Consider the following 60948-nt stretch of genomic DNA (forward strand, 5'->3'; position numbering starts at 1 on the left):
CTGTCTGTAATAGATTTGTGATTAGTTCATTCAAAGTCATCATTTAGGATTTTCCTTGTTGATGTTAATAAATTGTCAACTTTCTTTATGGATCATTAGGTCACTTGTGTGTTTATATGATCGGAAATCACGAAACCATCGAAGTAGAAATCCCCCAAGGCTGTAATTGATATCTGTTTTGCTGATACAGGTTAGATGGGAATGGAATTCTTTGTAACACATATGGAGATGTGTGATGTGACCGAATGTAAATACAAAGACTCTTTGTTTTTGTCAAGATTCTTTCTGCTGATGTTTTACATTAGAGGTCAAAGGTCATACATTAGTGGACTCTTCCGGTTCCTTGCAAGTGTCTGAACAACCCCCTAAAAAGACTGTCTGTGGGAGAACACTTCCCATGATGAGCAGTGATGAGAAAACCATATGATTTGGAAACGACGACTCACTACAATTGTTGCTCTTCTGCAGGCTCATAAAAACAAAATCAACAAACATCTGCTTTAAAAGGGAAATCTGCAGAAATACTCTTTGGTTGAGGCCGAAGTTACCTGTCATTTTATGGATAGTTTATTTAGCATATTTCCTGTCATTTGTTACCGACCAAAAGTTTTTTTCCTTTGTTAGAGCCGTTTTTTCTTTAGATAGGTTTATATAGCAACTTTTGCTGTAGTCCGATTATGAGCAATAGGTTGTTTGCAATCGCATGGTTTTGATGACGCGCTTTGTGTCCATGGACGGCACCAAGTGATTTCACCGTAGGAATTCACTATCACAAACTCAAAAGACCTATGTTTAACGCCCTAAACAGCGACCAGGGATGCCCACATTTCTGTTTACCTTTACTTGTAACAAACACTAGCTTCTGTTAAAAGAACGAGTCCTTTTTAAAGGGATAAAATGAAAAATCACGTTGAGCATTTCTTTCCAATAGATGTCCATTAAAAGGAAACGGTACCGAAACGACAAGTTAAATACATTGTTTATCACTGATATCAAACTTAAAATGATAATTTTAACTTATAAAAGTATTATGTTCTCAGTTTCCCGTTGCATTTACTGAGAAACAGTTTGTGGTTTCTTTATAATGAACTTCTATGAAGAATATTCTGATCCCTGGAATAAGTGCTTGTTCTTTTACCAAGAGCCTGTGTTTATTACAACTAATATTTAATAGAAATTATGTTTTATGTGGTCGTTGTTTCGGAATGTTTAGCTGTTTCCTTATAATGGATTTCTAAGAGGGAAAAACGTGACTTAAGTTTAATAAAGACAGCAGCTAGTGTTTATTACAAGGTTTTACAGAGATTTGAGCTCACCTTGTTGATGTTTAGGTATGTTAAACCTTGTTAAGCATTTTAAAAAAATGGAGCCCTGGCTTGGTTTCTTCCGACTGCAGATTTGGGTTTACAATCACTTTTAACTCTGTTTCTCGGTCATTACTCACATGTTTCCCCTTCATGAACATCAAACTTTGCTACACAATAAAAACACCTTATGGTTTCATGGTTTGATCGATTTGAACATCAACGCAAAACAGTAATTTTGAGTTTGTGATAGTAAATTCCTATCGTGCAGTGCCGTGATGTCATGCACAAATAACCTATATGTGTGAAGTAAGGTGTGTGTTTAGAGGGGATATATAGTTTGTAAAGGGCTGTTAATACTTTAGGGGATGTTACCACTGACCACCAGATCAGTCAACGGCAATATGATTTTCGGATCTGATATTGAACATACACTTGCAGTGCATTCAATCTAAAAAAGTTTTGGGGAGGGGAAAAAAACATTTTTTTCTGGTTGCATGTATTTTGTTTTTAAAGACTTTTATTAAATAATAAGCCTACGAGGGGGCAAACCAAATATAACATAAGACATGCCTCAAGGGGCAAAACAAAGTCCAAGATTAAACACAGAGCACAATCCAAACAAGACAAGGCAGGAGCAGTGTAAGGACTTACTAGACAATAGTACAATAACACAACGCAGAGAACACAAGGGCCTTAAATGGGGAAACTAATGAGGGTGAAATAACATTGGGCAGGTGAGGGGAACAAAACGATAACGGGAAACTAACAGGGAGATTACACGGAGCAGGTGACGGGAATCAAACACTGAGGGCAAGCTAAACGAGGGGGCGGGGTCAAGACAAGACCAGAGAGAGCACATGGCACGCCAAAACAAACAATGCCATATCTCTCTCCACAATAAACATGTCTGTCATGATCCAGCCACAAGACTGATAAAGATATGCCCAAAAGAGGCAGCATCATCACAAGAAGAAAACAGAACATCAATTGCAAACATAAAGCACATGTAACCTTGAAAGTCCTTGAATAGGATTTTTTTCATGACATTGTTTAGAAGACAGTCCTCTTTGAAGTAGTTCTGATTCGAATTAGTGATCTGCTCAATCAGAAGAGTGTAACCTCTCTGTTTAAGCTTTTCTCAGTGTGTCTCCATGAAGTGATTCATCGCTTTCACAATAGACATGTTTTTTCTTAAGTGTTTGTCCTGTTATAATGCATTTGTACTTTTTCTCAAATTGTGTCACTGTACACAAAAACTGGAGGTTGGTTCTGCTTGTGTGGCATGTGGTGGACTTCTGAATCAAAGAATCACAACTGAATCATAAGAATCTGTATCAGTCATGACCATGCTAACATTAGACGCAGCCACCCAATAAATCCTGACCCAGCTTTTTAGGACCTCACTCGGTGATGGTTCCTAAAACAACAAAACATAGCAATTATATAAAAAGTGAAAGCAGATGTCCATTAGCTCGAGGGGCATCATGCACAGATTTTATTTAAGGGGGCACAGTGTACACAACACACATGGCCTGTACATGCAAATACATACATTTAAAGCAATATTATAGAGAATATCTCCTAAGCGTATTCAAAACATCACAAATCATTGCGAGAATTAAATTACAACACCATCTTATTGATGTATGAATCTTCTTCCCAGTTAAAAAAAGAATGTAGGCTACATTTTTTAAGGTAAAAGCATCAGTCTGGTGTAATTTGACAACAAATATATTTAATAAAATGTTTTGCTAAAGTTGTAAGAGTCATTGTTTGCATACAAATGAACAGAGCACAAAAGTAAAAGCAGATCAAAATGAAGCAAAATGGTTACCCTTTGTCAAACTGCCTTTAATAGAGATTTAATATCCGTTACAAAATTCCTTCCATTATGAAACAAAAACATATAATACAAAATATAATCATTTAAGTGCATCTGTTTCTTAATATATGAAAAGTGCCAATTCTTTATGTATTATTTAATATACAGTATTGTATATATTATTTTAACTAATATACCACTATGTATTTCCAAATCTATATTAAATAATTGAATATATTATTGATAGTTATTTAGAGAAAAATATATTTTCTTTAAAGCGGACCTAACTCAGACAGTTTCTGTAAATCTCATGTTAATCTTGAATATTTACAGAATAGTATCGCACCCTTCAAATATCCGCAGAGTCTTTAGTTTGATCACATTTGTAAAATACAGATACAGCTGTAAGATTATTTCCAAAAACATGCAACACGTGTGGTTGGAAGGGGGCGGAACAAAACTATGTGCGCACACATTGCCAAGAAAATACAGACTTCAGTTTCACTTACCTCGTGCAGTTAATGTCCAGATTATATATTTTCAAACGATCTCCAAATCCAGCGTGAATTCCACCGTTTATATAACATTCATCACCCTAATGATGTGAACAAACAACACAGCTGAACTTCGCGAACATAGTTCTCGCTCTCTCGCTCTCTCGCTCTCTCGCTCTCTCGCTCTCTCGCTCTCTCGCTCTCTCGCTCTCTCGCTCTCTCGCTCTCTCGCTCTCTCGCTCTCTCGCTCTCTCGCTCTCTCGCTCTCTCGCTCTCTCTCTGAAAAAAACTTTCCAAAACCTGGACGAACACTGGGGGAGTCTATCGAGCACAGAAATACTACGTAATACGTTCAACTAGTTTTTGACAAGTTGACCATGTTAAGCATGAGAAGACTGCAAAGTCAGAATGCATGACACACCATTGCACCACCCCTTTAAGTGTTTTGTCCATCTTTGCACCCTGAAATTGAACTGTGATATAAAAGTTTGCAACTGATTAATAGATACCCAACTCATTATTTGGAGGTTGCATGCAAAACTGACTATTCAAAGATCTGAGGGGGCACGTGCCTCTGTTTGAATGGGCATGACGTCTCTAATTAGCTCTACCGCACTTGGCAGGTGGTCACAGGGTTAGACTTATAAAATAACAGTCCTGGGTGGAGACTCTTAAACCACAATGTCACCAGTGTGATGGCCTTGGGGTGGGCTTAATGTGGGACCACTCCTACATACTAAATCAAAGGGTTCAGTAAAGTCTGACCGCACGGTGCAAGAAGCGTTCATGTCACCACATACAGTACAGTAGAATCAGAACATGTTATATAGAGAAACACAAACACACACTGTGGTGGTTGAGAATAAATTAAATGGTGTCAGAAAAGCATCTGATGTTACATAACCGGGTGTGTTTAAGCACTCTGGAATGGCAGACTGATGTCATTACTGTACTTAAGGACCCACAGCCATACATTCTTGTCTTGTAGGCGCATTAAATGCTGCGTGCACACCAGCAGGAGTGTGAAAGCGCATAAATTTGCTGTCATATGCTCACCAATCAACTTATTTTCATTGCAGTTGCAGATTAAGAACAGTTGAGTTTTCATGTTGTAGATCGAGCAAGTTCTGACAGTTACCTGACTCATATTGACCTGAAGCTAAATTGGGTTAGAAACTCAAGTTTTGTTTTGTGAGTGAGTAGGCTGCCAAAACATTGCTGAAAACTAAATGTCAAGTTTGTTCTTAAAGGATAGTTCTCCCAAAAATAAGAAGTCTGTCATCATTTATTCACCCTTTATGACTTGTCATATTTTGAGAAGTGTATGAAGTGTCTCAGTGGTAAGAGCATGGCGTTAACAATGCCAAGATTGTGGGTTCGATCCCAGGGGATTGCACATACTTAGAAACAAATGTATAGGATAATGCAATGTAAGTCGCTTTGGATAAAAGCATCTGCCAAATGCGTAATTGTATAGGATGAAGGTGAGTTGGGATCAATGTTGTTTGGTTAACAACATTCTTCAAAATATCTAATTTTGTGTTCTGCAGAAGGAGGTCCTTCGAGTAATGACATTAGGGTAAGTATAAGTAAATGATAATAGAATATTGATTCATTTTTGAGTGATCTATCTAATAATTTTCCCCATCATGATTGGTTGCTTGTCTCCTATAATCAGATCAAATCACTATTAGCTCATTGTTCACAAGAATGTTGACTTTGATCCAGATGTTTTTTGCTTTAGTTTTTAGCATGTTGAGATGTCCTCCATTGCACTCAAGTTTAAAAAACGTTCTGCCAGCGGTCAGTGTTTTGTGGGGTTTGATATTATCTGAGACTGGTTATAAATAGCTGGCGGCTTTTGGATTTTACACTTCCTCACGACAAAATCGGCAATCCTGTGTGGTTTCCCGCTGCACCTCTGAAGTATTTCTGGCTCTTCTCATCTCTGAACCAAATGTTTTCAAAGTCACCAATTTCATAACTTTAATTAAACATTACATGTCGAAAGCATACGTTTATGGAGTTCTGACACAAACAACAACATTCCTAAGCCAAGCCAGCCGCTTAGAGAAAATGGAGTTCAATAAAGGTTTACTTTGAAAAGCCAAGAAAGGCTACTTTTATGTAGCTTTATTTAGAAATGTTAGTGTTTGCAAATGTAAGCGCTTGATTATGCCAGTCTAGAGGCTGTTGAATGTTATTGTGATGCTTTGTTTTTTTATTTGGTTCATTAATAATTCTCTCATAAAGAAAACAAGCTGCCGTTGACACAATCCCATAATCAAAGGTGACAGAATAGCAAGGCTGAATATTTTTTCACAGTTATCGCCTGTGACCGTTTACTGACGTTTTTCCATAATCGGCCCACGCTAATAAGTCCTTTGTTTATGTTTTGCATTTCTGCGCCTGCTTCGGTCTCCAATTATATCAAAGCTCAATGACCTGAATGACTCGTCTGGAGTCTGGGAATCTGACCTTCAGAAGACACCAGTTGCGACGGGTAGTTAGCGGAGGTGCTAATTGGCCTTAAGGGGATACGGAGCACAATATCAAATGAAGCGAGATGCCGACCAAAGCCAGGACGGATTGTGCCGTTGTTGGGTGTGGGTCAGCAAGGCACTGGGACATTCGGTAGATAAATAAGCATGATCCCAGCTGGGTGATTCTGATAGCAGTGAGTTCATTTTAGGACAAGCTCAAAATTGGCACTGGAATTTATTTAATTTAAAAGTGTAAATGTAAGAGAACTGTGTTAGCACCACAAGATCTTTCAGTAAAGCTAGAGAGAAAAATACAAGATTTGTTTACGATTTCAATTTTAAAACTTTGATTTGTCACTTTTCTACCTGGAATAAGAACACATATAACATTTCTTATTAAAACTCATATCTAATGTAATAGTTCAAATATACAGAAAATTGTGAGGGATTTAAGGAACGCTTGTCTGTGCTTCAGTGTAGCTGCAGTATTTAAAAAGTATTTCATCTGTATTTCCATCAGTCTTTTCCAGCTAAAAGCTACTAACAAAAATATTCCAGAAAAAAGTACTTTTTTGTTCAGAAAATTTGTAATTGTAATTTTGTAGTGTTTTTGACATTTTTACCACAAATTAAGTCCTGATGGATGACAGAGAATCTAAGATATGGGATAGGAGCACTCTCACATCCCTTACCTGAACAGGAAGGAGAAGTCTGTTCTAGAGGACCATTTGATGGTTTTGTAACAGGGTGTCATGATTCTGCCTTATCTTGTCTTGTCTTGATTTTCTGGTCTAGGGGCAGAATCATGACAGACCCACGTGTTTTATGTGGAGAGAAACCTATTATAGTCAATCAGGACATAATATGCGTTCTCTCCAGTCTCGTCATTTGGCCCCGCCCCTCTCGTTCCTAGTATAGCTTTCCTCCTGTGTCTCATTACCCACACCTGCCCATCGTTATCTCCTTTGTTAGTCTCCCTATTTAATGCCCTCTTGTCTATTGTCTTGTGCTCGTTTGTTGTACATGTTTCCTGCCCTGGACGTAAGGGTTCCGTTGGTCATATGCTGGGCCGCTGTATGTTTATGTTAAGTTACCTAGTGAGTTTTGTGTTTGGTTATTTTTGCCCCCCTTGTGGGAAGTGATTGCTTTCTGTTTTGGTATCTTGTTTAGTTAGTGTTTTCCCCATCGTGGGTGTTTATGTTCTTGTTTATTAAAGTCTGTTTGTTAACCCCTTCATCCCCGCTGCCTTGCACTTGGGTTCTTCCACTACGTTCACCCTGTTTCATGACACAGAGAGAAACACCAGGGGAATTTTTGTATTGTATTAAAACAAAATATCTTTACAGAACTGACTTACATGGCTCTCTTGGGTACTTAATTCTGGTTGGTCGTTACAATTGATATATTTTTGACATGCGATAAATGGGATGATGTACAGTCAACTGGACAATATCACTAAAAATCGAAATTATCCTTTATTATGTTATTAAGAGAATGATCTGCCTCCGTTCAAACCTTTAAAAAATGGTTGCTTTTGGATGTATTCAGGAATAATTGTAAAGTCCTCAGGATAAGCATGTGTTGTTTATGACTGTTTGCATATTGATGAGTCTTTCCCACACACACCTGAGGCTTTTCATGCAAGCTTCTTGTTGTGCAAGATTTATGAAGCCCTGATGGATGATGAATTCAGTGTGCAGGTGATCATACAACATGATATATTATGGATATATCTATGGATGTCACGGTGTGTGGACAGAACCCAAACGCAGGCAGCAGAGTTAAATAACAAAAACTTTATTTAAACAAAAGACCCTCGATGGGGAGAACATGATCTAAAACAAGACAAAAATGTAAACTAAAACTTTCCACAAGGGGAACAAAACAAACAAAGTCCTTTGAATAATAAATCAACAAAATCCACAAACTTAGAACAGGAACAAACACGATCATCCATAGACAGGAATAATCCACCAAGGTGACGTGAGGAGGCACGATAATGACGAAATGACAGTGAACCGACAAGGGACAGAGGGAAAACTGGGGCTTGATAAAGGGAAAACACTAACAAGGACTGATGACACAGGGAGAGTGGCCACAGGTGACAAGGATGAAACACTAAGGGAAAGCTAACAGGAGGATTGCACGAGGCAGGTGAGGGGACTGAAACACTAAGGGAAGGATGGATCAGGGCTGGAGACAAGACTAACACTAATGGACCGCTAACCGGGGAAACAAGGGGGCGGGACTAAAGGACGCGACACTGGAGAGAGAGCATGGCTTCTTAAACCAAAACAATGCTCTTTCTCCACACAAAACACATGGGACTGACATGATCCTGCCACAAGACTCGAAAACCACGACAAGGAGAGGCAGGATCATGACAATGGATGTACTGTATATGTCATTGGCTGACCTAACATTTTTTCATGTACACTCGTGGCATACTTTAAACAGCCCACATATAGATGGACATTTCCTTGTGTTGTGGCAATTTATTAAACAGAACACAATTATATATTATGTATTGGGTCATTGTGTATACTGCCCTGTGCAATGTAATTTATCTGCTCCAAATTTGCGAAAGTATCTCTTTCTTTGAATATGTCATACTCCTACTCTTCCTCATACTGAGAAAGTTGAAGATATGGTGGGAAGTATAGCAGGTTTGTGTTGCTGGATGAGTTTTTATTCAGGAGAGTGCAATGATTTTGAGATAGTATTATCTGTTTCCAATAACTTCAGTGTGTGAGACACTTGTTTGGGATGAAAGGTTTTTTTTCAGCTACTGACTTCCTTAAACTTCCTTAAACATGACCAGTCTTCCTTAGACTTTCTTTAAGGTCCTCATAGAGAGGGTGTTCAGCCTCTTATGCACAGTTTCAGTGTTGATTCCCAGGCTGATTCCCATCAGATGTTGAATCTGTTTTATTTCAAAACACAGTTTTTGTGTTTTTACGCCTCTGAAAATATTAGTTTTCAGTGTTATATAATGCATTTGTGTCTGTAAGTCCTTCTTTTTTTTATTAAATAGCAGATGGATGCAGCTCATTCTGGCTTGTTTCTTTACAGGAGAATCCACTTTTGTTGATGACCACGGACCCCCTGCAGTGAGGGTAAGTGTTTTGACCTGTCAGACTCTTAATTCTCCCTTGTTGTCCTCCGGTTTACAGTGTACTCGACAGAATGTCCCTGTCTGCAATTTTCCTGTTATTTTAACCTTTTCATACAGTACAGAAAAGTATTACAAGACAAGAAGCGTTTGGTATTAACTAATTTCCTCAGATTTGACAGTGACTGGAAGGCAAAAAAGTCAACCACGCAGAAACATGCACACACATCCATAAACATTTACATTTAAAGAGCTCATGAAGTGGTTTGACGAATATCATTGTGTTTCCTGTGTTCATGTATTTCCTGTTTAAACAGGAAACTGGCAATGGACATGTCAAAGAACTTTTCCTTTCATGCAAATAGTCAATAGCCTTTAGTTTACATAGTTTCATGAGAAAATCGATGTTTTTCTGGCCTGTCTTGCAAGTTCTAGAAACAATAATTTCTTTCTGAGGGAAAGTTATTTAGAAGTATACTATTATATACTTTGATAGCATCAATTCTACCAGACATAAAACATCTTTTTAGGGAAGATTAGCAGAAATCATATCCAGAGTGATGATCCAGAATTTTTGTTTTCAATGTTTGGAATGCCGTGGTCGTCAGACAGTGAGCCAACAATTGTGAAAGTCGTCTGCTGGGACACAACACACACATGGGTACTTGGCTTATCAGCACTTCCTACAAAGAGAGGACGTCACAGGCAGAAAGATATAAAGAGAATAAATGGAAAGAACAAGCTTGATTTAAGAGGCAAACAAAAAGTGTCGTGACACACAGTCTGCAGATTATGTTAAACCCAGTGAATGATTCGGCTGCATTTGCTTAGAAACAAATGATAGCTTTAGTTCATAATAGTAGGATTGAGGCCCTCACTGTGGTCTGTCAATTCAGAGACTTGTTGAAAAATTTGTCATCATTATATACCCATTCAATATGTTATGGAACAGATTATGCCTAAAATGGAAGACCCAAAGATGCACTCGTTGCTACATAGAGTATATGTGAGACGGAATGTACTTGGTTTGAATTCCCTGCAGATTTCTTTACTGTTTCAAATAAATTTTAACAGTACCACTGTTATATTCTGTTCAATGATTTAAAAATAACTAGCAGATGATTGTTGACATCACATTTTTAACCTGCATTGGCTTATTTAGTGCTCTTTAGTTTGTGTATCTCAGGTATGAACACAGAATGATTCAAAGACTTTGGCATGCTGGAATGATGCATTGGTTGCATTTGGAACTGTAGTTAGGAATTCTGGTCCTCGTGACTGTATATTAGTCCAGGAACCTTGGCGATGTCCAGTGGACCAGAAGGGTTGGTTTTAAATGATCTCCATCATTCAATGTCTGATGACCGTTCTTCCTTATTGCGATTTGGAGCCATCTTGCTACTCTTTTCTGCAGTATTGAAATTAGCCCTGTAAAACTGTGTTAGTTAGTTTTCATACATTTACATTACATTTATTTGGCAGACACTTTTATCTAAAGCAACTTACAAGTAGGATAGCATATAAACATTTTGTGAACATGCTAAACAGTACAGTGAGTTAACAAGGCCATGCTAAGACGATTTATGACAAAAAATATGGAGTTACGAGGTTTCAGTAGGACAGCAGCGATATCGTGAACATAAAACACAAGCTTCTAATTAACAAGCTTCTAACACAAGCATTATCAATTATGAAAAAGAGGAGATGATAGGGGTGTTCTTCAATGATCTATGTAAGACTGAAGCTCTTTGACCCTGAGCCACAAATACAGACAAAGATGACATTGTGTGAGCAGCTGTCCAAGACACAAGAAGACATGAAGAAGAAGAAGGATATTCAAAAGACCCAAACAGATCAGGGTTGGATTTCAGTGTTTTAAGGTTAATTCGATCTGATGAAAGACAAAGCGTGTTTTATTGTGCCTGGTTCAATTGAGAAGCTTCATGTACCTCTTGATATAAAATCTTACATCACACTTTGCCAAGATTGCCTAAATACTTAAGTAGTTTTGTACATATGAGTTGACTAAAGCAATGTTTATTCAAACCTTTATACATGTACAGTTTAACGTAGTCATCCAGACGGTTTTAAACAAAGCGATATCACACATTTTTTTAAGATGTTTGGGCGTAGACATTTACATAACACACATACGTACACTTAACAGACATACAGTAACATCCTGTAACAGTCTACATATACATTAGAATGTGGGTACAAATACTATAACACAAAAATAAAACCATGTACATTAATACACCCAGCACTTGGATCTTATAGAATATACAGTAGATCTGAGTTTTACTGCACAAAGTAAAAATTTGGAAAATATGACTTCCTGAATGCGAAAGTAACATAATGAAGTCCAGTTTAACGTGTCCATATATATAAATCTAACATTATCCGGCAGGACCTCCCTAGACAACTTTCCTAGGTAATATTTAGTGTAGATCTGTACTGTTTGGAAGTCTCAGTCTTTAGTAGCTATAGGACTATCTTCTGATAGTTATAAGGAGACCCCAAGACCGCAATGATAACAAGCAGTTTAAACATCGGCCAGCTGTGAAAAAACAAGCTTGGACTCCATAAACACACAAACTCTGGACAGAAGTTCACAGATTGGACAAAAATGCACTTCACGCAGGCTTGGATAACAACTACATGCACATGTATACACACAAACTTCAAAATACTGTACCATTACGTCAGAACTCTGATAGTTTTGCCACATGTCCTGTACTCAAAGCTACTCTAAGAATTAGAGGATATATAACAGCATATTACATAATAGAAAAATGAAACACATAAAGACAGCCATTTCCTCATGGTGTAGTGATGAGGTGTCAGATGTTTGAGGGAAACTGTTGAAATATAGAAGTGTGATTATTTTCATCTTACTCAATCGGAAGATGAGCATGAGACGGGACGTGATGAATGGAGACAGAGAGAAATTAAGTGTGATCATGGAAGAAACATTGAGGAAGAATTAGGAAGGCAGCTGGGCTAAGACAAGGCCTCTTATGTGTATGTGTGTGTGTGTGGGGGGGGGATCTGGGGTGAGAGGGCGGTGAAAAGAGGGCATTCTCTGTAAACCTGAACAGTATTTGTTATTTTAAGAGAGAGCACAGTGCTACATTATGAACATCAGACAGTGAGATAGAGATAGAGTAATGAAAAGCATTGGGAGGACATGATAGGGGCCTTGTTTAGGTAATACCAAGGGAGGATATTTACATTCTCAATAAATGTGATATAGTGAGTGTTGGCAGAAGCCCTATAATGCTAAATCTGTCTTCAGTGATCTCACAAATCATATTGTCAATTTACACATTGACACATAGAGTACAATGCCAATAACATGTATGGATGCCTCCTCATTCATCATTACAAACTTTCCATATATTCCATATATATGTTTATAATATTATAATAAGTCATCAAAATGACATAAATGGAAATTTGGTATTATGCAGTGACCAAAAAGTAAATAAATACCTGCAAAAGTGACCATCTGACAGCTCGCTAAAAGTTTTTAACCATTCTGTCCAGATTATGTGGAATATGTAAAACATTTTTATTTTATTTAAAGAAAATTAAAACATTAAAACATTTCATTAATTCAGCATGTCTGTTGAATTAAAAAAGATGTTATCCTGTTTTTTCCAGTTTTCGTTTTCTGCAAATAAACTATTTTTATTTGAATTTTGTTATAAATATTGTTATAATTTTACCTAAAGACATACCATGGTAAATTTAGAAAAACTGAAAATAAATTTGAAATGGTCTCTTAATGCTTTTGCGTGCAGATTTTTGTCTTGTAGAATGCTTAAACACAAAAACACTTTCCATACAGCTTTGGCACTTACGTTCTCTGGAGAGCATTTCTTCAAATACATACAAGAGGCAGGGCAGCACTCCAAACTTCAGCTTCATCCTGCAGGGTGTTCCATTCCTCCTTCCACACTGAATATTCATCCAGGAATTTGCTAATTTCCTTTTAAGTCATTCCTAAAGTGTTGTGGCTGCAAACAAAGAGCGGGGCTTGAAAATAGACATTTGTAGATTTTAGCTTCTTTCATGAACTGTCACAATTGTGTTCTCGAGAGAGACATCAAACACCCAATTTATCACATATGGATTGTACCTTTAGTTTTGACATAGAATATAATGTTACTTTAATTCTGTCTTTCCTTCATTTATTCCTTCCTTAAATAAATATATTTCTCTGTGTGTCTAGGTGCTGCCATTTCCAAGTCAGGTGATCTATAATAGGGTGGGCAAGTGTGGAAGTCGGACCGTTGTTCTACTGCTGAGGATTCTAGCAGAAAAGCACCAGTTTAACCTTGTCTCTTCTGACATTCATAACAAAACCAGACTCACAAAGCATGAGCAGGTCAGTGGATGGGTGAGTGTGTGTCTGAGTAAACTAATGGCCTTGCAAAAAAGTTGTGTAGCACGCTTAGATGAAAAGCATACAAAGATGTAAACTTGTTGATGTGATTAGGTGACGCTGTTTGCCAAGGGAAATGCTTGCTGGATGCCAACGGCAATGAAACACATCCGAATAGTATTAATTGTGGAGAAAACTGCACACTTTCTTCCTTTACGGAACGGAAAAGAAAACATTCTATCATTCCTCTTGGCTGGAGACAAGCTGCCACACCTCCACACAGCTCGAGTCAACCTATGGACACTCAAATAAATGTTTGATAAAATAACACTTGTGTACCTTTATTGAATATAATATTTACATTTACATTTAGTCATTTAGCAGACGCTTTTATCCAAAGCGACTTACAGATGAGGAAACATTGGAAGCAATTATAACAACATAGGCAACGAAAATACATAAGTGCATCAAACTAGTCCATTAAAGCCTAGCACAGTGTAAAAGCTAAGAATAGTGAGGTTAGTAATTTTTTTTTTTTTTTTTTTTTTTTTTTAAAAGGAAAGGGAAGAGAATTAGGAAAAACTCAATCAGCAACGTGTTGACGGAAGAGATGCGTTTTTAGGTGTTTTTTAAAGATGGCAACCGAGTCTGCTGATCTTGTAGCAGCTGGTAGATCATTCCACCAATGTGGAACAGATCCAGTGAAGGTACGGGAGAGTGACTTTTTTCCTTTTTGGGATGGTACCACTAGTCGTTGTTCCTTTGCAGACCGCAGTGATCTGGCAGGAACATAGATCTGCATTAGCGAGTGGAGATACGATGGTGCAGATCCGGTGTTGGTCTTGTAGGCCAGGAGCAAAGCCTTGAACTTTATGCGGGCGGCAACAGGGAGCCAGTGTAACCTGATGAAGAGCGGAGTTACATGAGCTCTCTTCGGTTCATTGAAGACCACTCTTGCCGCCGCATTCTGGATCATCTGGAGAGGTTTGATTGTGCAAGCAGGAAGTCCAGCCAGAAGCGCATTGCAATAATCCAGTTTGGACAGGACAAGAGCCTGGACTAGGACTTGCGTAGAGTGCTCCGATAGGAATGGTCTAATTTTCCTAATGTTGTAGAGGATGAATCTACAGGACCGGGTGGTGCTGCCAACATGACTTGTGAGGTTAAGCCGATCATCGATTACCACTCCCAGGTTTCTGGCTGTGCTGGACGGTGTAATCGTTGATGAGCCTAGTTGAATGGCAAGGTTGTGGTGAATCTTTGGGTTGCCCGGGATCACAAGCAGTTCCGTTTTTGCAAGGTTTAGCTGCAGGTGATGATCCTTCATCCAAAGCGAGATGTCACTAAGGCATGCCGCGATGCGAGCAGCGACCGTCGGATCGTCCGGTTGAAATGACAAGTAGAGTTGTGTGTCGTCCGCATAGCAGTGATAGGAGAAGCCATGCTTCTGAATGACCGAGCCGAGGGATGTCATGTAAATGGAGAAGAGTAGCGGTCCAAGCACTGAGCCCTGTGGCACCCCCGTGTTGAGCTGTTGGGACGCGGAGACCTCATCTCTCCAGGATACTCTGAATGACCTACCCGAGAGGTAGGACTCAAACCATTGCAACGCCATTCCAGAGACACCCATAGCACTGAGAGAAGCCAGGAGGATGTGATGATTGACAGTGTCAAAGGCAACAGACAGATCCAGTAGGATGAGCACAGATGACATGGATGATGCTTTTGCCAGTCTCAGGGCTTCGATGACTGAGAGCAGTGCAGTCTCTGTGGAATGACCGGTCTTGAACCCAGACTGATTGCTGTCCAGGAGGTTGTTTTGCATGAGAAAGGAGGAGAGCTGATTGAACACAACTCGCTCCAGGGCTTTGGCGATGAAGGGAAGAAGGGAGACAGGCCTGTAGTTTTCTAGCAGTGTAGGGTCCAGGGTGGGTTTCTTTAGAAGCGGTGTGATGCGGGCCTCTTTGAAAGCTGTGGGAAATGTCCCAGTGGTGAGCGAAGAGTTGATGATGTGGGTCAGAGCAGGCACAACCGTTGGAGAGATGGCCTGGAGGAGATGGGTGGGGATGGGATCCAGTGGGCAGGTGGTAGGGTGGTTGGAGCCAATGATCTTTGAGACATCAGCTTCAGACAGAGGAGAAAAGGCAGGGAGCACACACGTGTCAGGGATGTGGGCGGGTTCGACAGATGGTGGCGTAGAGAACTGGCTGCTGATGGCAGTAGTTTTCTTTACGAAGAACGATGCAAAATCAGCAGCTGTTAACTCCGATGAAGGTGCGGGAGCAGGCGGACAGAGGAGAGCAGAGAAGGTTTTGAAGAGCGTTCGAGAGTCCGGAGAGTTGCAGATCCTAGAGTGGTAGTAATCTGTTTTTGCAGAGGTGACATCTACAGAGAAAGAAGAGAGAATAGATTGGTAGAGAGAGAGGTCTGCAGGGTCTTTTGACTTGCGCCATTTTCTCTCAGCTGACCGGAGGCTGGCGCGATGCTCACGCAGTACATCCGATAACCAGGGAGCCGACGGGGATGGACGGGCTGGTCCAGATGCAAGAGGGCATAGGTTGTCCAAGCAGGATGAAAGCGTGGAACACAGAGTGGCTGTGGCATTGTCTGTATTCAAAAGAGAGAGCTCATCAGAGGGGGGGAGTGCAGAGAGGACAGCAGAGGAAAAACAAGAGGGAGGGAGAGACCGCAGGTTGCGCCGGAAGGTGACCATCGGTGAGACATCTGCGATATCCGGAGCAGTGAGGTCGAGGTCAAGGGTGACGAAGAAGTGATCAGACGTGTGCAGCGGGGTGACCTGAGGGTGATGAGTGGAGCAGTACCTTGTGAAGATCAAATCTAGATGGTTTCCAGACTTGTGGGTTGCTGATGTGGAAACCTGCTCGAGGAGAAATGATGCGGTCAGGTTGACGAAGTCAGCAGCCTGTGGCTTTCCAATGTGGATGTTGAAGTCGCCTAGTACCACCAGGGGAGTACCATCCTCAGGGAAGGATGAAAGAAGCACATCCAGCTCCTCCAAGAAATGTCCAAGCTGACCTGGGGGACGATATATAACTACAAAATGACTTTTAACAGGGTGGGTGATAGTAACAGCATGAAACTCGAAGGAGCTGTTGTCACACAAGGGTGTTAGCTGATTGAATTTCCAGTCTTTGGGGATGAGTAGACCGGTGCCTCCACCCCTTCCTGTGATGCGAGGGCTGTGGGAGAAAGTGTGGTTATGGGAGAGGGCAGCTTTATAATATAATATAAAGAGGAGACATGGGAGGAATTAAGTGTCGAGAAAGTGAGTGTTCAAAATGTGAGTTCACTTGCAGTTCTGTCTCGACAATCTAACTTTCATAACCCGACAAGAAACAGTTATATATTCGAGTTATACATATGCATAACATATGGTGAGTAGGTCGGTTTGGTGCAAATACTTGAATATTAAATGTGTGTTTATAGGGATTGGAAACTCAAAACACATAAGGGTTTCATTGCCCTTACTTAAGCAAAAAAGACTAACTGTTCAATGTGTGTGTCAAAGAAAGTTGAGGGTGGAAAACAGATGATGAAAGAAAGGCCAAAGTGAGTGTGTTTTCAGAAATAATTAAAGGGACAGTTCACCCAAAAATAAAAATTGTCACTTAGCCTCAGCTTGTTCCAAATCAGAATAAATGTCTTGGTTCTGTTGAACACAAAGGAAGATATTTGGAAGAATTTAAGTCATTTTCAGTTCTGGGACATCATGCACTACCATAGTAGAAAACAATATTGTACATTTATTTTGTTCTGTTAAACACTACATTTGATATTTGGAAGAATTTAGGAACGCAAACCATTTTTATTGTTCCTAAGGTGGTCAATGGTGTCCCAGAACTGAAAATTGCTAATCTTCTTCAAAATATCTTCCTTTTCGTTCAGCAGAGTAATTTATACAGGTTTGGAACAATTTGAGCGTGAGTAAATTATGACAGAATTGATTTTATTTGACTATCCGTTTAATATGTGTAAGTAAACATACATTGTACCATTAATATATGATGTATCTGCAATATCTGATGTTAACCAAATGACTATCTGCTGTAAATATGGATGTTTATAATACATTTAAGCATTAAGCATTATAAAGTGTGCAAAATTTAGAGGTCGACACATCACGTGGGATGTAATGGCAGATTCAGTGGACTGCTGTTTGTGTCGCTAGGATGGCTAGTTCAAAGAACCTAAAACGTGGATGTTTATCATTTGGATGATAGAAAAAAAGTAATAAAGAATTGGTAGATGTGTCCAACCGTTTTACTTGTTGCACGCATACTTTAATATTAATGCTTTGGCTCTGTAAACTCTTTGTACCGCGAGTAAAACTTGTTAAACTTAAAATGACCCAATAAACAAGAGCTTAACATTTTGTTTACATGGGATTATTGACACACAGGCAAAGCTAAATCATTTAATAAGCCAGTTAATTGTTTATTCTCGCCTTGTTTGGGTAATTGCTCATAATCCTGTTGGCTTGGTATATTATTAGTTAACATAACTTTATCTTTGTGTGTGAAACGTGCCTGCAGTCTTTGTTTTCTCTGGCTGACAGCAGTGATTATAAATGATTACCGAAATGTATTCGTTGATGGTTGAAGCGTCTGCTGACTCTATTAAATGCAAATTTCTCTACAAGATAAGATCATAAACCTCTCATAGAGTGTGTTTTAAAGAGCCCTTTGAAAGAGACAAGTACATATTAATCGTCTTTCCATTCAATTATCATAATGTTCACATCATGATGTGATGGTTCAGAACAAGTCTTGGAAGGTTTTCTCAGTGGGTTAGAGTGGTTAAGGCAGACTTTTCTTACTAGGTTGCTTTACTAGAAATCTCTACGTCTCATGTCACAGGGTTTGCAAGCTCTCATCAGAAATGAACATTAAACCTTTCAGACGGTAGTGTAGTGTATTTGGGGTACATAACTCAGACCTACAATGTGCTCAGTTATATCAATGATGCATTGACCAAAGTTGGTGGTTTGGTCCACTGAAGCCAATAAAAAATATATACAGGTCCTAACAGAAGAAATTAAGGAAAACATGAGAATGTTGAGAACCTGTATATTTTTTAATTGGCTTCAGTGCACCAAACCACCAACTTCTCACCCACATAAGCACACAACCTGAAGTGTTACTTGTGATGTGGTCCCACCAACACTTCTTATATCATTACTTTAATGGTACAGTGCAGGCCATCTGTGCCCATAACACACTGTACAGTACAGGAAATGATCTCATTAAGGTGATGTCATTACCACAGACCTTATGGGCACTTAGCTTGTGTATTTTGGCTCTGATTTCGTATTTGATAAAAGATGTGTAACAAGAGCTTTTGGAGCCAACTTGAAGTCCAGATGATTAGGATGAAATGATGTTGAATGCAGTTATGATTTGGTATAAAATCATAGTTTAAAAAGTGGCCTATTTGTAATTGAAACATCTGGAACCTATAGACATATAGGCGTATATTTAATTGAATTTAAGGCTAATAGAAACGACATAAGGAACCTGTTGTTCAGTGGGTTATAACAATTGTAACCCTGTAACTCAATTCCCTGGGTGCGATTGCCCGGGAACACACATACGGATAAAAAATGGAAAACGTAAATGCACTGTATTTTTTTAAGAAAAAAAGCTAATGAAAAATTCAATTTAGTGTTTATTTGGAGTTTTTTTTAAGGTTGGGTCAAAAATCACCACTAGGCCGTCATCACCATCCACCCATATGGTGGTCTGTCATGAGTAGAGTTATAAACCTGCTTATGCGAGGGGAATGTGTATGGAGCTGCAGCATACATGTACTTTTTGTTTGGGGCCACATGTGCTCTATCAAAGCTTACTGTGGTCCCAGCTGTCCCTCATTAAGAGACATTACGGTAATGAGAAGTCGACCTCATCAGTTGAAATCAAGTCATGACATAACTTTCCACTGTACCAACAACTCCCATGTAAGGAATGGTGGACTGCCAAAGAAGTGCAGTACACTTGATCTGATTGCTTTAATGCTGGTTTGATTCTCTCTAATGTGTGTTTTGATCTCTGTTTGTTTGTGTATTGATTTTTTGCCAGGTGGATCTTATGAGGAACATTAGCACCATTCCTCAGCCTTTTCTGTACACGAGACACGTTCACTTTCTCAATTTCACAAGGTAAGCAAATCAGGAATTATTTATCTGAATTTATTTAATCAGGTCCAAGCTTAAACCCAGCCATTCTTTGTTTGGGATTAAATGAATGACAGTAGTGCTCACTCTTTTTTCTCTTGTTTTTTCAGGTTCAGGATAGATCAGCCTGTATATATAAACATCATAAGGGATCCGATTAACCGTTTCCTTTCCAATTACTTTTTCCGACGTTTTGGGGACTGGAGAGGAGAGCAGAATCATTTGGTCCGTACGCCCCAGATGAAAGATGATGAGCGATATTTGGTCAGTGGTTCTATTTTTATCTCTTTGTTTGCTACTCTCAAATGCCGTCACATTTATATCAAGGGCTTGGTTTTTATTTATTTATTATTTACATATTCCTTCTCATTTTGTTATAGAAAAGATCAATTAAACCTGGCTATGAAACTTTGTATAATGCCTTCATCATTTATTTTTGCTCGAATTCAAATATAATCTAATATATTAACTTAGACATTCCATCTTAAAATATATATCATAATAAGAATAGTTACAAAACTATGACAATCTAAGCAAGGAGGAAAATAATCAAAACCATTTCAGCATTTACTATGTAAAAACACCAATACTATTGACACAAATTATGACTTTTGCTCCACAAATGTGGCCTTATTTTCAGAGCATTCTGGGATATTCGAGTCAGTCATCAGTGATGTGAGCTCTCAGTCTTTACAGGTCCTTACGTAAAGATCTGTTTGCTAATGTTAACAGTGTTGTGGAGGTGTGACTGTAGGGCTTAGGAGTTATGTAAGACAAGTAAAATTCACATGAGGTTCGCATATTTTCCTTTGTGTAGTTCCAGTAGTTCACTGTTAGTAATAAAGTTGTTGCTCTCTGAGGTAAGATGTCATAGGCCACAGCAATCCCACACTACAGTCCGAGCAGAATGTTCAGGAATTGATTAGCCATTCTTGTGTTTTGCAATGTCGCTCTACCATCTAATGTTTAATCAATCTTAAATTCAGCACGCATGAAAACTCGGCACGTCTTGAAAATTACACCAGTTCAGTAAGGATTGTGACAGAATTATGGCACATATCTGTTATTCGTAAAACATAAATGGCCAGTTTCCCAGACATATTTTAAACCTGAACATTAGTGGGACTTTTTTTTGTTACTGGTTAATTGAGTCCAGGCCATGTTTTTAGTTACTCATCCTGTCCTGCTGTAAGATTGAAAGGAGTCTGTGTTTTGAACAACTTCATTGAACTTACATTTATTGAAGTAAATAACTTTACACTTGAACACAAATCATCAGCTCATGTTACTATAGTTGGTTTTAGTGGCGACACCATAAACAAACGTTATGTGGCCCAAACCTCAGGTAGACCACCACAAAGAATCAATAATTGAGTAGTTTTAATTTCATGGGTTTGATTCCCAGGGAACACAGATGCCCATAAAATGTACTGTATAAATGCATACAAATAAAAAGATTAAATTGCGATTTTTAATCCTAATTTGTAACTTTGACACATGATCCCACGATCTGATAAAAGTATATCATATACCAAAATATCATAGCTACAGTTCCCAGACATGTTCTGATGGGAACAGCCCTTCTCTTGGCTTAATGAGAGACTTCAGTAAATATAATCGGATTAGACCTTCACCATAAAAACACAACCTCCTTTTAACATCCTCTGCTCCTGGAGAAATGGGTAACCACGTCTCTGTTTTCTGTAGTTAAGGAATACCTTGATTTGTTATCTCATACCAAACATACCTGTCAGCTTGATTTCCGTGTCTGTAATTGCAGGGCCCTTTTTTATAAGTGAACTTTTTATGATGTGGTGTTATAATTACATTTTTTATTAGGGTGATGAATGTGATTATTTTAATACTTATCATGTCCCGTCATATCCTTTTGGCATGGATTTGCACTCACAAAACTCTTAGTGTATTACAATAAGGTATCGCTAAGTTTTGTTCTGTTGAGGTAGAGGAATAGTTCATCATTTGAGGGCGAGCAAATGAAGACAGAATTTTCATTTTTGGGTTTTCTTTAATAATGTGTGCAAAAGAGTGACATAGTCGTGGAGCGAGGATGGAAAATGTTAAATTAGTGATGTTCACACATTGACATAAAGTTTACAAGCTTATGTTTGTGTGTTTTGCCTGGCTCAGTCTTGTGTCGGTGTGACAAACACAGAGTGAAAAATAAATAAAGTCAAATGTTTGGACATGACTGAATGTTCCTCATAATCTGTTGGTCTAAAGACGGTTGTGTTTGTAGACAAATTTAAGTGTCTACATATGATTTGTTTTTTTACGAACAAAAAGGTTAATTCGATTTTTTTAATGGAGGTTTTGGACCAGATAGTACAGGAAAGGTGGTCACTAACCACAAAGCATACTTGGGACCTCACTCAGTACTGTTTATACTGTAAAGCATCCCAGGTGGATACATCATGAATATATACGCACAGTACGGACAAACAGCAGCGATCTTAGCTATTCTATTATGTCATCACCCATAAAACCACAATGTTTTTTATTTGAAGTGTACTGGCAGGCCTTCAAAGTTGCAAGATCAGTGTACTCTCCATGTTTACTAATGACTGAAATCATTCAAAGGTTTACTGTGAGTGTGTAGGCAGGAAATTGCCTCTGTTAGTGGAACCCATCCAGATTCAGTCTTCTCTGTTTTTGCTCCTCTTCTCTTCTCTTCTCTTCTCTTCTCTTCTCTTCTCTTCTCTTCTCTTCTCTTCTCTTCTCTTCTCTTCTCTTCTCTTCTCTTCTCTTCTCTTCTCTTCTCTTCTCTTCTCTTCTCTTCTCTTCTCTTCTCTTCTCTTCTCTTCTCTTCTCTTCTCTTCTCTTCTCTTCTCTTCGCTTCGCTTCGCTTCTCTTCTCTTCTCTCTCTTCTCTTCTCTTCTCTTCTCTTCTCTTCTCTTCTCTTCTCTTCTCTCTTTTTATCTCGCCTTATCACCTCCCCTCTCTTATCTTCTCGTCTTTTGCTATCTTTCCTCTTGTCTCATCTCTTCACTTTTCCTTTCTGGGCATGATGCTCATCTGGATATAGTTTAAGTGTAAATTGTGATGGCTGTGTTCCTGGTTGCTTTGTGAAATTGCCATCTTGGGACTGAACCAAGAGCACAAGGCCAAATACTTGTGTCACCTGAGCGTGGCTTGGAGAAAGAGACGTTGTGTAAAGAGTGCCCAGTTTAACTGCTCTGGACGCTTGCCATAACCACTTAAGTTATTTCCTGTAACTTTAGATGTAATTCCTTATTTATAACTTTATTCCCTTCTTTCTTCTCAAACCATCTTCAGCATCTTCGTATAAATCTGTTTTTAATTGTGAAGTTTAAAGTTATTGCATAGAGTTGAGAGATCATTATGGCCCAATAGATAGTTTTTTCCTCAAGGTTACTGAATAATTGTTGGACTGTTATATTTTAGTTTCTTTGTACTTTATTGAAGACATTTGCACTTTTGGCCATCTGACTTTCCCCTTTAACACTCTAAAAACTTAACGGAAGCCCAACAGGAGTCTGTGTATTGAAAGTTCATGTCTTTTAGCGTTGTGTGTGTCTCTGTTTTGGCGGGTGAATTAGAGATGCAGTTCAAAGAACATTGATGCGATCTTGGCTTTTACACTCTATTCAGATTCACACAAAGTAAGTATTGTTAAACGGAGTGACCCTCCTGGAGTTTCACTTCTTTGAAGACATTTCCAGTAATTCAGCTTGATATTGTCAACAAATGAACACATTTGTATGAGGGAATGGATCTGACTGTGTTGCAGAACTTAGGTCTAATTCATTCAGAAATTTGAATTAACTTGGAATATTGAATTATCTAAGTGATTTTGGGATAAAAAGAGGGAGAACACACTTCATTTGGAGTAGGAAAGTACAGAATTTGGAAAGAGGGCTATACAAATGTCCTGGTAAATATATGCTGCTCGTATAGTCAAGAAAACCGAGCGAAGCAAAATACCAGTAAATAAATCTAAACTAGTTGAACAAATAATCAAAACAGAAGAAAAAACAGACTAATACAAAAACATTCCTGCTTTTAATGTCCTGGATACAGAGGTAATACAAGCAGATTTCTGAAATCTTCTAGACTGAAATGAAATGTATTGCATAACAACTTGCATATGCGTCAACTTTTAGAGACTTTTTCATTACCTGAATTAGGGCTTAATGAAAGGCAGAAGTTTTATTTATCTGTTGGTTTGTAGGGCATAACAATTTTTAGTGTCACAGTGTTTGGTATGTTTTATTTTAATGACAGCTTTCATTGAGTTGGCATACACCCTTACATCCATTCTTTTTTTTGTTAGCTTGATTTAAGAATGTTCTCATTGTGATTCAATGGAAGAAAACTGATCTTTAAAATATGAGTTAGAGGGATATTTCATCCAATAATAAAAGGTGTCATGTCATGTCGTTCAACACTTGTGGATTGCTCAATATTTCCACAATCTATTGTTCTGCTTTGTAATTAATTACAGCTATTGGGTCAGATACAGGGACAAAACCTTTGTTATTGTTAATGCATTGGGTCCAGATTAGTGACTGCTTTTGTTAGGAAGTCCTTATTAAAGATAACCATCAGTTGCTGCCACATTATGACTTCCTAAAGGAAAGCAAAGATGTCTAATACATTGTGTAAGCGGTGCCCCCTAGTGTTTATTAGGATTTATTACTAGATTTTAATACCAGTACATAGGTGTATGTTGTTTCCTCATTCATTTTATAATGTAGTCATTTTCTTTGTCTTATTTCTCTATTTTTGCAGGATATTAATGTTTGCATTATGGAGAACTACCCAGAATGCTCTAATCCACGACTGTTCTACATTGTGCCATACTTTTGTGGACAGCATCCTCAGTGCAGGTAAATATAAATTTTTCCTTTAAAGTTTCAGACATCAGAGAAATGAGAAAATAAAGTATAGGTTGTTTTGTGTTAATTAATCTATACCACTTTTTTTGTGCTCATTATATAGAATATAAATATTTTTTTCATTGCCATACAAATGTATCCACATTGTAGAAGTTTTTCCTTTCATGTGCAGTTTTTACAAACGTCTCTTTAATTAAGCAAGTAAATGTTTGGCTTCCGTATTTTATAGAGATTTCGTTTTGACTCAACTTCATGAAAGATAAACAAACACTGAGGTCAAATAATTGGCCGTCTTTCTTTGTCTGGTGCAGAGAACCAGGTGTATGGGCTGTGGAGAGGGCCAAACTAAATGTTGTGGAGAACTTTCTCCTCGTGGGGATTTTGGAGGAGTTGGAGGATGTATTGCTCCTCTTGGAGAGACTCCTACCTCACTACTTTAGTGATGTCCTAACCATCTACAAAAGTCCAGGTGTGTTCAGTCAAACTCCTTTAGTTCATTTCTGAGAAATTTATGTTTTAATAGATAAATATCGACTTCAAAAATTCAATATTAAAAGAAGTACATTACTTAAAGAGTAGAAGTACATGTTCTTAGAAGGTAAAACTTAACTTGCTAATCAAATTGAGGAAAATGGCTGTTAAATTAAATCACAATCACGGCTTTTTTGGGCTGCATAGCTTTCTTTGTGATTCATTATAATCTTCTCTGCAGCATTCTGGAAGATGGGGAATCTTACAGGAACAGTAAAGAAGCACATGCCCAGTTTCGAGGCCATGCAGGTGCTTTACCAAAGAATGAAGTACGAGTACGATTTCTACAACTTCATTCGTGACCAGTTCCATCTCACCAAGAGAAAGATCGGCCTCAAATCCACCTCACAAATATCCGCACATGAACCTGACTTTCTTCGTGAGCTTGCCCTCAGAACCCATGAACCTTTGGAAGAGGAGGAGGAAGAGGAGGAAGAAGAGGATGTGGGGCAAGAGGATGGCAACATTTGGTTGGTTCAGCCTTGAGCATAGCAGGCAGATATCTCATAAACTTGATATCTGCATTCAATCAGAAGGTTGAGCCAACATTCCCAGTGGACAGTTGGGTGTGTAATTGCGATTCCCGTGTTTTCTACGGGACGGCCCTCTGAGACATTCTGCTCTCTCAAAAGGAGCACAAGAGGGTCTGAATAGTTATATTTAAGGAACTGAAAATTATGGCAAATTTTGTACTGTTCAAATGTTTATGAAAGAAAGCTGTTACAGAGTTGCGTTCATTTCCTGGTGAGATGATACGATTTCGGGTTCACAGGGATGTTGCTGAAAGAAAAAATGATGGTATACTGTAGAGTTATCTATGTATGAACCAGTTTCACTCCAGGCACTATTTCTGTTAACCTTTGTAAAAATTATTTTATCGTACAGTATGGCCTTACACATGGAACATGGGTGATCTCAGTCTACATACATGAACTGAAGACACATTGTCCCACTTACACACTCTCACACCCAAACACATTCACAGAATGCGCAATCGATCTCAAACCCCTTTATGAGTGAAAGTGCCAAATGCCAAAAGTGCCAGATATCACTGCATTACTGCTGTTTGCTGTAACCACCCTTATAGAGAGTATTCATTGACATCACTTTCCCACGTGAACACGCTGGGATATGCCCCCTTGAGTGCCAGGACACGCTCCCTTAAAGTCCCAGTGAAATTAAAAATAACAATGCCTATTTTTTTCATGAAATATTGCACCGTTATTGTAAATTGCTTATCAATTTGGGTCAATCTATTTTTTTTCCAGTTGTGTGCCCTCAAAATCTTTAGTTAAAATCTGAAAATGCACTTCCTTATCTGTAATGACTATCCATCTTAAATGACGTATGTTAGACGGCTTGCAGAGCTATATAAACTCCTCCCCTTCCACTGTCAGTCCAATCATCCAATCAAATCGTGAAAGACGAAAGCCATGGCCACTCATTTTCATTAGAAATTCCATTTCATTCGGACATGCATCAAAATGCAGAAGTAAAAACGATTGCAACTTCCGGTTCTCAGGGACTTCACGTGGCAAAACATGCAGCAAAATGCCTGCTTTCAATTGGAGAAACAAAGAAACCATTCAAGGAAGTGAGTTTCGGCGTGTTCATGTGGGAAAGTGACTTCATGTGCAAACCCTCTATTAACTCAAGAGCCATAAATCAGATCCGATCATGGCCCAGTCCCTCTGAATCAAGAAACCTCCTGCAACTCTGTGCCACAATCTCAATGCACATTTTTTGGGAAGGATATTTTCTTTCGAACAAGTCATACAATAACCTTAACCCTTCTGAATGTCAAATGCTGCACACTTGAAGGTTTTAGATGGATGTTAAAAATGTTCTGTATATTGTCAGTATTTCTCTTCTGCATATAATAGGGCCAAAAATTCTTCCCATTAGATACATAATCTGCAAAGGAAAAAACAATATCGAAATGTCGGTCATTACGTCACCCTCATGTAATGTTGTAATTTGTTACTTTTTCCAGGCGAAGCCAACAGGAAAAGATTGATGAACCTCTTTGTCATAAAAGCACAGTTCATAGTGATTGATATGTGACTTTGTCTGTGAAATATAGACTCAAGTCTCATGATCAGCCATTCATTTGACTCAATGCAATGATTTAGGTATAAAAACAGGTAGGGTCACATATGAATGATTTTCATTTGTGACTCAAATTCAGTTTTTTTTCATTTAAGCATTTGGTAGATGCTTTTATCCAAAGCGACTTACATTATCCTACACATTTGTTTCTAAGTATGTGCAATCCCCTGGGATCAAACCCACAACCTTGGCGTTGTTAGTGCAATGCTTTTACCAGTAAGCTGCACATATAGCTATCTTGAATGGCACCTGAAGTCTTAGAAATTATGACGCACAAGTCATATTGACCATTGCCTTTATCCTGATGGGGAAAAGGGTCTATGATGTTTATGATGAGTGCATCACACTAAATAAATTATTTTGATGATAAGGGGGAAATGTGCATGCTCAATTCAATGCTGTCAGACAGGAGAAAGGGTTTAAAACAAATTTCTTAAGAGCTTTCTCAAGAAGACCCCATTTATGTCTAAATTGCTGATATGCTCAAAAGATCAACACAGATCCCCACAAGATTCTTCAAGTGTTTTAATGCTGCTGGGTCCATCATTAAAGACCTGTACATTTATAAATCAGATAAGAAACGAAATACATTTTTTACCTACAAGCTCTCCCAGATAACCATTTAAACTTGCCAGTAAAAAAATACAGATGTATCTATACTTTTTTGTGTTTAAGGTGGATTTTTACATTGTTTAATTTATTGGACAGTATTACATTTGATGATTGCATTCCATGTAGAATTCTCAGGAAAAAGAGCAGATATTTTTGTGTTTTGGCATCTAACAGCTGGCAAATACTTAAAACATCTGATACTTGCAGCTCCATTGGCTCTTTCAGATACAAAACTGAATAAAATAGCTAACATTTTAAATTAACCGCACCTCGAAATAAAAAGCCTTTAAGCAACTGTTGTTTGTACTCATTTCTAATGTTTGTGTTGAAATTTTAGAGTGCCACATGTAAAAATATTAGCATTTTGCATACTTTTATGTATTTGCATTATAAAGACTTTTTGAGCAAGTAAATTAACTTTTTGGACAACGCTGATTTGAATCTCGCGATAACACGTCTGCCGCCTCTTTTTCTTTTACAATGGCGTAATGGCCGTAGCCCATCCAAAAGTGTGTTATTCTATATTGTGCAGACCTCTTGGACTAAAAGGTAAGCGTCGTTCTTCATGTTTCAAAGTGAGCTCACACATAGTGAAAACTTTAATGCCCAAGTTGTTTTTCGATTTGACGTTTTTGTTGTAAACTTTTTGGCTTTCCATATGACAGGGCGACTATATAGGGAATGTGAAGCTACTTCACGCCATGTTGAATGTTGCGCCATCTTGGGAGGATCGCTGCTTGCCTTGGATATGTGTATGGCATAACATTGTAATTAACAGTGACATACTGTATTTTGGGACACAACAGCAGTGCTACTGTATTTGAAGACTGACTATTATCAGTGAAGATATACAAAAAACGTGCCACTTAAGATTTTGCATAGGCTATAGAAACATGGAACATGGAAATTGTTGAAGAAACAGGAAAAAGATAACTAAGCATGCGAGCCTGACGCAGCGTCACATCGGCATGTGCTTCATAATTTACCGCTGGCTCTGGTAGCGGTTAACCGTGAGATAAATAAATGAGATAATTAATCATGCTAATATGTTTATGACAATCAAAAATCATTCCGGTTCTGTTCGTAATTTTTATGGACAGAATTTCTAGGCGCAGCCAGGGGCCGGAGGGTGTCAGGTTTGGGGACGACACGATCTCGTCTCTGCTATTTGCGGATGATGTTGTCGTGTTGGCCCCTTCAAACCAGGACCTTCAGCATGCACTGGGACGGTTTACAGCAGAGTGTGAAGCGGCTGGAATGAAAATCAGTACCTCCAAATCCGAGGCCATGGTCCTCAGTCGGAAAAGGGTGGCTTGCCCACTTCAGGTTGTTGGAGAGTTCCTTCCTCAAGTGGAGGAGTTTAAGTATCTCGGGGTCTTGTTCACGAGTGAGGGAAGGATGGAACGGGAGATTGACAGACGGATCGGTGCAGCTTCTGCAGTAATGCGGTCGATGTACCGGTCCGTCGTGGTGAAGAAAGAGCTGAGCTGCAAGGCGAAGCTCTCAATTTATCGGTCAATCTACGTTCCTACTCTATGGTCACGAGCTTTGGGTCATGACCGAAAGGACAAGATCCCGGATACAGGCGGCTGAAATGAGCTTCCTCCGCAGGGTGGCTGGGCAATCCCTTAGAGATAGGGTGAGAAGCTCGGTCACCCGGGAGGAGCTCGGAGTAGAGCCGCTGCTCCTCCACATCGAGAGGGGTCAGCTGAGGTGGCTTGGGCATCTGTTACGGATGCCTACTGGACGACCTAGGACACGCTGGTGGGACTATGTCTCCCGGCTGGCCTGGGAACGCCTCGGTGTCCCCCCGGAAGAGATGGAGGAAGTGTCTAGGGTGAGGGATGTCTGGGCATCTCTGCTTAGACTGCTGCCCCCGTGACCCGGCCCCGGATAAACGGTAGAAAATGAATGAATAAAAAAATCATTCACACATTGCTACGTGTTATCAGGATTTGCGTGTGTAAATTTCGCACATTTTGACGCTCCAAATGAGTGTTTAATCTTGTTTTCATTCAGTTTAAATCTGCTAGCATAGTGGCTAATGTTTATTAACGTTATTTCGGTAATCTGCTGCTACATGCAGTAGCCTACATATAATAAAATTAGATATCGTTTGTGATTATTACAGGTCCATATCTCTAGCACAACTCATATGGCTTTCTTTTTGTTTCTCTTTAGATAATCTGTCTAGCACTGTACCGGTGCCAGTTCAATGCCAGAACAGAGACAAGCCTAGAATTAATCTTGTAAACTGTGCCAGGCTCGTTAATATCATCTTGGTGTGTTTTGTTATAATAGATTTTTATCAAAATATTGGCTGCATTTACAGGGTTCAACCTATTGTAAGTCTTACAGATACTGTTATGATTTCATCAGTTATTATCAGGCACTGATGTATCACATTGTTCGAAAAGCCATTATTTATAGATGTAACTAGTAATAGTGTACTGAATAAAAATATTACTCGTGTACATGGACTTATGTCACTTATTTTGAATTTATAAATTTTAACAGTATTTATGTAAACTTAGCACAGATATTTTGTAGTGGGACATATTGTTAAGCTACTGTAAAGGGTCAATTTCAGTAAGTCACTGGCAATAGTGCTGCAAGTGACTTACCGCAAAAACACAATGAAAAGTCAAACAATGTCCTTAACTAGTAACTAGTTACACCCAACACAGAATGTGATTTCCCCAAGTTCAACAGAAGTGGAGCCCTTGCTTCAGGAAACTTGCTTCAACTCATTATTTTTCTGTTGTTTCGACTAGAGATTATTCAACCTTTGAGACTTCGTAGAGTTGTTTATTTTAAGCATTGGCTTTGGTCCTACTGTGAATGTTTCACATGAAATTGCCCTTCTAGAAATAAAACAAATCTCAGAAAAGAAAAACAACCCGGCGGTAGTAAGTACTATATACAGTTGTTCTCTCAAAAGTGATAGCCCAAATTATTTAGTTTTTCATTTTCATTCAGTTTTTGAATTCATTGCATCATATTAAAGTCACATTACAATATTTGGCTTTTGATGGGTTGTATTTTGGCAAATTAAATTTTGGCAAACCAGAATGATTACCTTTTGGATCAATATGTACTGTCCTGTCTCTTTCCTTCAAGGGTTGTTTTGAAATGTGTCTGTGTTTGGGTCAGTATGGGCATGTGTATTTGTGCATTGCTTGGTATCAGTGAGGGGTCAAAGTGCAGTGTCCAGCTGGCCTTCTCCTCAAGAGATTCTATTCGTGTTTGTAGATCAGCACATACACAAATACACATGGCATGGTCACTTTTAAACTCTAGCTAAAACATACAAAAACATGTTACTTAATGCAAATGTCATGTATATGCGATTTATTTACTTGTGGCTTGTACTGAAGTGTAAGTTCCTAACCTCTATTAAATGTGGTTTATTTTGTAGATTTGAGCAATTCTACCGGTCTCCTCCCCTCTGTCACAGCGAATGAGAGACCTTTCTTACACCAACTATCCTGGAATATATTTCCCACCTTTTCCATGACTAAAATGTCATTGTCAGCAGAGAATGGAAGATGAATGACACAAAACAAAACAGGACATTTAGTACCTAACAAACCATTGAAAAATCTGGGCTAAGTGCCTCATTCAATCACCAACGGGAAACCAGTGAAAAAATAGACATTTACAGGCCTATATACAACACTGGTTAAGAAGCACTTCCTTTTTCAGTTTAATTTTTTAAAGACGTAAAAAATTTTTCCGATTCAGTTCTAAATGTTATGTTGGTTGAATTGTTGGCTTCTAACATTTGTGTTGTGTTAAAAAACTGAAACAGGAAGTGATTCTGGGTGTTGTTTATGTCTTGCAAAAGGGTCTGTACCAACATCCACACCAATATTAAAGGTAAACAGATGGATTTAATTTAATTTAACTTTACTAAACAAAAAGCACAATGCTGAGATGGTTTAAAAAAACATACATTTCCAAATCTATCTTATTTTTCAACACTGTACAGTATATCTATGAAGTATGAAGTACTTTATTATAACATTTGTTCTATATAATTATGGCAGTGTTTTATGACAACATTATTTAGATCAGCATTTTTGTGTGGCAACTGTATGAGGCAACAGCTATGGACTTCAATTCAAGTTTTTATATGGTTTTATTCCTCCCCCTCGTATGGATCAAGGATTGTTTTAAAGTGATTGCTCCACTTTTCCATCCCTCATCTACCTGCTTTCTATTCCAGTGAAATTACAAATATGTTGTTATTGATATCTACTGACAACCAAAAGCTATTTAATTTGTTTATTAAAAAATGTAAAGTGGGCTAAATTGAACTCACAATGTCCTCTTACACTTTAGACAAAGAAAACATTCCTCTGAACCACAAGATCTCATACTGAGATTAGGAGACAAGCTACTCCACCCCGGGATAAAATACTGAAATCCCCTCTTTGGTCCAAAACATAGGAATACGTTTTTGTAAACGATTTGATTATAAGGTCTGTCACATTATGTATTACATAAAATACAACCACATTACATACAACCAAACCTTGCAACTCACACTTGGCAGCAACAGTATAATTTTAAACTTCTTTCGACAATAAACTCACAAATTTCATTGATACCGGACGTGCAAAAAAGAGAGTAAAGACAATTGAGAGTAAAAATAACTTTAAATAACATACAGTAATTTCACAAAGGTTCCCAGGATACAGATTATGTGTGTTCTTGAGGTTTATGCAGCACAGTCCCAGTTAACTATAAACAACACAGATAAGTCTTGGTCTGAACCTTGAGATGTCATTGTATAAAAAACAGCTGCAAGCAGATAAGTTTTGTCTTTCAATGAATTATGCAACGAAACTCATCACATGAGGCCTAGCAAACACAGTCGATTATCAATCAAATATACAGGTAGTCATCACTAAATGATGTACATTTCTATTAATAATTTCTAAAATAACCAAGGCAACACCAGCTCCTAAACTAAAGGTTTTTGTTTAAAAAACACACACAGTACCTGGCACTTACAAGAAACCTCAACAACACACGTGTCAAAATGTTCTCCATTTTCTTCATCCTGCAGCGGAGTATATTAAAAGCATACAGCATCTGTTGACATCAGTCAACAGAAGCCTGTCCCACATTTTTTAGTAGCACTCTTTAAAAAAAATCGTCTCAAGTTTTATTCCTAGAACGAGAAGGATTCTCTGAAATCAAAGCATAGGCAAAGAGAATATGACCTCTCTAGTCCAGACGTCTATGAGGCAGTGATTCAAAGTTTGCTGACTTCTACCCCATCCACTGCTGGGTTCTCCTTGCTGGGCTTGGATCCCAGAGCCTCGGCCTCTTCCAAAGTGGAGGTCAGGGGCTGTCCTAGGGTCTCTGGAAGGAACATGGTCAGGATCCCGATGATGAAAGCTAGTATTCCAACAATGAGCTACAAAATGAGAGAATAACGGTTAGAATGGTAGAAAAATTTCAGCCCAGCATAATACAGTATTGGACAGTAAAGCATTGGTAAAACTGTACCATTCTAGTGCCACGTAATTGACAACACAGTACAACCAAATGTCATGATATGTTGTTTCTGTATATATACCTGGGGCAGGTAGATCCAAATGTCAGCCAGATCAACGCAGAAAGGAGCAACCACGCTTCCTACTCGGCACATCATGCTACCACTTCCTACTGCCAGAGACCTGCCAAACAACACAAATATTAAACATACAGTAAGTGATGCTTCTTAATACGGTAATATATGCTTTCTTGCTTCCTCTTCCATCTTTCAGCCAATAAACACAACCCCCTTTAAAAGACATCTTATGTCATTGCATAATAGAAAATAATAAAGAAACTGATAAAATATAGTTTATAAAATTATTAGCTATGGGTTTGTTTGTTTGTTTGCATTAGTTGTAATGCTTATGTGGGTATCCTGAATATGGTCCCTAATATTAGTTTTTTGTGAACTTTGTAGTCAAGCAAAACAAGACATACTGTACCTGATGATTGTGGGATAAAGCTCACAGGTATACAAGTAAACCAGTCCAAACGCAATAGCAATGGCAAATTTCCCTGTCATACTCAATACTATAGCCAAGACCTCAATATCCTGAAACAAAGAGAGTTAGAAAGAAACACGGTATAAGACTATATTTATTATTAACAATATTTCAGTCATCTGCTGTTGGGAGAGGTTGCCAATAGTAGGCCTGTATTAAATTAGACATCCTCACTAACCAAGACACATTCCCTTTGACCTCAAATCAGACCCAGGCAGCTGCCATATGCATAGACAGAATAGATGACAGGTCTATTTTTAGCTTTGCGGTGCAAGGATGGTCGTACTCACTTCACACACGGTCAGCGCAGCTATTAGTTATGAAGTTGGCGTTATCCTGATGGAATTATATCCTAGTAACACTTTCTGCAGCACTTCAGAATCTGAGACTGATGTAAAATCTGCTTCTTTTCATAAATAATTTCTATAAACGCATTTAATCTTACTAGTTGTTTAAATTACTAGCTTTTGAGGTATCACTCTCATCTGTTTTTCTAAGGCAAAATTGTTCCTTAAACCAGAAACAATTTGTATTGCTCTCCAGTTCTGGTCATGTGGAACCCAGCAACCCATGTCAACAGTATTTGTTCCTTTGAGCAGTGAAGGGTCTTCCTCACTTTACTCCAGGGGTGATCGTGGAGAGCGCTGCTAGGTGGGCTGGTTAACATTTTACATTCCGGTTATATTTGCTTTCTGTGTATACTTCACGTCCTGTACTGGTAGACATGTCAATGCACGACCAAACTTAACAGAATGGGTGCTATTTTGACCCCTTATAGAAAGCCTTGCACCATTAACTAAGCACAGGAGTGAAAAGCAGTTTTAGATTTCATTGAGTCTGACGCTGTCATGTGTGGTATTTCATACTTACAGTAAGTACAGCAAGTAAAAATGTTCACATTTTTGACCTCTTGTACATCACCCACCTCGCTTAACTGATGTACAGGTATGGTGTGACCTGTGTGTGCATGCAATAGTTTCATAAATAGAGAATCTCACACACACATATATGAATAATTCAATAGGCTGCAACTTATTTTCAGTTAAACCGAAATTCGGCACTAGGTAAAGTGGTCCTAATAGCATCTAACTCAACCACTATAACACAGAAAGAGAATACATAGTGACTAAAGCATCTCACAAATTGGAAGGTATTCAGTTAAACTTATGTGAATATGCATAACTGTAAGTATTTCAAAATTATTACATTCTTTGAGGTTTTTTGCTCCCATCACAATAGTGATGGGAGCAAGGCCAAAAACAGAATCCATACAAATTAGTCAAATATGTTCACCTTACGTATCTAGCCTCACGTCTGTAATATGACTTGGGCATAAAACAGTGCTACAACACAAAGCTAATTTATCAGTATATGTATCTATCTGACATTGATAACACATGGGGGGTGCATAAGGTGAATATAACTTAAATGCAGATTCACTGTAAATATTTAAATGTAAAATAAAACACAAAAATAAGCCATTGAAAATCTCAATCTAATGATTTGGTGACTCTAAAATTATTCATTATTAGTCTGAAATTCAACAGTCAGTTAATCTGTAAATGTATTACTGCCATTCCAACCACCAAGATAGAGGTATAAGTGACATAATGGGAGACTCAAATGCAAACTGCTGTCCCGGTTACCACGAAAAAGCAAACAGACAATCACTGGTCTTCTTCCAGGATTAATTATTTACCCCAACCCCCCTAAAAAGAAAAGATTCTTGTTGCATTGTGATTCTTAACTGTAACAGCTCCTTAAAAGTTATGGATAACAGGTTGATTTGCCTCAATTTATTTTTAAGAAACGTTTTTTAAAACATACTCAATTTCTAACAATCTGAATTACCCATTTAGAGTAGAGTATTTTAAAATAGAGTATTTTAAAGACAATGTGTGTTTTGAGAATTTACACAGCACAGAAAATGTATTTTAATGTTATGACCCAGGTCATTCAGTCTCTCTCTGTACTTTCTCTAACAAACACCTTTTTACTTCCTTTTTACTGACTGTTGCTGTCTATTGTTGTACAAAAGAATGCAGAGATTTGTATTTAATATATATATATATATATATACATATACATAAATCATTATCGTTCGTCATCCTTTTTTTGTCTCTGGGTTTTGCAAATATCTAACCAATAAAATGCATTAAAAAGACCTTGAACATCCAAGGTTTTGGAAAGACAGCAAAGACGCAAACTCATACCTGGGGCACCATGATAATGAGCATGCAGGTAACTCCGCTAAGCACCAGTGCTGGGGCGCATGTCTTCTTCCTGCCCACTCGATCCATTGCAAAGCAGGCAATCAAGTAAGACGGAACCTCAACAGCACCTGGCAAGAGTCAAATAAAGTACATACAATACTGTAGATAGTCTCAGTGCTGTAAACACAAGTACTACTGAATCTGCACCAAATAAAATGAAACAATAAAATATGTCACGGCACTTCATTTTATGTTAGCTTCTCAACCCAATGAGTACAAACGGCTAGTCATACTCTTATAATACACCCAGTTTTCTTGTTTTGGGAGAGAAGGATACAGTAAATGTTGTGATTTTATGTTTTTAACTTATGCCTTTTAACCAAACCCCCTTGGCCCATATAAACACACACATCAATCTATTACCAGCCAGGAAGAGGTTGATATACTGGTTGCCTCCCAAGTTGACAGAGCCCAGGCTAAAGACATAGTATCCCAAACTTCCAATGAACCAAATAGCCCAGCAAGTGGCGCTGCGACCAGCCATTTTCAAGCTTCCAAACATGTCCAGGATGCTAAGCTTTTTCTCTACTTCCACTGCTGTCCCATCCGCCTGGTTCTTTTCTGTCAGCACTCCATCACATTCCTCCATTAGCTCTGACACCTAAAGTTTTGAATGATATTAAGAATTAAGTTTTGGCAAAAACAAATGTCTTATTTTCATTACACAAAAGTTCAGATATACAGATATAGGAGTTGTTATGTTGAGTCTACCTTAAGTGCAGGTGGCAAGCCATTAAAAGATGCAATCTTGTCCAGCAGCTCCTGGGTCTCCTTGTACCGGCCCTTAGCCATTAGGTAGAATGGGGTTTCGGGAAATTTCCAGCAGTACAGCAAGAACGGCGAGGTACTGAGAGTGAGGATGATCTGGTAAATCCACCAGACACGCACAAGGTAACCCACCAGAGCCACTACCATGATTCCCACAGCAAAGGCTGCGTGCACATGCATAGAGGTCCATGTGCGCACCTTAATTCCTGTGAACTCTGTCACATAAACAAAGACTACCACCAGATACCCGCTGGACACCTAGCAATACAGAGAAAGGGAAAAAGGGGCTAGTTAAACAATTATAGACAAGATAACTCAACATTTTTAAAGATGTACAGTATTAAGTCATATAGAGAAACGCATTAGCATTGTACTGCCTTTTGGCACTTTGCCGATCAGTGATGAATCAATAATCAAAGGTAAAATAATAAAAAGGTGTCTTGATCAGAAATTAGATTAGATTTTTGCTGTTGACACATTCACAGTTGATTCAATTTGAGGAACTAAGAAAGGAGTAATGATTGCTTTTTTTAAATGATTTTTACCAGTACAATTTAAAGATTTGCAAAAAATATATTTTTCATTGTATTTAAATTAAAACATCATTACTTTTTCTGGAAGTAAAATCAGACATTAGTTTTAGATGAAATGTAGTAGAGAAAGAGAGGTTTCAAATCACCAATAGTCGACCTCAAGTTACTAGTACCATAACTAAGAAACAACTAGATATTCACAGCAGACCACATTAGACACATACAGTAATATATGAGTGTGATTTTATCCATGCAGTAGGACAATCATCTTACCATGGCAAGTAAAAAACGCATCGCCACAAAAAGGTAGTAGTTTCCTGTGAATGCAACAATGATACCAAATGTAAACTGGCACAAGCTGGTGGCTATCAGAAGAGGCCGTCTGCCAATTCTGGAAAATGAAAGAGTTGGCAATTATATATTATACATGGTTTACCTTAAAACTTTTGGTAATTGTTGTCAGCATTCTTCTGACGAATAAACAGAGAACAGTGCAAATTTCTGTGCTAATTCAATCCATGTCCATGAGTGAATAATTTAGCAGGTAAAATTTGGAACCAGAGGAGCAACTTTATACATTTTTTTGCGGTATCATCCCTCATTTGTCAGTTACTGAAAAGATACTACATTTTACAATTTGATATTTATGTGCACATAGTTTAAGCATAAATTGATATAATCAACTGTATAATCAAAGTACATAGGCTGTTTTTCTGCATTCAATTTCTATTTTGAAATTAAATACTCATCCCTGGAAAAAAAAACACAGCTTTACAATTTTGTTCAACGAGGGATATGACCTGTCATTCCCTGTCTTCTGGAATGTGAACCTGTGATGTTCTGTTTACACACACCCATGCAGTCTGCATATCTCACATCCTGTAAAGACCATCAATGCTATTGCCTCATTGAAGGGGTCCACTATTTACCAATGGTAAATCATCTTATGATAATAATCAGGTTAAAATCAATTTTACATTTTAGACTTATCGTCACCTTGGAGTTATAAGGTTCTATTTGACATATTTGTCCAAATTGAGTTATTCGCATATTCTTATTCCGTGACTTTAACTTATTAGCATTATGTGATGTTTTTCTTTGTATACATTTTGGGACATTTTTTTAGAAAACGGAATGCAAAAACTTACCTATCAGCCATGTCTCCAAATATTAGCGCACCAACCAGAACTCCCAACATAAAAGTTGGCTGTGTAAGTTTGGCCAGCCATTCCCTTTCACACACCAGGTCCCACTCTGTCACGATGCTCTGCTGGACTTCACCATGATCATAGACAAAGCCAGCGCATAACGCCACAGTCTTGTTCCCAAAGAACTCATATTGAAAATGGATGGCATCAAGCCGCAGTGCTTTGAAACAAGGACTAAGTTCCCACTGGTCTCCAAGAGCTGTCCGTACAACCACCGGTCCATCGCCCGGCTTGTAGTGAGTCCAGATGCCCTCCAATGATGTTGCTGAGTGATTTTTATACAGTACGTCTGTAATATTTGGAGGAGCTTCGCAAATAAATTTAGGTGTTTCAACTAAGAAAACTGAGGCGAGGTAATGTATTCCACAGGAGATGGCCTGGAAAATAGCAGCAAAGTAGACACATGCCTGAAACCTGGAGAGAAGAAAAAAAATCTACTATCACTAGGCTACTGTTGTGAAAACCATTAGAATTGGTAGTTTTCTTTACAGATGGGAAATGATATAGGCAATACCTAACGGTGACACAGATCTCTCTGCAATAACATGCAACACTTTGTTACTTTGCAAGTACACATCAACATGCGCGATCCTGCTTACTCAATGGAAACATAGTGTCCATTCAAGCAGTCATTCATACGCCAATAACTTTAATCGGAAATTAAAAGTGACACGCTTTTAACATTGGAGCTTCGCCATAAAACATGATATACTAACTAGACGTTCCATTGCGCAAACTGGTGCTTTACCTTTTAAAGTGTCCAAGTTCGTCAAATAATCGCTCCACTCCGGTGGTCATTTTTCCGCTCGTAACCTGAAGTGAATGAGGCTACATGGCTCACTCCTGTCAATTTGTACATGTTTGCTATCATAGATCCCAAGCAGGAGGGGCGGTTCCGTTTGGGAACTTTCCACTCCCAGGCGAGCAACGATTACCCAAAAGTTCTGGTAACATTTGGTAATGCGAGACTCCGAAGAGTGAGGAGCCTTCAGTAAACCTGACAGCCGACATTAGATTATATTGCTAGATTTTCGTGCTTTATTTTTTGCTTTGAAGACGCCAAAGCTCCATCGTCCCATTGTAACTGTAACTCTGTCAGGCTAACAAGTTTAAATACGGAAAGTAGCTACTTCGTATTTCCCCATAAACTTTAGGCTTGGTGACCAAAAATTGTATTTAATCTATGTTTGTGATACAATGTCGATTATAGCCTAGGCTATACATAAGTTTTCTTCATTTTATTTGCTCTTCATCAAACTACAGAGATAAAAGGAACAGTTAATCAAACTGACGATTGCTTTAACTATTTGCTAATTTAATCAATGAGCGCATCCTCTGTAAAACAATCAAACATATCCTTTTTAGTCACCGTTAATTGATGCTTGTGAAATGGGTTGCATTTATTTTACAATGACAGGTTACAATATTATACAAGTTATTAGCACACAGCAGCCTATTCAAGTTTAACTAATACAGTTAGAATTGTTTTAATAAAATGCATTATTCTAGGTCTCAAAAATCTTAATATACTAGACATTCTATAATGTATCACATTGTGGTCTAATTTGAAAGGAAGCAGGCCTATGAAGAAATTTGAATCATGATTATTGTATTTTTAGCAGTCATCAATCAGTATTTTAACCAGTTCACTTTTTTGGCTTTTGTACATTGTAAAAATGTTTTAAAAGCAATTCTTGATATTATATTACATGAAGTACCCTTCACCTGAACATTAGGCAAGACTATCGGAGCAAAGTTAAATAAATAGCGAAAAATGTCCTAGCAAAGACAAATAATCTTATTAATCAAACTTGTTAATGCAGCGTGATCTTAATATATTTTATCCAGGTCATTTAATCAAAATAGGCCTAAATAATCAAAAATGTTAAGACTTGTTAACGATTGCCAGCGCAAGTAGTAAAAGTAAGTGGGAAAAGATATGGGTTTTAGTTTGTTTATAGTAATTTTACAGCTTCTGAATAATGTCAGAAACATGGGCTTCCAAAGTAGGCCTACTCTATGGTCTAACTCTTATGTTTCCACAACGTGATAATTTTTTTTAAATCATGATCGAAATCATGAGATTGAAAGTGATAATCATGAGATAAAAAAAATCCAAAATACGACATGATTGACCAATCTGATTTAAATAATGACTTAAAGGTATAATTTTTGGGATGATCAAGTGATAGAAATGCAATAAAACATACATAGCTATATCTTCAGAGGTGTATAAAGAGCTTGCACAATGAAGTGTTAAACTTTTTTTTACCTTAGAATGAGCTATTTCTATCTACATACACCGGGTCGCTGGCGTGTAATTCGCCATGTTCTGTCAGCCGTCGTAATGTTTCGAAAGGGAAGGGTGGATTGACCAGCTGGTTGCTTTTCGCAACCTTACTACCTGATTTCACTGACCTGACCTTTAAAGGGGTCATATGACACGGCTAAAACGAATATAATCGTTAAATGTGTATACACGATTCAAGGATAACTTAAAAGACGCTGTATTTTCCACATACCATGCCTGTTTGTATCTCCTCTTTGGCCCGCCTCTCTTAAACGGGTAGATTTTTAGCAAAGCTCGTACTTAAAAGCGAGGTGTGCTATGATTGGCCAGGTAACCAGTGCGTAGTGATTGGTCGACTACTGCAAACGTGTGACGGAAATGTAACACATCTTACATTTACATTTATTCATTTGGCAGACGCTTTTATCCAAAGCGACTTACAAGTAGTTTTATACAGTGGCACATTACTGCATAGCAATCAGGGGTAAGGTGTCTTGCTCTAGGGCCCTTCAGTCATGACCTGCTGAGATTTGAACCAGCAACCTTCTGATCCAAGCCCAACGGTCTAACCCCCAGGCCACAACTGACCCCGTTCTTATCATCTTACCAAATCTTGTAGGTAATTGCTAATACATTTGTGCGGTCTTAGTCAAATCATACCACAAACTAATGTAGATTTGAGGGGGTGTGGTTACACGAGGCGTTTCAGGCAGGTCTTGGCGAGCATTCGCTTTTAGGTAGAATTTTTTTTTGTCTAATACATACATGGGCCACTTATAACACACCAAAGACACAGAAAGAAACGTATTAGCGCCATATGACCCCTTTAACATGCACAATCAGGCAAGCATGGGCGCTGTATAGGGGGGAAAAGTTAGGACAATTGCAAGGGCCCCTTACTGACAGGGGCCCCAACAAATAGGTAAAAACTAATTAATTTTTAATTATATTATACACTATAAAAATCATCATCATTTAGTATATTTAAAATAATAATAAAATGAAGGATGTCTTTTATTTAACGTATTTTGGTAATAAACGTTAAATATGACCGAGCACCCCCTGTGTCTGCATGAAATGGTTCGGTCCTGCTTTTGTTTTTAGTTGCAGAAAGTCGCGTCACGTCAGAAACAGAGACAACTATGTTGCGTAGTAAAAAATCTGGTTTTCAAAAAAGGAAAAGAAACAAAATTGAGAGAGCAAAGACAAAAGAAAGGGTGTCAATCTGTAACCCAGTTTTTCACCAAAAAAGGTGGGTAGCATTCAGTCTGTGAGTGGTATTAACCTGTTGTCCATATTGAAATAAGCTAGCTAGCAGGCTAGTGTCATAAACATGTAATCAGTGCAGGGAAACGTTTAGCAAGATATTCATATGAAATAATTGTCCATGCCAATTTTAGCAGACTTAACAACAGATGAGTCAGCAGCACCCCAGTCTCCTCATAACTGCACCCCTCCCTGTCCCAGTGAAGAAGGTGAGCAACACTGTGTTAATGACTTAACCATAACAAAAAATTAAATTTATTAATGACAGAAATAAAACACAATTTTTTTTCTCACATAATGACCATTATGACATAAAAAAGAACCTCTTGTCTGTATTAGATGCATTTAGAAACAATGAGTAGCTCACCTCAACCTGCATGTAGGTTACAGACAATATTAAAATAATCCAGTTTGATGCGTTCATTTAGAGTGAATTTTGGCCGTTAAATGACATCTATAGATACAGACCTTATTATTCCCATCATAAAGGGCAGTGTATTTGAGAAGCTAGCACACACACACACACACACACACACAAATCTTTCATATCTAATGTATGTAATCAAGTGATGATAATACAGAACTATAGGTAATTTGGGTCAATGTTCTGTAATGTTAGTGTCATTTATTGGTATATATTTCCATTGTTCTTATTTGTACCATGTTAAATTACCTTTTAATTTGATGTCATTGGTACTGTTAGGTTTGTTATGACCATATTCCAAACCTAAAAAACCTATTGGTTTAGTGATCACTTGATCTGTTTTGTAGCACTGTAATAACCCTGATGTGTAAATTTTACACGTCAACTTTATTTTGTTGTTGGCATATATGTGCAGTTAAGTAAAAACTCATTGTTTTGAGATGATGATGTTAATTTATTTTGAAAAATTTAATATATATTTAGTTTTTTTCTTTTTTTTAAATCTGTCAATATTTTTTCAATAAAAATACATTGAGAATGGAGATTTTTATGGTGGCTTTTATTCTTGCATCAAATAGTGAACTGCATACTGTATGTAAACTTGCTTTTACCGATCACCAGGATTAAATATTTTGCTAGTACTAGTATTGCACTACAAGAAGCAAGACAGTTGCAAGCCTTTGATTAGAGTTATTTAAAGCTTTTGATTGGACAGTTAGGTCCTAGAGATGTGGTGCCAACAGCTGCACCGAGGGGGCCCAATTCGATTTTTTTGTCATGGGGCCCAAAATTCCTGGCGGGGCCCCTGCAGGCAAGACACTGCACGCTGCTTCAAATGGTGTCAATTTAACTAACTGTTAATAACTGTACATTTTATATTTTATTTAATTATACAAGCAACCTGATTCATTTCTTTTGAACTGATCCAAAGTCCCATTTTAGAAGCCTCGAATACAGAAGAATTACTAAATTACTACTACTCATTGACAGACCACATTTTAGAATTTAGAATTATAGTACTTATCATAACTTTATCTAGGGATTATGTTTAAAAGCAAAACTATATGCAGCACTAAAGAATATATATAGCATTTTTAAAGTATAGCCATCCTTTCCAAATTGTACTCTTGGCATTATCACGTAGGTTCTTGAAATTTCACCTTGTAGGAATATTTTTAAATAGTATTGGCAGAAATGTTGTCTATTATAGGCTTTTATTGGCTGCTCTCTCTATATTATTTGGTCCACAATTTTAGTTGTCTAATAAAAGAAATGTTGCCACAGTTATATTTTATTCAAAATGCATTTAAAATATTTAAACATACACCTTTAGATTAAAATATTTTAAGACCATGAGAAACATTTCAGTCAAGTTTTTTGTTGATAGCAAAACTTTGCTATCGTTTTGCTTTTAAGTTACAATTTTGTATTAAACAAAAACTGACCTAGTTATTTTGTTTTCTTTCATTTAACAAGACTAAATATCTTAGGTTACTTTTCTTGTTATGTTAATGTATCGTAATTTGTGATGTTTAAAATATTTTACAAAAAAAAAAAAGAAAATGCTCAGGAAGAATGTCATTTTTTGCAGTGTATCCAGTAATGAGACCAGTCTCTTCTTGCTTATTTTGATTCTCAAAAGTCAAAGTGTTTAGTAAAGTACTAATAGGAAAATATTAAGTAGTAATCCAATCTACAGAAAGTTAAAAACTGCTGCAAAATGACAGCACATTTTTACAGTGTAGGAACCAGTGAAATATATTTTAGTAGCTCCATAGATCTTTTGTTGAAAGGATCCATATATTCACTGAATATAGCCCAAAACACACAACACTTTGTAATTTAAAAATTATTACAGACTTGATACACCCTGGACACAACATCTTTGAACTGTGGCCCTCTGGCCGGTCCTTTAGAAGGAGTACTAGAGCATCTGGGCATATTGCTTTATATAAATTTGAATCTGTTTTACATATATATACATTGTGTCAAATTGTCTATTTACAATTTTATTTTATTTATATCTTTTACATATTTTCTACTCAGTTTTATTATTACGTGTCTGCTGATGCATTTGGATTGCTGCACTGGAAGGTTCAAGTAACAAACCAAAGAATACCTTTGTGTGCAGGCACACTAGCAATAAATTTCTTATTTTTACCTACAAATGTGTGTTTGAGACGGAAAACTTTGAGACGGATGTCCGTTTTTAATGGAAGTGCCCAAAAACATTCTTGTGGCTTAATAATGTTTTTATCAACACTTGTCAATTAACAGATTGCTGTTAATACATCATTGGTCAAAGAGCATACAGTCACATCACCATAAAACATGGCTGACGCAGTATGTCTGAAATGTATTCAAACTACTCCCACTTATACTATATAGAACGTACTGTTTTAACGGCCGATAGGTAGGTACTTATTCAAATTCAGTATGTACTGTCACAGTATGGGATTTCGGATGCAGCGATGTTGAGAAAGAAATGTAAAATTAAACTGAACAGAATCATACGTAATAGATAAATTGTGATTGTTTAAAAAACAGTAGATTCATGGTATTGCATACTAAAAATTCTTTATTTAACCTCATTTAAGTAATCTATTTCAAAAACAGAGTAGGCTAAAGGATGAAACATGCTCGACATTTTTGTTCTTGATACTTGAAACATATATTTGAATTGTCATTTATACAAACAAAATAGCACAATGAGGTGCGTAAAGTGTCGGTATTTCTTTATGTACATGTTGGTACTACACTTCAGTTAAATGTCCATTTGCCTAAATGGTTTTTTAAGATTGTTCTTTTCAATGGTATTGTGTATTTCATTCACTGTTATTTTACTGGACAAATGGGAAAGGTAACTCAATTTCCAGCTTTCCATCACTAATTTTAACCATTGTCTCAGCATGGGTGGAGAGGGAACTGATCACATCTGTGAGTATCTTATGTATGGTTTCGAAGAAGGGCACAGTGTATTGTTGTAGCACAGGAATGAACTGCTCATAGTTCACTGATGTCACAAAGTAGTGCCCCAGTCTCCTGAACTCACGAATGAATGAAATGTAGAGGGAAGCAGCAGCATCTTCAATGTCGACTGACTTCAAATGATCTACATAAGCCTTTCCAAGTTTCTCAAGATATACATCAGGGCTGTCCAGTATTATTCTATTCTCATCACTGATACCTCTCAGGATTTCTCTCACTGAATCTTGGATCTCTTTCACAGTGGAAACCTCTCCAGAAGGTAGATATAGTTGGACTGTGCTGATGGGCTCAAAGATGGGGAAAAAGCATTGATCCAAGTACTCATTAAAAACTATCATGAACTTCTTGAGCACTTCTCCAATATCAGAACAGATTTTCCTGCAGATTTCAGGCAGGGTTGCCTCATCCATTCCAGGAAGAAAAAATTGTGTCTCTCTCAGTAACTTGATGACATCATCAAGCAAGGCCTGGGTGGTATTTTGATAGTGGACAAATAGATGTTTAAGCTCTGGGGCATGGTTGAAAGCAGCATTGTATGCCTCATTTAAGAAATTAAGAATGCTGTTTCCTAGCGTTTCAAAGGCATCAAGGATGCTGTACTTTTCAACAAACTGTGTAACACTAGATAACATGGCAGGCACTCTCTCCTTTAGACCTACGAACATGTCTCGTGGAGCATCTGAATTGTAGCTGGCGGACAGAAGCATTTTTTCATCTCCCATTGGTACTACTATGATTTCCAGAATATTTATGTCGTTTTGTGGGCCAGACTGCAAAAAAAGTACAAGCATTACATAAGCAAAAAACACATACTAGGGTGCCTGAATAGCAACATTTGTAAAAAGGCAAATGTCCCTTACAGCATAACGGCAATAGATCCTTGTAGACATCTGTGATGGATTTGTTGCCTGTAGCTGATAACCAAGGAAACCTACTGATGGTGTCGAAATGGAGGCACTTGCCCCATCTCTTCGAACAGCATAGCGAACATTTACGTCAGTGAATGTTGGACTAGTGATATCCACATTCAGGGTGTGGCTAAGATCACTAAAAGAAAAAAATTATAAGTAGACTTAGTTGTTTGTTTGTAAATTAAAGCAGGTTAACATGCAGAATAATTGATGTATGCAAGTCTATTACGGATTATAAAACATATATTTTTTACCTCATGCTAATAACATTGCTGATGTCCATAGTAAAGTCTGCATGTGTAAGTATAGCATTAGCTACAACAGTCAGGGCATCATCGTCCATTTTAGAACTCATGGAGCCTGTTTTGTAAAAAAGCATTAAGTTAAACACTTCCAAAATAACCAGGCAATAATGTTGTTAATTCCATTTACTGTAATAAAACTAAGTATTGAACAGCGTTGTGGATACTCACTGTCAAGTTCATACTGCAGGAACACAGCTGTTGAAGTAGTCGTAGCTTTGAAAACACCTTTGAAGACTGGGGCATTGCCATTTAGGCTAGCAACAACATCCATGCTATATACGGGAGAGATGATCTTTGAGATGTAATGGATTTTCTGCCTGGATACAGTGAGCTCCACTATCAATGCGTCAGAGATGCCAATGTTACCGAAGGTGCTTGGCTGAGAAAAGTCAACTTTCACATCAGCCTCCAGTGACTTAAGAAGATCCAGATCAACTGTTGCCTGAGCAGAATGCTTTCCTTTTGTTTTGAGCTGTCCAATATTCACTTCATTGTTGGAAGAAAGTTTTAGCAGAGCGTATAAACGTTTAACAGCTCCCTCCAAGGCCAAGCTTTCATCCACATCAAATTCAAGCTTGAGATCTCCATAATTCAAGTTGGCATTGCCAGTTGTCTTCAGAGTGGAGCGCAAACTATAACCATTTAGGTAGATGGATTCATCGTTATTCAGAACTCCGTTCAAGGTCCCACCATCTAGGAATGTTCCAGTTATTTTACCCTTCGTGGCCGTCTCAGCGGAGATGAAATTAGAAGCCCCTTCAAATTTCAGTGTGTTTTCAGCATCTCCATTTCCAACAAGGTCAATAACAGGAATATCAAAAGTATACTCTGTCTTCAGAGCTGAAACTGCCTTTGAAAGTGCCCCTTTGTCAGCATCCAGTTGGTGGGTGACTTTAGCTTTAAGAACAAGGAGGTTAATATCTCCAGACGTGCCCGCAGACATTGCTGCTTCCATGTTATTTGTATTCATAGTGGCAAGGCTGTTATGGGTTCCTTTAATGTGGACATTTTCCAGGATCACAGTAGTGGCTAATTTTAATCCACTTTTGGTGCTTAGGCTGCTGGTTCCTTCAAGCTTGGCCTTCAGACATTCAAACACAGAGGTAGATGTACCACCAAACCGAATCACAAGGTTATCCTCCCCATAGAGACCAGCGTTAGTATTCAGGTTGAATACTGAGGACTTAAAAGACAGCTCAGAAATCAGATTTCCCAGAGAAGGTACATAAATAAGGCCAAGTTCCATTATGGGTGGAGTTTTGCTCTTCTGGTAGACAATCTTTACATCTACATCAATGCTCTGATCAGTAGTGGTCAGCAAGTTTTTGAGGCCAGTATACTCATATAAGTTGATATCTTTGAATTCTGGAGTTGTGAAATCTATGTATGGTGATTCAAGTGGGATAGATGGAATGCTAAATGGGATGGTTAGGAATTGTAGATCGGCATCTGCATTCATTGCGGCATAAATGCCAGTGTCCTCCTTGTTGTTTTCAAATGTAAAGTTGTGACTATATTTAACCGGGTCGAAGCGTGCAAGTGCCACAGTGCTCATGCGTTGCATGTTGCTATTTAGCGTCATGGTGTAATTATTCACTAAATCCATCTTGGCTGACAGATCTAACTCTGAGATGCTCACCTTGGCATTAGCCCTGTTCTGGAAATCAAATACCACCTCAGTGGGATGCATTAAAAAGTTCAAGTAGTTGTACAAGTTAGCAGTGAGTAATCCGGCGACTTTTGTGTCATGGGTTAAGGTCAACTCCACTTTCATTTCTCTGAGATGAGCCTTCCCTGCAGCATCAATCAAAACAGAGCACCCTGAATCAGAAACATAAGCAATATGGCTCTTAAAGTCAATGTAGCTCAAGGCAACAGCTTCAGCATTTAATGTCTCCTTATATTTGTAATTTAAACTCTCCGAATCTGCAAAGTAAGCAAGCGTGAACTTCATTGGGTTAATATTAAGACTCAGCTCGTCCTTGTAGGTAATCTCATCAGACGGGTCAAACGTATACAATTTCCCATCCTCTTTAAAGTTCAGGACAAAATTTAGGCCATCTTGGCGGGCAGTTAGTTCATGAGTATGAGAATGCTGAATTGAGAGCAGAGGAATGTTTACCTTGTCATCATAGACTGTTTTAAAATGTGCAGACATTCCATCCTCCAGGGCGAAGTGTACAGTATTGAGAATGTTAGCACTATATGGTGCAGTGTTTACCTTCACTGTAGTTCTGGCTAAAGTCTGGGCAGATAAGCCATAGAGTGTCACTGAAGATTGATGATCAACACCTAGGGCACTGTGAGTAATTTTCAGGGTCTCAGCAACGATCAAACGTCTCATTTTAGGGACAGCAACACGAGCTGTGGAATCCAGGCTATACTTGAGCATCTCATATTCAGATGTTCCTTGTGAGTTAACGGATGCTGTGAAATGAGGAGTTTCTGGACTTTCAGTGGAATTGTAGAATTCCACAGTAGTTCTCATGGTGAAAATAGGAATGTTGACTTTAACTTCTCCGTACAGCTTTCCGAAGCATGGCATGGTAAGCTCGTTGGGAAATACTGTGAGTTTAAATTCTGGGATCTTAAGATCTGAGAATTGGTGCTTGTCAAAAAATTTAGAGATGGTGGGGAAGGAGATCAGTTCCATTTCGACCTCTGGCAGTGTTATGACAGGAAACTCTGGCAGGAAGTTAACTTTAAGGTTGCCAAAGTAATCTTCAGCATCAAACATGCGCACTTCAGTCAAACTGATAATAAAGTTAAGAATGTCTCTTATGTAATCCTCAACATCATCAAAGTAAATTGTGGTTGCCTCTATATTGTAGAATCCTGGAATGTAAAACTCTGGAATATAAATTTTCCCTTCCATGTCTATGGTACTAAGTTTGTCTTTCAGCATTTCTAAAAATGCCCTAATACCATTGAGGACTACACAGTCTCTCAAATGCGTTTCAATTGGACTTAATATTCCATCAATCAGATCTGCAACTTCGACTGTTTTAAGAAAATCCATAAAGTCTTTTACTGAGGAAAGAGCATAGTTGGCCAACTCTCTGGCATTTTTAAGTTTTTGCGGGATATTAAGATTAAGTTCATTTGCAATTTTCTCAAGTTTCTTGTTGGCCTGCTCCACAAATGTATTGTAGTCAAATGATTTGACATTTTTTATGAAATTATCAATGCAATCATTCAAGTGCTCAATCATTTGCTTGATCTCTTTTCCCCTCATATATCTGATGGGCTTAATTAACACTTCTCTCAAATGGTTCTGAACTGTTTCCACAATGCTGGTAAAAACCTGAACTGCCTGTTCAAACTCTTTGGTAAGCTCATCCACACTGATCAACTTGTCGACCTCCAATTCTCCCAGAATTTCTCTCACAAAGTCATTCAACTCTTGCATGATGTCAATTTCTGTGAAGAGTTCTTTTACTTCGTCAATAATTTCATTGATTTCCTCTACTACAAAGTCTCTAAATTCTTTTAATAAGTCCTTCAAATCCTCAATAAACCTCGCTAGTTCAAAATCCTCAACCATCTCCTTTAGTTCAACCACAGTCTCCTCCAGGAAAGATTTGATTTCGTACTGTTCATCAAGATCATGCAAGAAGGCAAAGCTGGTGTCCTTCAGTTTCCCCATGTCAATCTTTTCAGTTACATCTTTAATGGCCTTAACGACTTCGAGAACCATGTATTTCACATCATATTTTTCATGGAATGCATTGAAAGTCTCTGTTAGTACTGCTGTGTCAGACAGTGCAATCACTTCTTTCATAATTTTCGCAATCTCATTCACATAACTGCCAAGGTTAGTGAATAGCTTCAGTACAACAGTCCTTAGATTGTCCAGATAATCATCCAGTTCCTCCTCAGTGATTACATATTTCTGATTAAGACTAATCAAGTCCTGTCTCATTCGGTTCAGTCTTTCCACTAGATTTAAATCACTAAAAAAAACGCTGAAGTGATCTGGAAGCTTCTGAATATCTACAGTGTTGATGTGATAATGCAGGGACTCCGCAACAGTAATAACTGTCAATTTAATTTTTTCCAGGACTCTAGGGAGGTATTCCATTAATGGCAGGTTGATTACATGGCTGTTCGCGTTTTTATCATATTTTAGGAAGGCTGAGAGAAAGTGGTCTTGCTTTTCGGATTCAACTGTATTGAAGAGGTTGGTGATCATGGATCCAGACATTTCTAGTCCAAGCCTTTCAGGGGTGTTATAAAACTGTAGATCTTGGGTGAGGACATGGCTATTTACCTTAGATTCCATTCTCATTGTGGCCTTCTGCTCTGAGGGTGTCAGCAAAGTGTCAATCTTATTATCAACATTGGTTTCAATTGATACACCATTGTAGAGATTCTGAGTCGTTGAGAGTCTACATTCATGAGAGTGTGCAAACGCAAGTGGCTCTGCCTTTAGAAGAAACTTTGAGTAAACTTGGGCACTGTGTTTTCCATACAAACTCACTTCACTGTCAGCATTGGTGATGGCATCAAGATTGAGGCTGAATGGAAGAGCAGTGACGTGAATGGTATTGTCAAAGCGTATGGGCTGAGAGTTGAAACGGGCAGCATTTCTGACTGTGAGTGCAAGTCCAGAAATCTCTATTTCTGTGTTTTGGTTTAGGTGAGATCCCATCAGTTTACCAGCAACACGGCACTTTGCAGTTGTAACCAGATCTGCGTATATAATCTCATATGTGTGCTTCAGTTCCTCCTCACCATAAGCAAGCCTCCAACTGCCAGTCAGGTCAGCTTTATATGGATGTGCCTTCAGCTGGGCCTCATTAATCAGGCTGACATGCAAAACTGTCAGATTATTGTTGATGTTCATTAAAGCCTTATTTTGCTCCATCTGAAGGGAGATGTCATGAGCATATGATGTTCCATGTGCAACGTTGGCTTTTGCTTTGGAGGTGAGAGCCACAGAGGACAGACATGCAGACAGTGAGTTTGTCATCTCACCAAAGTCACTTTTTGTCACAGTAGACAGGGAAAGCTTTGATGTATCAAGGGTGCCGGTGAAGTTGCTCTCAAATGTCAGAGGGCTTTGTAGCGAGGTTGTGCCTTGCATTCCCAAGCCATCCTTGTTCAGAGACAGGCTACAATAGTGGGAAGCTGTATATTCAGCCAGCTTTGCAGAGGCAATACTTTTTACATCCAACCCGTCAACATCCAGATCTGCAGTAAAGCGGGACTCGATGAGATTTTCACACCTGTCAGCAGCAGCCTCAATCTTAAAGTTAATTCTGTCGGATCTAGCGCTAGCCTCAACGATGTTTCGAATGTTCAGGTCGAAAGCCTTTGCATTTGACTTAAAAGCAAGCAGAGACTCCTTATAGGCGACTTCAATATTGTGTGTCATACTGTCTTCAAATGCAGTTGTTTTTGATTCCACAGCAAACTCTCCATTATCAAGAGCAACCTCAAAGATATTCCGTGCACTGAGCAAGTTTGAGTTTACCTCTAGAGAGGAATTAATTCTTCCTGCTGGCTTGAATGGATGGAGAACAAGTGACTGCTTGAGAGTTGCATTGACATTCAGAGGACCAATCTCGATAGATCCCACCAGGTTTCCATCACCAGAGATCTCCTTAATATTGAGTCCAGCCTGGCTTGTTTGTTCCAGAGATACCTTCAGCCCCAGGGGGCTGGTTGCCTCAATCCTGCTGCTTGACTTCACTGTGATTTTTGCAGCAGGATTCACATCGCCAAGGAATGAAACGCTGACACCAAGAAGCTTGTGATTGACAGCAGTTTTTACCTCAACTTTGAAAGAGTCATTTGTTGTGTCAATTAGTGAAGCAGATCCTACACAGCAAAAATAACACACACAGATTATTCATCGTTCATTTCCATTCAGAGTCAGAAAGACAGTTTTGATTTTGAATGAAATTTACATTTTTATACACCCAGGTAGCATGTTGTATGTATTGTATGTTAAGTACACATCTTTTATGTGGGTAGTTATAAATGCGTCCTGTGGTGTGAACATTTTTAAAAACTAACAATGAAGATAAATCTGTCTCATGCTATTTATTTTATTATGTCAAATAATTACAGTAAAAGTTGTTTTAAATATTTTTGCAATGTCACACACCATAAGGCACATTTGTAGTATTTGTCAACTCATGTATTTTGTATGTACAAAGCCTAACCTTCAACTTTTATAGACAGGATATCCACTGGGCTGCTTCCAGTTACTTCAAACTTAGTAGAATAGGCTGGGTTCTTAGGTTCCTTGCCGGCAGAAACAGTAGCCTCCATGTTGTAGAGGTTGCTGTTCAGTTCACTGGAGAACTCTGCCATTCCAAGAACGGGCAGCGTCAACATCAGCTTCTCTGGAACAAAGACCTCTGGAAGAGGAATTTTAATGGAAGGAACTAGCAGGCCAAGCTCTGGTACTTCAAAGTCTGGTGTGGTTAGGGCAGCAGGGATGTTCAAATCGTCAGAAGATTTACCACCAAAAGGAACAGGGATGGTGATGTTGTAATATTGCTGGCTGAACTTGTATTTGGCAGCCCCCTTACTGTTTAAAGAAAATCAGATTCCCTGTTAATGTACCTACTATATATTAGCTATTACAAAGCATCAGTTTGTAGCATAATGTTATTATTCATGATTTTAGTTTTTGCATGTGTAAATTGTTTTTGTTGTGAACCTTGTTGGAAATTTGTTGATTTAAAAATTGTCAAATAATATGTATAAAATATTTAGAAAATGAAATCAAAATCAACTCACGCATTCAGGAACAGCTTATCCGGGAGAGTGAATTCAGAGACGGCAGGAACCCTAAAGTTTTTGACAAATGGGATGCCGGCAGCATATTGTTCTAGATAGCCATTTGTACCCTATATGGAATTATAGATCAACTTTTATTTTTAAAAACATTTGCTTTTCCTTTTTTTATTAGAGAATTTATTTTGAATTTACCTCAACTGATTTGATCAAGATATCATTGATGGTCATTTCAGACTGACCAACTTTCTGGTCAAAAAAATCTATGACCACAGCTTTGATGGTTTCAATCTCATAGCTCATGTCAGATTTCACCTCAGCTTCAATCTTATCAGCATCTGAAAATTTTGCATTTAAATTATTGCTTTTTTCACAATGTGCTCTTGGACCAACATGGACGAATATATAACCTATAAACATCGTCACATTGCAATAATTGTAATGTACCATATTTAAGAATGACTTTCTGCACAGAGGACGTCTTGGGAATCTTTAGGTCACTCTCCAGCTCTAATGTGAGGCCATCGACACAATTTAAGATTGCAATTACTTTTGCATCAGTTTGAAGATTAGGAACGAGCAGCTGAACCACTAGCATGGCATCCTTCATCGCCCCAATCCTAAAGTATAAAAAGAACATTTACGAATGAACACCATAGCTTATTTTCAAAATTTTAATAATTTTTAAGTTTAAACATATTAATACAAGCATGTGCGTACTTAGCAAAGCCAATAAGAGATGCTTGGGGTATTTTCTTGTTGATGAAGTCAATCTGGATGGAATGTGTGGCTTTGCCCTTAGTGCTGGGGTCAACAGCACCAATCCTGAGTCCAGCTTCCAGGTCATAGTCAGGAACTTGGAAATCAGCGGACACGATGTATTTCTGTCTGTCAAACATTACTTTGGCTGTGCCCTCAAAGGTTGTTCCTGTTAAGTGGAACAAGAGACACTTGTAATTTGTAGGGTAACAGTAAATATATAACTCAGATTTCAGAGTTCACAAGATATAATTTTGTGTACCTTCTGCCTTCACACCAAAAGTCACTATGTCAACCTTATCTTCGGATGTATAATCGAGGGTAGCCGTGTAATCGGAAACCTCACCAGTGGGGTGTAGCTCAATGGAAAATCTAAAGGAAGAGTCAAAGTTCATCTTTAAATTTGGGCGAAGAAGTGAAGTATGTCCTGTAAAAGTATAGAATTTGACTTACTTGCTATCACCAGTTAAGGGAAAGTAGGGAGCAGCATCATTGGAGTAGGCATCAGAATACTGCAGATCACTGCAGTAATTTACACCAGGGATGAAAGGGGTGCATTCTTTCACTTTGACTTGATCCATTAACACAGGAATGATCTTTGTTTCAGTACCGCTCACAGACATCAAAGAGTTGCTGAAAAATTACACAATTTACATACTTTATATGTGGATCAACATCACAATGTTTTCACACACGTTTGTGATGATTGCTCTTTAGAAATCTGTGAAATATCTTACGTCACACTGAAGATCTTAGTTGGATCTTGGGGTGCAGGAATGGTCAGCTTGACCTGCTTGTTGGAAACAGCAACTTTTGCTCTCATGCCACTCTCATGGTAAATGTTGGTATGCATCTCCAGGCCAGACTGAACGTATTCAGGTAAGAAAGCTCCAACCTCAGTTACAAGCTCAATGCCGGCAGATGGCATGAAGGTGATCTCGCTCTGATGAATGAACAGAATAATAGGCAATACGTGATGCCATCTAGTACAGCTTGGAAAAAATCTAATATGAACAAAATGATCTTAGTAAAAGTCAGCTGGTCTCATACCATGTCACGTCCAAATTTAAGTCCTCCCTTTACTCCTGGAGCAAAAGTACCAGACAAAGCAATTCTCAGTGGAACTCCAGAACCAGTAGGTAGATAGAACTCATTATCCATGAAGATGTAGTGAAGGAAAAGGTCATTGTTGGCACTTGAAAACAGGCTTTTGATGAACTGTATTAAAAAAGAAATTGATATACATTTTGATTCTATAATTATTGTGTTTTTGAGCAAGGCATTGGTTGTTGGTTTTTCTTTCTGCTGTTTTGCTATGGACTACCAACTTTGAATCTCTTTAACATTAACTTATAAAAGCAGCATTTAATGACGTATTTATGGTAATGTAAAGAATTCTTACATCAGTCGGGAACATCTTTATGAGGCTATTGGTCAGCAAACCAGCAGAATAGGCCATCTCCTCCACATCCTTGGTTTTGAGATAGCCAAGTTCAGCACCCAGAAGCCTCAGGTAGATCATAGCTTCTGGGTTTTCCTGATCCTTCAGTTGCTGGATGAGCTGGTTAACATTATTAGTTATTTCCTTGATGATGCTCTGAGGGGCCTGTAGTGAAAAAGTTACATTAGATAAATCATGAAGATTTCTAAATGAATAATGTGGAATAGATTTGTTTTTAAATACCTGTTTCATCTTGATTACATTCCATAGGTTTGGGAACATGCTCTCCAGAACTTCATTGCCTTTGGGCATTTTGTCAGCAGCATAGTTGATGGTCTTTTGCATGGTGTCACGGAAAAATGCATCAGTACCTATAAAGGCATCAATAATTGGTTCGAGTCCCTTACCATTCAACCCAATCTAAAAGAACAAAATGGATGAAAAATGCAAAAATAATTTTACATTTTTAACATTCAAAAAGTGTAGAAAAAAAGACAGAACATAGCTTAAAGCAACAACCCAGTGCATTAAAGCATGCTTATATTTCACAAACAAATGTACAAGTAAAAGCTCTGAAATGTTAAACATTTGGAATAATCTTGTACCTCAAACATGTCTATGTCATATCCAAAAGCATTCAGGGTCATGTCCAGTATGACTTCATTAGCAAAAAGGGCTCCAGACTCAAAGATTACATTTCCCTCTAGAGAGCCCATCTTGTAATTGCGCGAGTACATGGTTGGATTCAAAACAGCTCCAATCTCATTGCCTTGGAGGGCATTATGAATCTTCTCTCTAAGTCTGAAAAGCAAAATAAATTACATTTAATTTCTGCAAGGTGTCTGTGAAACAAGACATTTCTTTACTCACTCTCTGGTCTCGTTTGCCTTGGAGCTCAGGATGTTGTTCAGGTGTGAGTTAACAAAGCTCATGACCTGAATGTTTCCATTGTTAGGTAGAGCAGCGATCAACTGAGTCAGTTCAGAAGGCTGAGGGTCCTTCATAAGAATTAAATAAGCAGCAATGCGATTTGGAATTGGAGCAGCTACATCCAAAACAACCTGCATGAGCACCGCTCTGGCCTGTTAGAAATACATCAATAATAATGTCATTTTATCTGCTAGACAAAAAACATTTAATTAATTCATATATCTACATTACCTCTTCAGGGACAGACGTCAGCCTAAAAGCTTGAATAGCAGCTTGCCGGACCTCGGGGGTTGCAGACGGCTGGTTTACACACTGTGTAATTGCTGATTTCAAAGCAGGGCTTGCGGCTCCAACGGCAGCAGCCATATTTCCAATGACCTAGATGTTTTAAAAATAGCTCTCAATTTGACCCAAACTTTTTGATACTGCTGTTATTTTAACTCAAAATTTAAGCTGTGTATGTCAAGTGTTTTTACATTTCTAAACAAAAATAATGTTGTGGCAAACATCAAATGTTTTTTTTTGTGAACTTTTGGCCAGCTATTACAATTTTTACGTAGTCAACAGGCTTACATAAGGCCCTCGAGAGTTGTTCCCATCTACTTTCGAATCGGTCTTTCACACATCACATTGACAGAATGACAGGGTAATGAGCCAATCAGAGCAATGAGCGCTCCCACTTGACATAATTTAGCTGTGCTCCATCCTTACTCTTTTTCTATTAGAATATCCAGTGTTTTTTTATTTATTTATTTATGAAGGCACTGCCACCTTTGTTGTCTCTGACAGAATTGCTAAATTAAACACACCCTTAGGGACAAGTATATTTTTTCCGAGTTCCCTGTGCAATCACCAATCTGTTCAAGTGCATAATCGGCCACTGCCTGGATCTCAGGGGTGACATTTCCTTCAACTTCATAGAGCCTTATACAAAGCAAAAAAAATAAGATTAATGATGTCCTGCTTGATTTTGTTTTTTATTTTATAGTTAAACTATTCTTTTCTCACCTTCTAACGACATTACTGAGAGCATAATAGATGGGCTTGCTGGTCTTGAATTTAGCCATCTCCAGCATTTCCTTGGCAAGGGCTTTGGAAGGGTTGGGTACCATTCCCAAAGCATACACAGCAGCATCGATCTCTACTGAGGAACTGTCAAAGGTCCTGAGGACCTGCATGATGGCACTGCTGCATTCTGGTGTTCCACACTGAAACAACACCTGGTACATCAGGGGTCGAGAAATCTCCAGGGCTTCAGGTAGGCCAGCAGTCAGGGCCTCAACAGTCATTTTGCGGACTACAGACACAAGTTTGTGAGCCAAGTGGGCTCTTTTGTGTCCGTTTTTGGTCTCGGAAAGACCAGTCAGTTCCCTCAAAACAGCCAGCATGTCTTCCTTATCCGCAATTGGATGAACTGTGTCAGCACTGCCATCGAGATGCAGGGTCCTCATGTTGGCAACATCTAAAAAAAATGTAAGGATTACTTTTTGTCCAAAACAACTACATATAAAAATCTAATTAAGATAAATGTTTAAACTATTGCTTACTGTGTTCAAAGATTCTGTCATTGTGTGTAGACACTCCCACAAAAGTCAAAGACTGTTTTCCAACATTAGTAACTCCATACTGCCCTCTGTTGATATTCAAACATTTTATTTAGAAGCTTGCTAAAAATTAGGTACCAGTAAAACGTATGTTCTTCACAGTTAACTCACTTGTAAGAGAAAGGCACAAGAATGTGGTTTTCAGTGCAAACGCCAGAGGTCATGTGCTTCTGTGCATTATCAAACTTATAGTTGCAAGTTTGGTTGCTCCTGATCAGGTGAGCAAGTGGATAGTGCTGAGTAATGAAAAAGACAGATCTGGTCAGATATCCAGCTCAAAGAGTTATTTAGTTTTATTCATACCCAAAATAAATGACTTACCATGCCTGTGATAAGGGCCAGAGGGCTGGTGTGGTCTTTGATGGGCCTGAAATTGTCACATTTGGACAGGTCTCTGTTCAGAGTCACATCAGTAGCAATATCCTCTCTGGCATTCACAGAGTAGCCAGTCTTACACCAGCCATAGATGGTGGCCTGGTTTGGGGAAAAGTTAATAAAAGTAATGGATCCGTCAAAGTTATTTCACAAATGTAAAAATTTGTTACAGCAATGAATGACTGACCATTCTCTTGTTTTGATCTTCTTCAAGCACAGGCACGGCAATGACAGAGATCAGACCTCTCTTGATGTTCAGAATGTTGATTGGCTCATCATCCTCAGGGAACAACTTGATCTCATTCTTTTCATCAACGGTGAACTTAAGTGGGTTCCTGAGAGATAGAATTTAGGTACAGTAGGTCATTATTGATTCATCGCTGAGTCATGTTATATAAATGATATCAATATCATTATTTATTCTATCAAAATGTTTCCTCTAACCTGCTAAAAATTGAATTAATCTGATTCATAAATAAGGTTAAAGTAGTGTATGCTTGATTTCAATATATAATGTTTCCTGTGATCTGGATGTGTTTCCAGATACAAATATGATTAACATCTAACTTTACATTTGAAAAACATTAAACATCATTTTCTAGCCAAAATATCTTGAAGAACCAACCGTGATGAAAGAAAATGAAATTTAGAATCTATAAATTCGTGTTCATGGCTAACCAACACCTTACTTCACCCCAAACCCTAAAATCACAAGGTGGCAAAACAATGATAAATGGCTCCCCTAAACCCGTCCCTACACCTAACGTCACAGGGGAAAAGTTCAATCATAACAAAAAATAGCAATGAGTAATAGGAATTGACAAGAATGAGCCACCCTGTAAAATAGATACGAACTCCCACCAGATTGGGTTGATATATATTTCTACATATGAAAGATAACGCATATTCAAATACATTAGATTGAAAGTCGTAAAGCATCGATGACATGAAAAAAGGGGGAAATTTGTGTCAATATACACAAATTAATAGATTACAGTTTGTGACAATGTCACAAATTGCCGTGAGACTGTTTTGGAAGAACATACTTCTCCATGGCAGCCCTGAAAGTATCTGCACCAGCAGATGGCCCAAAGACAGGGTTTCCTTCACCATCAACATCGGTTACCTCACTCAATGTACAGCTAGTTGTTCGCACAATGTAGCTGCATGTTCCCGGCACTTCAATTTCAACCTATTTAAGAAAAGTCTGTTGTACAAAGTTTGGAAATTCAAACAAACGAAAGGAATCAAAATATTGTGACGCTGGTACCTTGCAGCTGGCCTTGGGGCCATTGATTGCTTTATTCAGGGCATTTAGGGACTCCATTTCATAACTGTATTCATATTTGTGAAAGCTCTTGAACCTTTTGGCCACTAGGGGAACACAAATCACATTGTAAAAACTGAGGGAGCTGACGGTAGAATAGAACTTTAAAATAATATATTGCTTTTTATAAAAGGAAGAGATTCATTATTAAATAAGTAACACATTTTACTATTAGTTTTAAAACCTTATTAATGAATCATCATGAAACATTATACAATATGTACTCTATATATTTTCTAGATACACAAATTGTAGAATCTCGAGTAAAGCTGTCAAATAATATTCAAGCACATACATAGGCAAGGTGTCTCCTCATCTTGAGCATCTACAAATGTAAAACACAAGGATTATACAAACAATATCAAAACACCAGCTAGCGGATAAGAACAAATACAATACATCACAAAACATTTAATCAAATGGAACAGTAAGACAGATCCCATAGAATAAATACACTCCCATAAAAAGCAATATACCAGAAAACAAAGAATTAGGTACAAGTAATTTCCCCAGACATATTTGTTTACTTACTTGTCAAGACTGTCGAGCTTAGCAGCAGCAAAAGGCAGAGCTTATTGTCCCCCATTATGGGTTCTGTTAAGCTCTCTCCTAAGACACGTATTGAGATGTATCCTGCTGTATAACCGTTGCCAATGGCTTTATATACTAAGACAGGTCATACAGCGATGGGAGGAGAGATGCACATTCACATTGAGGCCATTCCAAAGTTCATACAATGCGCCTCTGTGGCAGGACAAAGGCAACTAGTTTAAAATAACGAGTCAATTGTCTTTTAACTTAAAAGATAGATGAAAG

General features: G+C 38.1%; 3 protein-coding genes across 5 annotated transcripts in view; 1 reads left to right on the top strand and 2 right to left on the bottom strand.

The window, feature by feature from the left end:
• usta (uronyl 2-sulfotransferase a) overlaps positions 1-28219 on the top strand; it is a 52091-nt gene extending 23872 nt beyond the window's left edge. Inside the window, exons 2-8 of one of the 2 annotated variants that reach the window (XM_079474703.1) lie at positions 9179-9222; positions 13456-13623; positions 19704-19783; positions 19909-20062; positions 24569-24666; positions 24987-25144; positions 25388-28219. In XM_079474703.1, the coding sequence (XP_079330829.1) occupies positions 9179-9222; positions 13456-13623; positions 19704-19783; positions 19909-20062; positions 24569-24666; positions 24987-25144; positions 25388-25692 (1007 nt within the window). In that variant the 3' untranslated portion in view covers positions 25693-28219. The remainder of the gene's footprint in view (positions 1-9178; positions 9223-13455; positions 13624-19703; positions 19784-19908; positions 20063-24568; positions 24667-24986; positions 25145-25387) is intronic. The other variant, XM_079474704.1, reaches the window with a different exon arrangement.
• A 3981-nt stretch (positions 28220-32200) lies between these two features.
• slc22a16 (solute carrier family 22 member 16) lies at positions 32201-39814 on the bottom strand. Of its 2 annotated transcripts, none has more exons than XM_079475621.1 (9): positions 39511-39814; positions 38703-39176; positions 37828-37945; positions 36965-37279; positions 36617-36854; positions 36194-36321; positions 33921-34030; positions 33518-33617; positions 32201-33355 (listed from the first exon to the last, which is right to left on the bottom strand). In XM_079475621.1, exons 1-9 carry the CDS (start codon positions 39558-39560, stop codon positions 33191-33193), a joined length of 1698 nt encoding a protein of 565 aa, XP_079331747.1. In that variant the 5' UTR covers positions 39561-39814; the 3' UTR covers positions 32201-33190. The 2 variants fall into 2 exon arrangements, with proteins under 2 accessions (XP_079331747.1, XP_079331748.1); XM_079475622.1 differs by having other exon boundaries at positions 33075-33219; positions 39511-39631.
• Positions 39815-45302: 5488 nt separating this feature from the next.
• apobb.1 (apolipoprotein Bb, tandem duplicate 1) lies at positions 45303-60733 on the bottom strand. Its single transcript, XM_079474683.1, has 28 exons — positions 60664-60733; positions 60428-60457; positions 60076-60179; positions 59852-59997; positions 58993-59140; positions 58752-58904; positions 58542-58666; positions 58374-58459; positions 57835-58288; positions 57636-57750; positions 57058-57204; positions 56767-56978; positions 56502-56697; positions 56140-56316; positions 55858-56061; positions 55506-55673; positions 55193-55398; positions 54909-55088; positions 54718-54827; positions 54417-54624; positions 54144-54316; positions 53892-54034; positions 53700-53809; positions 53117-53487; positions 47115-52769; positions 46896-47001; positions 46591-46777; positions 45303-46500 (listed from the first exon to the last, which is right to left on the bottom strand). Exons 1-28 carry the CDS (start codon positions 60716-60718, stop codon positions 45583-45585), a joined length of 10887 nt encoding a protein of 3628 aa, XP_079330809.1. The 5' UTR covers positions 60719-60733; the 3' UTR covers positions 45303-45582.
• Positions 60734-60948: the final 215 nt, after the last annotated feature.

Source organism: Barbatula barbatula (assembly GCF_947034865.1).
Source record: "Barbatula barbatula genome assembly, chromosome: 15".
In the NCBI taxonomy this organism is placed as follows: Eukaryota; Metazoa; Chordata; class Actinopteri; order Cypriniformes; family Nemacheilidae; genus Barbatula; species Barbatula barbatula.

Bases quoted from the DNA above. Each gene is read 5' to 3' on its own strand.
- slc22a16 (XM_079475621.1), bottom strand. From the start codon at position 39,560: ATGACCACCGGAGTGGAGCGATTATTTGACGAACTTGGACACTTTAAA. The intron at 37,946-38,702 runs GTAAGTTTTTGC...TTCATTTTCCAG, and splicing joins TTTGGAGACATGGCTGATAG to AATTGGCAGACGGCCTCTTC. The intron at 33,618-33,920 runs GTACAGTATGTC...GTTGTTTGGCAG, and splicing joins CTTTATCCCACAATCATCAG to GTCTCTGGCAGTAGGAAGTG.
- apobb.1 (XM_079474683.1), bottom strand. From the start codon at position 60,718: ATGGGGGACAATAAGCTCTGCCTTTTGCTGCTGCTAAGCTCGACAGTC. The intron at 54,035-54,143 runs GTACATTACAAT...CAAAATTTTCAG, and splicing joins GAAAGTCATTCTTAAATATG to ATGCTGATAAGATTGAAGCT. The intron at 47,002-47,114 runs GTGAGTATCCAC...TTTACAAAACAG, and splicing joins CCTGCAGTATGAACTTGACA to GCTCCATGAGTTCTAAAATG.